The following is a 72,089-nucleotide window of genomic DNA, read 5'->3' as shown; positions in this document are numbered from 1 at the left end:
AGAGACAGAGAGAAAATGTTTCCATCTGTTGTTTCACTCCAGTGGCTGGAATGGCTGGAGCTGAGCTGTCAAAGCCAGGCACCAAGAGCTTCCTCTGCATCACCCACACAGGTGCAGGGTCCCAAGGCTTTGGGCTGTCCTCCATTGCTCTCCCAGGCCACAAGCAGGGAGCTGGATAGAAAGTAGAGAGGCCCGGACACAAACTGATGCCCATATGGAATCACGGTGTACGCAAGACAGGGATTTAGTCACTAGGCTACTGCGCAGGACCCAAATACCTCTTTTAAAAATAATAATTTTTTTTTAAATGAGTAAAAATTGGGATTTTTTTCTCATGATGCAATCAGGAGATAGACTACCCATCTATTTATTTATCTAAAAAATGTATTTATTTGAGAGGAAGAATAACAAAAGGGGGAAAGAAACAAAGTGAGCAAGAGAGAGACAGTCATTTTATCTGCTGGGTTACTTCCGAAATGGCCACATCAGCCAGGACAAGGCCAAGCAGAAGCCAGGAGATAGGAATTCCATCCGGGTTCCCCACGTGGGTGACAGGGGACCAAGTACTTGAGTCTTCTGCCTCTTCAGCATTTGGGCATTCATATTAATTAATTAATTTTCACTGGAAAGGTAGATCTACAAAAAAAAAAAAGAGAGACAGAAAGATCTTCCATCTGCTGGTTCACTCCCCAAGTGCCTACAACGGCCAGAGCTGAACCAATTCAAAGCCAGGAGCCTATTCTGGGTCTCCCACATGGGTGCAGGCGTCTCAACTGGTTTCCCAGGTTACAAGCAGGGAGCTGAAAGGGAAATGGAGCAGCTGGGATATAAACTGGTGACCATATAGGATCCCAGCACATGCAAGGCGAGGACTTTAGCCACTAGGCTATCACACCAGGCCCTATTTTTTTTTTTTTTAAAGAAGATGTATTTATTTATTTAAATGGCAGAGTTACAGATGTGTGTGTGTGTGTGTGTGTGTGTGTGTGTGTGTGTGTGTGTGTGTGTGTGCAGCAAGAGAGAGAGAGAGAAAGAGGAGAATCAGAGGGAGATATAGCTTCCATTTGCTGATTCACTTCCCAAACCATTGCCCAAGCCAAGGCTGTGCCTGGTTCAAGCCAGGAAACTAGAGCTTCTTCTGGATCTCCTGTATGGATGCAGAGGCCTAAGCACCCAGGCTACCCAATCATTTTATTTCTAAGGGCTCTGGGCTCAATTAGCTGCTTCCACAAAGGTTGGTGTGTAGATAACGTTATGTTCATATAAGTCAGTACTGTCCTTTCCTCTTTGCCATGCTCATCATTATCAGTTAAGCACAGCTGCTTAGCCTCTGCTATTTTGGGTTACATCATCTTTACTGAAATTCTGGACCTCAACATCTCACTGATAGCAAAGGACTACAAAAAGAGAACCTTTCAGGAAGATAGACAATACTCTGCTTACTATTACTGCTTGAGTGAAGGGAGTATCCTTTTAGACTTCTCGCAAGACATACCAGGAGATGGGTTTATATATTACACATAACTACAGTACAACTTTCCTATCTCCACAAACCTTTGGAATACCTAGGTATTGCTAAAGAATACCTAGCCTCATGCTAAAGAAACTCTGGATCTCAGTCTCATTAAACATAGCACTGAGTTCAAGTTCAACTAGTCAATTAATATTAGATCTCCTCCATGAGCCAACACATTAAAATATAAATATAAGCAATAACAACAAATTGATTATGGTCTGGGATTATAGTTTGCTTTCCTTGGTCTAACTCCTTAAGATCAATTCATGTGCAGGCTCTCCTTGCTTCTGATTGTATGTGTTAAGCGGGCTTTGTAATTCCTTTGATACATAGATTATTTCCTCTGATCACTATGTATGATGGTTTACTCTCAAGTTGCTTCAAACTTGTGTTGACTTTACTCCCAAGAAATATTTGATGATTCCTGGAAATATCTTAGACTCCACACCTCGGGGGAAGGAGTCCTAGCATCTAGTGCATTGAAATGAAGATTCTGCTAAGTATTTTACAATGCGCAGTACAGATCCTCAGAACAAAGATCATGCAGTTCTCATGTAACTAAGGCTAAGAATGAGAAAATTCATCCAGAAAATGCTGATATTTGACCCTAAATATGTTCTAATGTGGTAGGTTTTGTGACGAGTATAAGCACCTTCCACTGCAGACTACAAAAAAGCTACTCACATAGATTATTTACTTTTTCCATTTATTTGTCTTTATTGGAAATGCATATTTACAGAGAAGAAGGACAGAGAGAATTTCCACCTGCTGGTCCGCTCCTCAAGTGTCTGCAATAGCTGGAGTTGAGCTGATCCAAATCCAAGAGCCAGGAGCTTGTTCTGGATCTTCCACATGAGTGCAGGGTCTCAAGGCTTCAGGCCACCCTTCTATGCTTCCTGAGGCCACAATTAGGGAGCTGGATGGGACGTGGAGCAACCAGGACACATCGGCACCCATATGGGATCCCAGACCTCAAAGGGAGAGGATTAGCCACTCTCAATTAACCACTAGCCAGACCCAGTCTATTTACTCTTAACAATATGTGCCATAAACAGCTTAAACATTTTACATGTGTGAAAATACAAGTGTTATAATACAACTTTTGCTCACCATTTGTATGTTTCTTTACTTACATATGATACACTAGGCAGGAGTATTTTACCTTTAATTGACAGATTTGGCAATATCTCCTAGTCACACTTGGTATAATTTCCCTTTTAAAATTTTTGAAATTTGGGAGGCCCAGGACCATGGTGCAGTAGGCTAAGCCTCCATCTGTAGTTCAGGAATGCTACGTAGGTGCCAGTTCAGTTCCTGGCTGCTCTATTTCTGACCCAGTTGGCACTTACTTCACTTGTAATTTTTCCAGAAACCTGGAAAACTAAAGATTGGCTCTAGTGAGCTACCTCTGAGGCACATGTACAAGGTTTTGAGAGATTAAATATCTTGTCCAAGATCACAAGATCTCATTAGGAGTAGCTAGGATTCAAACCTGATGTTTTCTCTGCCATAATTCTCAAAGCATTTCCTTACAGTTAGATTGCATGTTCTATTATCCTCTTAGAGATTTAGACTACATTTTTGCATATTAAAATTATTGAGATGTCCAGAATATGAAGGTAGAAATTTGTATTTGTTTTTGTTCATCCATTCCACAAATATGTATTGAACCCTCACCTAGTTCAGGGAATCCTAGGCAGAAGAATAAACACTGACAAAGGCCCCCATGACTCAAGACTGATATGAATGAAGGTAGTGGTTTTATACCAACAGAAAGAGAGGAGTTGGTAGAAACTGGAAAAAACAAGATCAGGCATAGACTGATAGTCCAGCAAAACAAATGTGAATTTTCATTCCAAACAAATCAGAAGGCATTGAAAGAGTTTGCCTAGAATTCAGCTTATTTGGCCACAACCCTACATATCTACACAATATTTTCATGAATGTGTCATGCTAGTTTACACTCTGTAGAACCCCTTGCATTAGACTGCAAACGAGAAACAGTTCTTGTTGAAGATAAGATCCTCCAAGATTGGTATAATTCCAAACACATTCAAAATCCAATACCTCATGGACAGTCTCCACATAGTGGCTACTCAAGGAAAAATGCGTTGAGTAAATTAAAATCATGAGGTAATAGAAAGTTACTTTATGTGATGAATGCTCAAAAGAAGCAAAAATATTTTTACATTGACATCTAGAAAGTTATGGGAAGGAGAGAAGACACTGGTCTTCAAACAGTCACTGTGGTGCTAGAAAACAAATTAGGCTGACTGTAAAGCTTAGGAATTGTAACGGGGAACAATACATGACAGTTACCGAGAATTAGGCAATGAAGTCAATGTTATGAAGTAGTAAATTTATTATCACTCAGTGCTGTCACACAGAGATAAGAAAACAACTATGGGGAATCTCAGAGGGAGAGTCAATTCATGTCCTTCGTAGCTAACAGTCCAAATTCTGCTTAGAGACCTTTGAGACTGAAAAACAGTCAATGCAGAAGTGGGAGTGGCTAGAGAACTGTGGAACATCAAAGATTTTTTAATTTGCCATGCTTTTTGTCTAATGATGGCAGATTAAAGAGAATTCATTTTTAGAGATGTATTTATTTATTATTAATTTTTTATACAATTTAGTTGGTACTGGGCTCTCTCCTCCCCCTCCCCCAAGTTCCCTCCCCTCCCCTCCATTCTCCCCTTCCATTTCACAATGTGCGTCTTTCGTGAATTTTCCCAAGTCCATCATGCTGCTGCTGAAACATCTGCCAATCATGTAGGAGACTGCCATTTCTTTGTGGGTTCATTCTTGTATCCTGGGGCCCTAATGTAGGTACAACGAAGATTAGATCTTCATCATTTACGGTCAGTACCAATAACAGTGATAAAGGGGCATTGACTATCTCAGGTGATTATAAACAATTAGCCTCTAATTTGGTGCAGCCACTATGGAAGTCTGTATGGAGAATACAGAGGCAATTAAAAATACACCTACCAGGGCCCGGCACTCTGGCCTACTTGCTAAAATCGTTGCCTGAAATGCGCCTGGATCCCATATGGACGCCGGTTCTAATCCCAGTGGCCCCACTTCCCATCCAGCTCCCTGCCTGTGGCCTGGGAAAGCAGCCGAGGATGGCCCAAGGCTTTGGGACCTTGCACCTATGTGGGAGACCCAGAAGAAGTTCTGGGCTCCTGGCTTTGGATTGACTCAGCTCGAGCTGTTGTGGCCACTTGGGGAGTGAATCATTGGGCAGAAGATCTTCCTCTCTGTCTCTCCTCCTCTCTGTAGATCTGACTTTGCAATAAAAATAAATAGATCTTTTAAAAAATCCACCTATCATATGATCGAGCAGCACCACTTCTAGAAATATATCTAAAAGACTTGTTACACAAGGAAGCAACATGCATCCCAATGTTCATTGCAGCACAATCAACAATCGCAAGAACATGGAAATAACTTAAATGTCCATCAACAGAGGACTGGATAAACTGTGGTTTATCTACACAGTGGAATACTACTCGGCTATTAAAATAAAATACATTACTTTGTGACCAAATGGGCCAAACTAGAGACCATTATGATGGGGAAATAAGCCAATCCCAAAAGATCAGATATCATATGTTTGCTCTAATAAAAGATTTATTTATTTTTATTGGAAATTCATATATCAGAGAGGAGGAGAAACATAGAGGAAGATCTTCCATCCACTGATTCACTCCCAAGTGGCCATAACAGCCAGAGCTAAGCCAATCCAAAGCCAGGAGCCAGGAGCCTCTTCCGGGTCTCCCATGTGGGTGCAGGGTCCCAAGGCTTTGGGCCATCCTTGACTGCTTTCTCAGGCCACAAGCAGGGAGCAGGATGGAAAGTGGGGTCGCTAGGATATGAACTGGTGCCTGCATGGGATCCTGGCGAGTCAAAGGTGAGGACTTCAGCTGCTAGGCTGGGCCCTTGAAAATTCTTTTTAAGCAATGAAGAAACATTCTAGTGAAAGGGAGTGAATGTTTGGCACAGTGCATTAAGTCTCTGCTTGGAATGCCCACACACCATACTGGATCACCTAGGATTAAGCCATACCTCCTATTCCTGTCTGCCCTCCTTCTATTGTTCAACCTAAGAGGAAGTTAGTGCATGAAGCACATGAGGCTTTGCCAAGCTTGTGAGAGACTTGGGTGGAATTCCTCATTCCTTACTTGAAACTGTTCCTGCCCTCAGTATTGCAAACTTTTGAATTGTAAGTCAGTGGGTGGAAGACAGATATCTGTTTTTCCCTCTGGCACCAGTCTTCAAACATAAATACATACATACATACATACATACATACATACATAAAATCATTTTTTAAAATTATGCCAGAATAAAAAGATTTGTATTCTACTGGTCGCCCTAATACTTCATATAGATGGATTCTCCATCAGTGAGTCTCTGCTTAGGAAGGCTAACCCTGGAGCATGAGAGAGCTAGAGAAGAGGCAGGGAAGGGAAGAATAGGAAGGGAAGAAGTAACAATGAGAATATCAGCTGCTGAGGACGTATTTCTGAACAATACACAAGGAGTGTTAACGGAGAACAATTTGAGGGTAGGAATGATTAGGTAGGTAAGCAATCAGGGGGTACTTCTGTTTACATTTTTCTATGTTTCTCTATTCTTTGAGTGCTTTTCAATAAAGAGAAATGATCAGAATGATCAGAATGATCAAGATGGTATAAGTAAATTCAGACTTAAAATATGAAGAATGCTTTTGAAGAGGTATGAATCTTCAATGTTATTAAAAATTGCATAAACAAATGAGAATTTCCTAAGAAAACCATGGAATAGGCAATATAAAATGCGGTTTGATCCTTGGAATCTGAAAAGCTGTTTCTTTTTTTTTTTTTTTTTAAGATTTATTTGTTTTATCACAAAGTCAGATATACAGAGAGGAGGAGAGACAGAGAGGAAGATCTTCCATCCGATGATTCACTCCCCAAGTGAGCGCAATGGCCGGTGCTGGGCCAATCCGAAGCCAGAACCAAGAACTTTATCCAGGTCTCCCACGTGGGTGCAGGGTCCCAAACTGAAAAGCTGTTTCTTAATAGGACCATTAATTTGATTGGAGGAATTATGTGCACCTCACTTTATAGAAACACCCATCAGCAAATTAGAAATCATGTACACTCAATAATACAATACAATCCCCATTCTCATCCCTAACCCTCCCCCGCCCCACCCTGCCCCAATCATAAGCATGAGCACATGTGCAAGGTTGATTTGAAGCTTGAATGAGCCCAGAACTCCCTACTGCTTCCTATACTAGCCTCTAGAAGCAAAGATGCTGCCCCTACGTGGTACCTTCAGAGACAAATTTTAACCTAAAAAATAGAATGAGTGGGGAGGTACTTTTCTCAAATGCTACAGTTCCAAAGGATTTCAACTGAAAAACATTTTGCCGTTTCCCAAATGTATTGCTTTTGGAAATATCGTGAATATAAAGTCATACATTAAAGCAAAACTTTTTTAATGCTGTTGACAAGAAATGACCTGGAGCTTTGCCAAAGTAATTCCATTGGCCTTTCTCTTTTAAGAAATCTACATTCTACCCAAAGCATCTGTAGGCTACAGAATATTATCAGACAACTAATACATCCCAATCAGACAGAATTTATTTATAGACAACGTTCTTTTTGCAATGTTAGATGCCTCATTAACTTGATTCAGCTTGTGCATAGCAAAAATATCCCCTCCCTCTTCAGATTTTTGATAGAGTGAATTATAATTTCTTGTTTCACTCATTATAAACCTTTAGTTTGGAGGACGTTTTACAAATGTGTAGTGCCTCTTATGTGAATCCTGGATAACTTGTCCAGGATTAATTATGCACGGTACTTGTTTTACTTGTGAGGAAAACAAAATGGTATAGTGGCCATTTTTATTCCTTCATTTACATGTAAAATAAGTTAAATTTTAATTTTTCTACAAATCTCCTCAGGGTAAAAATGAAATGTGAATTTGTGCTTGAGTAGATTTCATTATTGTCAACTTAATGGGGGAGTGGGTGAGAAAATTGGGGTTTTAAGCATCTTGGAACCTCAATAATTCAGCTTACTTTTAGATTATATTTATCTGAGAATAAAGCCAAAGAGACTATAAAAACGGAGCACATGAAACTACCATATCATGACTCACTTCTCTAAATTTTAAATTTTTATTTTGAATATCACTGTGTAATTTTGAGTTGCAAGCTATTTTAATTTGATTTTCACTCCTATGAGTGTAGGGGGAAAGAATTTTTCTTTCCAAATCTTCCATCACACTTGACATCATATGAAGCTGATTTTAACAAGCTGAATATTGCTTTAGATAATTTGACCAATTCTCCAGGTTAATTTTTCCAGCAAATACCCAAGCCTGTAGAAACTCTGTCTGAAATAGTCATGGACAACTGCCCAGCCTTAGAATTTACATGTAGAGAACAATAAGGATCCTGTGCGGCCGTAAACAGAATCTGTCACTTCTGCTACAGTGCTGGACTCTTCACTGAAAGGGATATTAAAAGTCTTTACATTCAAACTATATGGTTTTACAATCTGCACAGGGGCAATTTAATTGCCATGCAGTATTGAGGAAATAATAAAATACAATTTTCCCTTCTTAAAGAGTACTCCACCTATAATGTGTTTCTTCATAACTTTGTTCATGCTGGTTGATTAATAAACTTGGCTGTCTCCGAAGCGTTTCTCAGGGTAATGGAGACGACACACAGGACAGTCACTGACACTGAATGGAAATTTTCTGGCTCATAAGAGGGATTCACTTGATGAGACAGAGATGCTTCCAAGATGGGATAAGCAGGTGCTGTGCCCCACCCAGCAGAAAGTAACAACAGAAAATGTGATGAATCTTATTCCTTCAGCAAACCTTAAGAGTTGGAAATCTCCGAGGAAGTAATAAAATGGACAGCGAGTAGCTAGTTTAGGGTCGCTAGCTAGCAGCCACACCTCTCCCATCTTATGTAAATCCCACTTGCCTGTCTATCTATCAAATAACCCCTCTCCCAGGACTTCCGTGCCCCACCAGGGACCTGATGGTGGTGTTATGTAAGCACTCCCCTTCTCAGGCTCCTGTGTAGCCTGGTAACAAAAAGGAACACTATCCATGTACACAGGATGGAAGGCAGAAACATTTCTCTCTCCCACCTTGCCCCGCCAGGCCCATTGCATCCCTGAATATGTCCCACATGTGTCTGTCATCTCACCTTCAAAATAAACGTCCTAAAAAGATTTAGAAAGTATTTTTGGTGTCTTAAATTATTGATACATATTATCTAAAATCATGTAGAAATTTGTATTACTTGAGTAACAATGATTCCCTTGGATTTTGCAGAGAACCCTAGCCTACTTCAGTGTTAATCTGACCTTGAATTTTAAACATTATCCAGAAAAATTTCAAAAAAGAGAAGAAGAGACAAAAGGCTTTGTCTCAGTTCCAAGATTCTCTTGTTTTCCTCAGGGTACTTTTGCTTCTCCCCGGTCTGGATTTACTGCCCAGTCTGAATGACTGCGTTTGACATGCATTGCAGTTTCTAAGCTTTCACTCTACCCAATCACTCCTGCTTCTTCAACCATGCCCTTTGCTTTCTGCCTGATTTTTGGCACTTCTCTTGGTTGTGCACAACATATAGAAATCTGCCTTTGGTATACTTGAACCCATAATTTTAATCTTGCACAACTGTATATCCAGTTTCTTTAGAACATTCAAGATACATGTTTCACTGAGATGAAAATTTTGTCTTACAGCTGCACAGAGGCACTAACTCAACAAACTTAAAAAACTTTAGAGAACAAAAGTTCTTCAGACATTTGGTGCTTCTCTTCTTTAAATGAAATTGAAACTCAGGACAATGAATACAATTAGGAAAAACTCACAGAACTCCAATTTCAGTCAAATAAAGAGACAATTATAATTCATACCTTCCAAATTAAATTAAAGAGACCACAAAAGCATTACGGGATAAGGTAGAAATTAAAAAAAAAACACATGGAGAAGAATCTTAATAGAGAGTCCTGACACACCAAATTTAAGAAAGCTTCAAACAAAAAAAAGTACATCTCTCAAAGGAAAGACACGTACACTGAAATGCAAAAATTGTACTCCTAGTACCCTTTTTTATGCTATCTGTGCATGAAATAAGGTGGGCTGTGTTGGCAGAAACATCATAAACTCAATCTTGATAGAGCAGAAAAATAGAAGCATACAAAGAGCAGCCTGAACATTCCACAGACCCTAGAAGAAACTTCCTGTGACACTGGCAGAGAAAGGAAAACTTGAGTTTTAAAAAGAAGTAAACTGACCACTCCTCACCATGGTGTTGAGGATTTTCCTGCACACCCCCCCAAAAAAATATGTTCTGCACCTTAATTGTTGACAAATGTCTTGTTAGAGTTACAAGCCAGTCTAGATTATCCTAAAATCTGCCAAGATCAGCAAAATTATACTTCAACACAACAAATGGCTAAATACTAAAATGAAATAGACACGAGACAGCTGAATGGTACCTTATAGCCATTAAGGTATATAGCAGCCGGTCCTGTATATAAACTAAAATTGAAATGTCAATGAGCTAATCAGAGGTTGTGGTTAAGAACTTGCTTTATTTTTTTTTTTTTAACATACTGGTTACTCAAAACCATGTCAATTCCATAATGTTGCAAATTGCTGTTAATGTTATATTGGGACTCTTAATTGACTGGGATGATATTCTACCAGCTCTAACTTCGGACCAGAAATGGTCTCCCCAAGAAACTGTTCAACCCATCTGGACAATAAGTAGCTGGACTCTATGCTTGGTATATGTTTGCAAGGAAAGAATCTTGATTGAATTTGAACTGTAATACTGCATCAAGGTGGAGGAATCCACCAGGGGGGAGGGGCGTGGGAGGGGTGGGGGGATTCCCAGAGCCTATGAAACTGTCACAAAATGCAAAATAATTAATAAAAAAATCATAAGCAAAAAAAAAGAAGTAAACTGACAACTCTATTATGACTACTTTGCAACACAGGGATATCTTGCAAATAATCTGAGAAATACGAAAAACATTCAGTGATAGATAATACAAAAGAAATAACAGAGACGTTAAAAAGGGAAAATAAAAACAGGCAACAAAAGAGAAGAAGGATCAATCAACAGAGACAAATTTACAGAAGACAAATAAAATTGCAGTAAAATATCTAAGCAAGAATTTTTATAGACTTAATGAAGCAAACTACTGGGGCTAACTTATGCCTCCACAGGTTAGTCTTCCACTTTCAAGCACCAGCATCCCCTATGGGCAATGGTTCATGCCCTGGCTGCTCCACTTCCTATCCAGCTCCCTACTTATGGCCTTGGGACCCAACACTTACATGCGAAACCCAGAAGAAGCTCCTGAATCCTGGCTTCAGATGAGTTCAGCTCTGGTTGTTGAGACCATTTGGGGAGTGAACACGTGGATAGATCTTTTTTCCTCACTTACACTCTGTAAATTTGCCTTTCTAATAATAAAAATAAAAAAATCTTTAAAATAAATAAATAAAGCAAACTCTTTTAAAAGAAGACAGAATAAGAGGTAACAAATTGGAGAACAGATGGGGAAAAGAATACAGTAAAGAAGTATGACCTGGTAGGATTTGAAAAAGAATTAACAGAAAAAAACTCACTGATTTTACAGAATTCAGAAGAGTAAAAGAGTAAACACAATAGACTTAAACACCCGTAATAACAACCAGAAAAGGCAAATAGGTACAGACAAATAATTTTCCTTTTAAAAGAATTCTACAGAAATACAGTACACATACTGTGAAACATATATAAATGTGTAGATAAATGAGTTTTTGGTTCTCTCATAACACTCATAGTCAACACTCAAATTAACAAAGCTATAAAATTTTACAGTAGTTGCTACGTAACAGGGTTCACAAAGAAGGAGAGAAACAGAGCTGGCCTTAGAATGGGATGGAATTCTTTCTTGTAATAACTCTAGATCACTTTATGAGCAGGTAGATGCCAGGTAGAACTAAGTGGTCAGACTGAGAAGTGGAGACAGAGATAAAACTTAGAAGCAGAGTGTTTAAAGGAAGAATTCAGGAAAAGAAAAGGCACATAACAATAAACCAGGAAGCCTGCGTGATTATCTCTTAGTTCATGAATATTATATCATGTACATGTGGACTGAGACAAAGGTCAAGGGGAACTGCATGTCAGTTTGGCCCTCACTCGTGTCTGGAGAAAGTTCCATCATGGAATCCAGAGTTTAGATTCCTAACTGAACACCTGCAATTATCTATAGACCCATCAGGAAGACTGAAGAAAGTCCAAATCAAAATATTGTGAAATTCACCCCATCAGCTTGAAAGAAAATTGCAAATGAACAAAACTGAGTTATAAATAAATTAACTTCCTGATAGAGTAAAGCCCAACACACTAGGAAGAAACAAAATATGTAACCCTCAGCAACATAAAATTAACGTTGTCTAGCATCCAGTTAAATAATGCGGGGAAATAAGAAAATTAAATCCACAACTAAGAGAAAAATCGGTCAATACAAATAGACCATGGATGGTAAAGATGAATAAATTAAGAAACATCAACTTTTAATTTGTTTTGCATTTTTCATTTTATTTGAAAGGCAGAATCAGAGACAGACCTATCACCTAAATTCTCACACTCCAAATATTTCCAAAAGCCAAGGTGTATATAATATTTTTAAAAATCTTAAAAATCTGGGTTTTTTTTTAAACACAAAGTTGATTAGCTCTGAGGCATGGAAACTCAAATCAAAGGAATAAAGGAAGAAGTGATATTTTTCTAACTTTGCTCTTTTGTATAGTTTTTCTTTTTGAATTACTCTACATATTCAAAATCTTAAATAAAGATTTACTAAGCAGGTAGGATGGATGAATATTTGGGGGGGGGGGGAACATTAGTTGAGATGTCCTTATTCTTGAATCTGGCATTGTGGACAAAGGGTCAAGCCACTGCCTTGCAGTGCTTGCCTCCCATATTGGTACCAGTTGGATTTCTAGCCAATCAATGTCTGATTAAGCTCCCTCTTAAGAGCCTGGGGAATGAAGAAAAAAGGCCCAAATCCGTGGGCTCCTACCATCAGGAGGGTAGCCTGAAAGAAATCCCTGGCTCCTGGCATTGGCCTGGATCAACCTCTGCCATTTGGGCCATTTGAAGGGCCAGAAGATGGAAGATGTGTCTCTCTCTCTCTTCCCTATCTGTCTCCTCTCTCTCTCTCTGTAAAACTGCCTTTCAAATAAATGACTGTAGCTTTAAAAAAACAAAAACTCCACATCTCATATTGCGCTACCAGAGTTTCATACGCAGCCTTGAACTTCCTCTCTCCTGCCTTGAACTTCTTGCCAATGAATTGAGTTCCTGGATATCAACTTCAAACTGGCTTAGAGGATTCAGGAAGTTGAAGGGATCACTCCTCTCCACCCTCTGTCATTCTTTTTGTTTCTTCTTCTCATCCTTCTGCTTCTCCAATAATTAAACAATATTGAGGAAAACACTTAAAATGCACACAAAACCAAATATACCCAACTATATTTCAAACAAAAACCACTAAATGCACTGAAGGGAGAATATACAAGAGCAACTCTTTAAAAAGGTAACTCTTTAAAAAGAAAGTTTTACTCATTTTATTTGAAAGGCAAAATTACAAACGAAGAGAATAAAGCTCTTTCATCCACTAGTTCACGCCCCAAATGGGCATATGGCCAGGACTGAACGAGGCACAAGCCAGGAGCTTGGCACTTACTCTGGTCTCCCTCACTGGTTCAAAAGCCCAAGGGCTTTCCCAGGCACATTAGCAGGGAGCTGGATCAGAAGTAGAGCATCCGAGATTCAAACGGGCAACAATATTGATGCTGTAAATAATACTTAACCCATGGTGCCACAACATCAGCCGCTTTAAAGATTCTTGAGCATAGTACTTTGACAATACACCTTTAATCTAGGAAAGTTTCAGTAAAAAAAAAAATTTAGTGAAACTATGGGTTGTTTTGGGTAGTGTGGACATTTTAACATAACTAATTCTTTCTATCCATGAATGTGGGCTATCTTCCCATTCATTTGTGTGCTCATTAGTTTATTCCTAGTTCTTACAGTTTGTCGTGTACAAATCTTTCAGCTCTTTGCTCAAATTGATTTCTAAGTATTTTATTGTTTCTGGTGCTATTATTAAAATTTTTTTCATCAATAAAACTGGGGAAATGACCTAGTAATGTTTTGTCCTATTCTTGCAAATTTCTATAAGTTTTAAGTTACTTACAAATAAAAATATTTAAACTATAGTAATATCATATGTCACTTGCACATATATTCAAAATATAATACTCACAAATACTACAATAATAACAGCAACAATAGAAAAAAACATGAAGTGAAAAAAATAATTGGGACATATGATACTTGCACTAATTTACTTTTTTTCCTATTGGGGATTTGGTAAGTTATTAAGTTCTGCAGCAAGACGATGATACAAGCCTATTTAGTGAAGTTTGGATGACAAAAAATCAAGAGATTAAAAAACACAAAGGATTAAACATTGACTTGGGGTGTTCTGGAAAAGAATAAATTCTAATTTTAGTTATGTATTCTACTTATTTATTTTCATTGTATTTAAAAGGCAGGCAGAGAGAGATCTGCTGTCCATTAATTCATTTACCTAAGTCCCTGCAACAATCCAAGGCTGGCCTTTTGGAAGGCAGGAGTGAGGAATTCCACCTAGGTAATCCACAAATGTGGCAGAGACATCAAAACTTGCATCATCATTTGCTGCCTTCCCAGGGTGCCATTATCAGGAAACTGGATTAAAAGTAGAACAGCAAAAAATTTAAACCAGCCTCTCCAATATGGACAGCAGGTGCCTCAAGTGGCTTCTGTGCCTCTCTAACAATCCCCTATTCCTAATCTTAAATAGATAATGGGTAAAATCCACACACACACATATAATTCCTTAAACAAAACAAGATGCATTTAAAATTTTCAGGTGGTTCCTAAGAAAGTTGTGCCTGTAGATCATCTTAAATGTTCCATGAGAGTTGAGTAATAATCAATGAAAAGTAAAAAAATCAGGCAACAGAGAATAGGAGACAGGACAGATACTGGCATCGAAGGTTTTAAAAAAGGAAACCTGAAACAATTAACTTGGAGCTTAAGCTGCTTTGACAATCTCCTTGCCCAAGAGAGCATTGATTGCAGTTGAGCCAGATTTGCAAAAGGAGGTTCCCTGGAAATAAAACACAAAAACCAGTCTAGCATGATAGAATTCTGGAATGATATCCAACAGAGTGTTTAGTGAGAATTTGTCTAAACAAACATTTTATTTTTATATTATTGAGAAATTGCCAAGTTTAAAAAAAGAGAGTCAAAGTTAATATAGAGAATTTCAGTATACCAGACACCATTTCTCCCATTACAATCATCCAGCGTAAGTGTGGCTATGTACCACTATTATTAAGAAAATACTGATACATCATTACTGTCCAAACAATATTCTATTCATAGTTCATTTGTTCATACAACATGCTCTTTTCTGCAGGGTCCACCCAAGATGACACCATTAATTAACTTGTCATAAATCATTCCTCTCCTCGTGGCTACAACAACTCAAATTTTTCTTGTTTGTCTTAATGACCTTGACCGCTCATTCAGAGTAGTAGCAGTCAGATATTTTGCTTAAAATCCTCTATTGATAATTATCTTATATTCTCCTTATGCTTGTACCAGACTTATGAATTCTGAAAAAGAAAGTCACCATGATTAATTGGCATTAGCATCAAATTATATCAATAGGACTTGTCATGGTTGGAGCTGATATTGACCACTTGACTGTGGTAATGTTTACCAGGTTTCTTACACAATGTGACCTTCATCCTTTCCTTTTTTTTTTTTTTTTAAGATTTATTTGTTTTGGGCCTGGCACTGTGGCCTAGCGGCTAAAGTCCACGCCTTGAACGCCCCGGGATCCCATATGGGCACCGGTTCTAGTCCCAGCCGCTCCACTTCCCATCCAGCTCCCTGCTTGTGGCCTGGGAAAGCAGTCGAGGACAGCCCAAAGATTTGGGACCCTGCACCCACGTGGAGACCCAGAGGAGGTTACTGGTTCCAGGCTTCGGATCGGCACAGCACCGGCCGTTGCACCCACTTGGGGAGTGAATCACCGGACGGAAGATCTTTCTCTTTGTCTCTCCTCTCTGTATATCTGACTTTCTAATAAAAAATAAATAAATATTTAAAAAAAGATTTATTTGTTCCTATTGGAAAGGCAAACTCACAGAGAAGAGGAGATAACAGAGAGAAAGATCTGTCTGCTGATTCACTCTTCAAGTGGCCCCAATTGCTAGAGCCAAGCCAAGCCAAAGTTAGTTGCTGGGAGTCTCCTCCAGGTCTCCCACATGGGTGAAGGATCTCAATGCCTTGGCCATCCTCTACTGAGTTCCCAGACCACAATCAGGGAGCTAGATGGGAAGTGGAGAAGCTAGGATACGAACCAGCGCTCTTATGGGATCCCAGCACATACAAGGTGAAGACTTTAGCCACCAGGCTACTGCAACAGGTCTTCATCTTTCCTGTAGTGTATCATTAGAAGAAATTACTAAATACTGTCTACACTTAAGGCATAAGGAATTAGGTTCTATCTTTTGAAAGAATACCTATGTGAATAATTTTAAAATCATGAGTATATATTTGTTTATATTGACCATTTATTTATTTATTCAATTATATCTGTATGGACTTATGGATCTCTGTCTTCTACTTTGCACCACTATTTGTTTTATTGTTGAAATCATTCCAGCTTTAGCCATAATAAGTTCTTTCAACTGACTCCTATCTTGCCCTGATGGACTTCCACCATTAGAGTGTGTGTGTGTGTGTGTTATAAATATACCCCCTTCCTCAATCCTAGATTCTGCAAATTCCATGACAAACTCTAATCTCTGTAATTGGACAGTGTCCTAGAAACTGATTTCTTAATACTAGGCATGATGGTTGCTACTGGGCATCCTTTTTTCTACGGTCTTTCAGCTAGTAGGGTAAAGAAATTGTGTGTGTGTACTAATATGTCAACACAGATTTGTTCATAAATGCTTCCACATTCATCCCTATGAGAACCTATATGATGTAAAATTAACTACTGAGGCCAACATTGTCATACAAAAGGCTAAGCAACCAGCTGGGACACCCTCATCCCATTCAGAGTACCAGTTCAAGTCCTAGTTACTCTACTTCCATTCTGATAATTCAGTGTCTGATACCCACTGAAGAACCTAGAAGGAGTTCCTTGCTCCTGGCTTTGACATGTCCAGCCCCAAATACTTGCAGTATTTGGGGAGTGAGTCATCAAGCACGTAGGGAGTGAACTAGCAAACGAAAGAGATAGATGATAGATAGATAGATAGATAGATAGATAGATAGATAGATAGATAATTATTGTTCTCGTTGTGTGTGTCATTCTACCTTTCAAATAAAGAAATCTTTGAAAAGGAGGATAGACTGATGTCTTCAATCAACCCTATAGAAAAATGGGTCATTTCTTCAGCCTTCTTTTCTTTGTCTATGTTCTTCCAGGACAGTAGAAAGAAACTAGAACCCCATTATTCATGTCCATTTACCTATATGCTCAATTCTGTTATACAGGTGTAGAGTTACCTGTGCAGTCATAGGAAATAGATTTTAACTAAAGTGTTTTTTCTATGTGAAGTAGCTTCCCCTGGACGTTGTACTCATTCCTAAACTTTCTTAGGCAAGAACCATTTCTCCTCATCTTTTTAGTGATGTTGTTTCATACATATCGTACAGTTACAATCTGCTGTCAAAGCATACATTCCATTTTTGGAACTGACAGCCATCCAAATGAATTGTTTTAATTTGCATAAAATTCACTCTTTCTGCTGAAAAATTCAATGGTTTGTGACAAATATATAGTACTGTGTAATGAGCACTGCAGTATCATATAGTTACACATATACACATACAGTTACACATACACATGGATGTATCATGCAGTTAAACCATTCTTTAAAAAGTCCTAATGTTTATAATTTAATGTATTCACTTACTAACTAGCTCTATAGGGTCCTACCAACTCAGAGTATTCTGGATAAACACATTCCAGCATGTCTGCCTGTACATCGAAAGGTGAACAGTGTTTTTCCTGGTTGCTTATATTTACTTCTTCAAAATGCTACAAGAAATCTTGAATAAGGAAATTATACACTTTTATGTCAAAAAAAAGTCACAAATCTGATTTTCTACAATTTGGAATATGCTGTTCCTATAGGCAAACAAGGTCAAACTTATAATTTTCGTAAATGTAATTTTGCAAATCTCATAAAAACGAAAACTCCTTTTACTTAATGTAATGAACAGGTGATAGTGGCATGCATAATGCAATTTTCACAAATGAAGATAAATGTAAGTTCATATTTCTGTATTCAAGAAAAATATGAACTAACTCAATAAAGATGAGCAATATTAACCTTAAGGAGTTAATCATCAGAATGAATGAGGGAAAATAGTGTAATTAGCAATATATGAAGGTAGTCATTAAGGTGAAACAAGGCACATAACATACTTTGCAATATAATGTAAACAAAAGCCAAAGTTCCCATAGCAACACAAACTTTTCTTCAGTGTACACACACTGTACTTTGGATTATTCATTAGGGCTTTAAATTTATGATTTCTTGTGTATTAATGTAATAGGATATGTCAACTTGTTCTGAGGACATTAACAATTGCATGTTTTGATTCATTGCTTAAATGTGAAAGTTATATGCTTAATTTTGTATGTAGTTCCCTAAAATTACGCTGGCATTTCAAACCAAGGTGATGAAATTATTTTAATGTCACTTGTGGCAATGTTGCCAACCATTTTTACTCTCTTATCTAAAAGTGTATCACATATATTTTAAGATGCATTTATGTATTACATAAAATTCAACTCTAAAAACCTTGATCGTTAAGCTTAGTTGTGTTAAAATATAAGGCTATATAAATTTTGGGATGTGAAACAGCTAGCCCTAAAGTGTTTCACAAAAATAGCAACATAATAAATATAATAATAAAATCACATCTTTTGCTCAACATGGAAAATCATAATATTATTCTTTTTTAGGTAAATATGTGTCATAAGTTACTTTAGCTCAATAATCCGCACTTTATAGCAGTATTTTCTTTATGAAACAGCGCTTTTTAAACATTTATTACATATTCTATAACCATTTTTGCATTAATATTCATAGTATTTTTATAAATTTGATATATGGGTGATGATAATAATAACTCACATTTTACATGTAGAGAAAGAGGTGAACACACATGGGCAGAAAACCCAACAAATTGGCAATATTATAGTTACTCAGAATATGAACTTTATTTTTGTTTTTAGTGTATTCATTTGTTCAGAATGCAGAATTACTCAGAGGAAGAGACGTACAGAGAAATCTTTCACCCATTCTCAAATGATCAACCATTCTAAATGTCCCAGTTGGGCTGAGACAGGCCAAAATGAGAAGCCTGCAACATCTTTTCCAGCCTCCCATGTGCAGGGTCCCAAACACTTGGAAGCTATGTTTCTCCAAGCCTTTAGCAGGGAGCTGAGTTGAATGTGAAGCAGCCAGGCACTCATATGAGATGCTAATGTCACAGTTTGTGGCTTAGATGCACCACTGCAATGTCACCCTTAGCTACAACATGAGCTTTAAAGTCCTATATTATTTATAGTTCACAGGGAAAACGGGAAAGGGAAATGTACTTTATTTGATATTCATATTTTGCTAATAAAACTATAATCTTGCAAGATTTTTAATTCATGCTTGGCTGTTGAATGTCTAACATACACTGGAGGATGCTATTGACCCTCCCTGTCAAAGAAAAATCAAGCTTTTTGAGATTGTTTTTTGTTGACATAACACGCTCGTTGTAAAATAGAGGTATTAGTGTTACAATTACATCAGCTCCCTATTTCAACCCCCTCAACTATTTATCTCTCTTTCACATTATCAAAAGGACAAATGATCATTTTTTAAGAGAAATTTAATGTGAAGTCTCAAAATTAAACTATATGGTAATCAAAATCTCAGTGGTATATAATTGAGTATCTGACTCATGGGAAATGCTATTTTCTTATCATTTGGATAGGCAGAACAAAAATCTAAAAATTCTATCAAACTTTCCAGGAAACACAGTTTCCTGTTCTTCCACTAAGCGAGCATATTTAATTAACAATAATATATACGTATTGCTAAATATGTGTGTATACATATTTACATAATATATGTGCATAAATATGTATAAATACATATATTATGCCACAAAGCCCATATGTAAAGATAAGAATTACAATTCACCTTCAGTTAAAAGTGTGACAAAATGAATAGTAGTAAGAACAAGTATACATAGCATTAATGTTTTTGTATATTCTTGAGAAGTTCTCAGTTGTAGTATGAATAGAAATGGTTTCATTTATGTCACCTAAAAAATGAAACTTTGAAACAAAGATGTCCGATTTCAGGGGAAAAAGTCATCCATTTGAAGACAATGATAAATATTCAAGTTTTCCTTCATAATGGTAATATTTTTGTCTAAGTCAACATACTTTACCATTTTTAAACTTTTCTCATCATATTTTTGACAGCAGGTTTTCCAATTTTGACAGCTCTTTTAAAGTAATTTTAACAGCCGAGTGATTTCTCTTCTAACCAAAGTCAGATTATGTGAAATGTCAATGTAAAAACTATATACTTTGACACATAATCATTTTTAGCTGAATTTACTTATTAATTTTACTTGTTATTACTAATAAAACATAAGTGCTTAGCTAATTGTATTGCTTTTGAAATACTTTAAACGTGTTTAAAAGTGTATTCTTTTCTCTGCAAACTTTCTTATTTTACCACAACTAGTTATCCTTGCAAAAATGACTTGTAGGGAGAAATAGCAGTGCTCCTTAAACACAAGGTAACTGAGAGACTGAGTAAAGTGGATACTGAAAAATGAAAGTGTAAGCTCTGCTTTGGCCTAAACCACAATGAAGATGTTTTTCTGAATCCCCAGGGATCCTCTGCACAAACCGATCACAACAGCACAGAGATCCTCCCACATAAGCCTATTCCCACAGCACTCAAGGGTGAGATGCAGATACACTCCCAGAGCTGGAAGACAAAACCTTATCTTTTCCCCACCCACCTTCTCACCTGGTTGCAATTTAAACTGAAGCGGACTACCTACTTGACTGAATTAGTCCAGTTAATTTCTTTGGTCCTTTATTTCACAAAATGTTGTAGAAGGTGATGCAATTATCTGATAAACATAAGTACAAATAAATTGGAATGGAATGACAATAGCTGCAATCCCAGGGGCTGAGCCAAATCTAGTCTAGAACTATGTCTAGTCTCCCACAGGGGCCTGAGTATGTAGGCTATTTATTCATGATTTCCCAAGCCATTTGCATGGAACTGGATCTGAAGGGAAGCATCGAGGACCTGAACTGGCAACCATACAGGATGTGGAAATTGCAGATGTCTTTACCTGCTGGCCACCACAGTGGCCCCTTGTCTCTCTTTTGCATTCAACGGTAGGTTGAGCTTTGACATCTGAATATCACACAAGCATCTCAAAATCAACATCACAAAACTCAATTTTCCATCATTTCCCCAATTATTTTTCCAGAAGTAATTCCAGTTCTCTTTGTTCCCTTACCAACCACATGTGAAATTATAAATATCATTGGGCCAATTCGTACTTTTCTTTTTCTAAAAACAACCAAAAAAAAGGTTCTTTTTTAAAGATTAATTTGTTTTATTTGAAAGGAGATTTATAGAGAGAAGGAGAAACAGCGAGGAAAAGCTCTTTCATCTGCTGGTTCACTCTTTAGTGACCTCAATGGTTGGAGCTGAGCTGATCTTAAGCCAGGAACCAGAAGTTTCCTCCAGGTCTCTCATGTGGGTCCAGAGACTCAAAGACTTGGACCACCCTCTGGTAATTTCCCAAGCCATAAGCATAGTTGAAAGGGAAATGGAGCAGCCAGAACACAAACCAATGCCCGTTCGGGAAGCTTGTGCTAGAAGGCGTATGATCAGCTTGTTGAGCCATGGCACCAACTGCTGTACATTTCTTTCAAAGTGACTTTCAGCATTCCTGTTTGTGGCTCTCTAGTTTAGATACTCATTAAAACACTTGTTTTGCATAGACTACTACACAAGTAATTTAACGTCTGATTTTTATTTCATTCAAGAATTCAAGCATCCTCACAATTGCTAAAATTATTGTTTTTTAGCATGCAAAATTGATATTGTCTCTTCAATTCCAGATACTGTAATAGTTCATCACCTTCTCCAAGAAAGACCAAACCTTTTACATTGAGTCTAATATTATTTCCATGGTCCAGGCTAGATAACAAAGAAGAGAACAAAGCGCCTGCCAGCTGAACATTTAACAAACTTTCCTAAAATACTTTTGGTAGCTACTGACTTCAACTCAAATTTAATTGGCCACAATTTTATCACATGACCACAGCTAACTGCGAGTGACACTGAGATTACACAGATTTGTCAGTTGTGTATCCAACCATAACACGGTCAAGCTTCTGCCAGTAACGAAGAAGATGGTGATAGCAACAGAGTGCATTTTTACATTCTTCTTCCTAAAATGATAAATTTGAAATGCAGAGAATGTATGTAATTATTTCTAAGATGAACAATTAGTAACTAGAACAAAGTCAGTCTAACTCAAGACACACTGTGGATACTACTGATGATAATATACTTAATTATATTTACATATATATGCATTAGTATTTGATCATCTTAACTCATAAAGCAATAATGATGTATTTGTACTCTGATATCAACACATTTCCTAGCACAGGATTTTTACATGCAGAGAAATTTATAAACATATTTCTGCATATTAGTGATGATGATGATGATGATGAAGACTTTTCAAAGAGATAACTGAATAGCTTTGAGGTAAACACAAGCATTTGTGATTCTGTATTTTGTGTGTGTGTATAGTCATGGAGTTATCCAACCATCACCACTAGATAAATTTAGAATACTGCCATTCCTCAAAAAAAGTGCCTATTAGCAGTCAATTCATTTTCTCTGCTCTCCCAGTCTCTAACTAGCAATAGCCTACTTACTATCTCTACAGTTATGTATTCTAGACATACCCGGTAAATAGAATCGTGCAGTTTGTGCTCATTTGCTACTGACTTCTCACTTCATAGTTTTAAAGTGTATGCATGTTGAACACTGAGATATTTATTTATATGTATCAGTAGTTTGTTTGGCTTTGTGGCCAAATATTGCCTTTATACAGCAAATTTTGCTAATTCATTTTTTTTTTTTTTGGTGGAGATCTGAGCTGTTTCTACCTTTTAGCTGTTAAATACAATGCTTTTATGACTATTATACATCAGCTTTTGTGTGATTATGCACTTTTAAAATTTATGTTAGGTATATAATGAAGAGCAGGATTTCTGTGTCATGTGGTAATTCTATGTTTTAAATTTCAAGGAGATACCAGACCTTTCATTTTCCTCTTTTTAAAGATTTATCTATTTTTGTTGGAAAGTCAGATTTACAGAAAGCAGGAGATACAGAGAGAAAGATTTTGCATCTGTTGGTTCACACCGCAGGTGGTCACAATAGCCTGGAACTTCTTCCAGGTCTCCCACAAGGGTACAGGGTCCTAAATCTTTGGGCCGTTCTCTACTACTTTCCCAGGCCACAAACAGGGAGTTGGAAGGGAAGTGGAGCAGCCAGGATATGGATATGAACCGGTGCCCATATGGGATCCTGTCAGATGCAAGGCAAGGATTTAGGCACTAGGCTACTGTGCTGGGCTAGACGCCAGACCTTTTCAAAGTGGACTGTGATACAATTCCACCAACAGTATACAGGAGTTCCTATTTCTCCATATTCTCTCGATTACTTTTCAGTGTCTCTCATTTTTATTTCTTTTTTTTTTTAAGGGTTTCCCACATGGGTGCAAGGTTTGAAGGCTTCCTAACAACTAACGATGTCCATGTGAGAGACCTGGCTTCGGATTGGCTCAGCTCCAGCTGTTGCGGCCATTTGTGGAATGAATCAGTGGATGGAAGATCTTTCTCACTCTCTCCTTCTCTATGTAAATCTCGTTCCTATAAAAATAAATAAATCTTTGAAAAAAAAATAAAAGATTTAATGTGAGCACTAAGCCTATTGGTGTTGCATTTAAAAGCCAGGAAGGGAGTGAGCAATGCCTAAGCCTAAGGAGCTATTTGGGAAGCTTTCATCCTATACTGTGGTGCCTGGGGTTAAGTTCTGGCTATGTTTTCCAGTCAAGCTTAGTATGGTGAGGGCTCAAACATGGGAGATCCAGATTGCTTACCTAGCTCCTGGCTCTAGGCTCCTGGCTCCAGGCTTCTGGCTCCAGGCTTCTGGCTGGGGACTCCTGGCTCCAGGCTCTAGGCTCTGGGCTAATGGCTCCAGGTTCCTGGCTCCAAGCCCCTGGCTCCAGGCTCCAGGTTCCTAGCTTTGGCCTGGCCTAACTATTGTGAGCATTTAGATGTTGACCTAACAGATGGAAGCCTTCTATCAGTCTATTTCATTCTCCATCTTTTTTTTTCAATAAATTCAGATTTATAAATATTAAGAAAAATCCAATGCTTGTTTTTTCAGCTTTTAGGGAAAAATAACCCGATGCTGCTGTGATGTATGAATCCCTATCAAAGCATCTGTGTTCGAGTATCAGCTACACTCCCAGCTTCAACTTCCCACTGATGCACATTCTGGCTGCTTGAGTAGGTGGGCCCCTGACATCCAGTCCAAGCCTACAGCACTTACAGATATTTGGACCATTGGAGAGTGAGTCAGGAAATGGAATACCTTCTTCGTATGTATCATAGATAAATAAGCAGACATATTTTTAAAGAAAGAGGTATTGACAGATTTTATTTCAGATGCCAATGAGAGTCAAAGTAACATGATGACCAAGAACAGTTCTTGAGATCTAGTAAGGTGGAGTTCACGTGTGAGCTAAATAGAAACAATTTCAGCCAAATTCTTGGAACAGATGCAAGATTAGGAGAACAAAATTGAGAACAGCACCTAGTAACATCTCTTTTTCAAGTAATTTTATTGTAAAAAAAAAAAAAGATTGATAAGGAAAGTTGTAAAGAGAATGAGTCAATGGAGAAAGTGGAATAAAAAATGCCTAGTGGCTAAATCCTCGCCTTGCATCCACTGGGATCCTATATGAGCACCGGTTCATATCCGAGTTGCTCTACTTGGCTTCCCTTCAGGCTCTCTGCTTGTGGCCTGGGAAAGCAGTCGAGGACAGCCCAAAGCCTTGAGACTCTGCACCCATGTGGGAGACCTGGTAGAAGCTCCTGGTTCCTGGCTTTGAATTGGCTCAGCTTCAGCCTTTGGAGCCTCTTGGGGAGTGAACAAACAGGAAATTTGTCTCTCCCTCTCTCTGTACATTTGGCTTTCCAAAATAAATAAATAAATCTAAAAAACAAAATGTGGCTGTTATAAATGGTATCATCAACAGTATGTTTATGCATTATGGGAACTGTCCTATATCAAGGAAAAGTAGGTAATGGAAGAAAATGAGCCATGACTTGGAACACTGGGAGAGAAATAATCCCTTCAGAAACAAGTAGAGGGCTAGCCTTTACTAGGATTATGCTAATGAAATTTCAAGTAAATTAGCACAAGTACAGATAGGGTGATATCTGTCAAGAAGGAGTAATGAAGCATCTCTTCCACTTTTTCAATTTTCTAATAAAATAGAAATCGTGAGAACAGTTTAGAATATGAATGGGGAAAGAGGAACAGGCACTGCAGTAGATTAAGCCTCTGCTTAAGATGCTGACATCCCACAATGAAGTCAGGTAATTGGAGTACTTGGTCCAATTCAGCAACTTTGTTTCCAACCCAATTTCCTGCAACTGTGCTCCTGGAAGGCAGCGGGTACTTGAATTCTTGTCAAGCAAATGGAAAACCCAAATAGAGGTCCAGGCTTTTAACTTTGGCCTGAGCCAGCTCCGGCTGCTGTAAACATTAGTGGAGAAAGACCACAAATGGAAGATGCTTTCCATCTTTCCCATTCTCAACCCCATCCCAGTCTCCGTTTGTAATTCGGTTTGGCTAATGTATCTGGGTAGGCAGAAGATGATGGCCCAAGTACTTTGGGTACCCGACACCCACACAAGAGGTCCACATGGAGTTCTAGCTCCTACTTGTGACCTGGCCCAGCCCTGGCAGTTGGAAGTAGTTAGAAAGTCAACCAATGGATAGAAGACTATCTAATTTCCAATGTTTCTGTCTGTTCTTCAAATGAAAAAAAAATTGATTGAATAAATAAACATAGCTTTTTTTGGAAAAGTTGTGCTTTACTTAGCTGAAAATATTAAGAGTAAAGCAAAATTGTAGATGATCTTCGCAAAGGAGAGATCACCACTTAAAGGAAACCCTTTAGGAAGTCATGCCAGTTTAAAACCAGATTTATGTGAAGTGCTTTGGATTTAATCAATTGCTACATCTAATGATTTTCCTTGACAGAACACGAAAAAAAAGAACACTAAATGTAGTGCTAACCTTTTCATTTTATGGTTTTGGAAAATTTGTTGTTATTCTCTGCTGCTGTTTTTAAGCAAATCTTTTGAAAATCGGAGTCCTCCGTTATCAATAGAAGTATTATAATAAGGGGTGCTCCAGAATAGCAGAAAGTTAAAAAAAAAAAACTTAAAATCAAGCAACCAGTAATGTTAAATTATCCCTGAGTGCACATTATTTAGTTCCTCATTAACTTAATTGTTTTCTAGTAACAGTGAAATGTGCAATATGCAAATTAAATAATATTACATGTCAGAGTTTGAAAGAAATATTCATTTAACATTGGAAGAGGGGTTTTTTTCCCAGGAAATCCTGTTCATTTATTTTGTGAGAATTTTTGTTTGTCGCTATTTGTTCAAAACATAATACAATTGTGAGACCCAGTGCCTGCTGGCAAAGTTGGAATAGCTGTCAGCAGGAAATGGCAAACTAATAATAAGTGCTGGTAAAATATTTATATTATAGTTTACTGGGAAGCTGAATGCAGTTTTGTATTTCATTAGTGCTTGAGGCAGTACATAGTAACATATCTGTGCTCCAAACTAAGTGGATAGAATTCTAAATACTATAGCAACTTATCTTTCAGCTCTCTGTTGGGGGAAAAAGAATTAATAATAATAAAGCCTTTTATGAGTTGAAATTTAAGAAATTTTAAATGAGGTCCATAGAGTAGTAATTAGCAGCATCTCACATTCAGTGTTATTGGACACTAGGCTGCTGGATCAACCGCTCCCGTATGTGGCCTAGTAATTTAGCTCTGGTTCATAATTTTCAATAACAGAGCTATTCAAGAGGGAGGGGTGGTCTTAAGCCCAGAAGACTCAGAAGTATGACGATGTTCAAGTACAACACTGTGTTTATGTACTCCCCAAAGTGTATCAAAGCTCAGATCCAGAGAAATAAAAGAAAAGTCAAACAAAACAAGCATTAGACTGCGTAAAATAAGGTATGGACAAGGCAAACAGGTGAGGCATTGTCTAGGTGGCTAAGGTAGATCGATATCTATTCTTGCAAGCCAGGAATCCTGCCTGCTTTCCTCTGGCGCTCCACGGATCATCTTACGGCTTGCAGACAGACTGTCGCCTAACCCCAACTGACAGACAACCTATTTCACCTCTGTAAAAATCATACCCATCTTCTTTCTTTGTGATTCATTGAGGGGAGAAAAAAAATAAAACTGCCAACATAGAATAATACCAGATTGCTTTACCACACTTTAAAATGTGAACTCAATTTAAAAAGGCTCATTCCTAATTTTTTTCATATATATTTTTAATCGTTCATCAAATGGAAGTTTTTTGTGACTATAACAATGTGTATATATCTGTGTGTTTGAGGTTTTATGAAGAGATAAACTTATCCAAATAGGAAGCATAAATTGTCCAGTATATAATGATTACTTAAAACATGTTAGCTCAAAGAAGTATCCCATTTACAATAACTTTTAAAATCTAAAAGAAAAATGTAAAGAAGATCAAATAGAGACTGAGGGAATAGGCACATTTATAGAATGCATAGAAAAAAGAGGCAATATTTAAGTAATTTTAAAATGTGTTTCAAAAATCTCATGAGAGCTGAACTTTAAATAAACATTGTGGAGTTTGATTTTTCAGCCTTTATTCTGAAAAACTACAAGTTCATAGATTACTTACAGTAAGCTCTTAATTGTCCCTTACACTTCAATGTTCTAATTATGAAAAACAAAATCAAACACATTTTCTTTGGAAGAGTATCATATTTTAGTTATATAAAAATGGAGAAAATATAAAACTTTATTTCCATAAAATCTATGTTTGCAAAAATCCTATGCAAATTGGCCAGACTGAAAAGTTATAAAATACCTTTTGCTGATACAGTAACAATGGTAATTACTATAACAACACAAATTTTGTTTAAAGGAGAAATTATTGACAAAGGTCACTGATGAAATTAAGCATGATAAAAAACGTGTGTGGTCATCTTGGCTTGAAGAATAGGAGATATTTCATGTGTTTTTTCAATACAGCATTCATTGAGAGAGTTTTTGTGTATATGTAGTAACAGCAGATTTCAATCTGTTCAGGTTTTCGTTTCAAAATATGTTCTGTTAATTGCTTTTAATCCTCTGAGTTGATTTGTAGAATCAATGACTTTCAATAAAATATTAACTATACTAAAAAAGCAAGAGTGAGAACTTCATCTTAGTTGTTGCGGAACTATAACATTAATTTTAAACATGGATAAGGTCGTATTTTGTTGGTTGGTGTCTAACTAAGAAGAATGTCTCTCCATTGCTGAGCTTTCTGCTTATTTCTTTATGAAAATGCAATTTGTTTATCATATTAAAATGTTTGATATAAATCTTTGTGCTACCTTTTGAACTACTATTTCTGAAATATCACATTATAACAATAGTGTGTTTAATTAAACACCTACTTCATCCCTAACTGAATAGGAGAGCATGATTATATTAAATTAATAGCCAGCCATGTGCCTAGAATTTGAAGAAAATGTTTTCAACCTGGCAAGAAAATATGACTATACTAATTTAAAATTAAGACACACGATCTGGATATAAATAGCTTATTTTAAGTTCCTGTCTTCAGAATATCAAAAATAGTTGTTTAGAAATTAAAACTAATGTAACTTACAAAATATTAGTTTACATTAAAATTTTTGCTCGACAGATTAGTCTGTGTGCAAAGTTAATTTTAAAATCAGTTAACAGCCTCCTAGTTTGCAAAAAGCTTGTTTTATGAATAAATAATTATGATTTTCTGAGGAATTCATTTTACTTTTGTGATTGATTTTTTACAACTTCAGGTTAACAATTCTGAAATATGTTGATCAGTTCTAATAAGAAAAATAAGACAAAGCAAACTCAATTGATTAATGTCCATGATTATTTGGGGGTAGATATATTCATGTGTGTATGAACAGAAATATATTCAAATAAATAATACCCATATTTTTTTAAGTCAATGTTTAAATTTATTCAATCACTGAGTGGCATAACATGCTAAAGGTCAATCTATTTTTACTAATTTGTAGGAATAAAGAAAAATCAAAAATTAGGTTCTGACCTAATCAAAGCCATAAGTTGTTTGTTAAAACATGCATTGTTAGCATCCTAATTATCTCTATTTATGTTTGTTTAATTAGATAAACAGATGAAACATTTATAATCCAGATGTGACAAACTCAGTGCTGTCATTTACCTTTCAAGGATCATAGAATTTTTGCTTTTAGCACATTCCCTCGAGTACCTACATGTTTTCATTATAAACTGGTAGTTGAGAAAACATGTCAGATGCTAAATTCAAAATCCACCATGTCGGAAACATGGAGAAACATAATAACTGTTTTGGAGGAAAATGTCGTGAAGTCAAGTTGCATAAAATCTTACGTAATTTGCCAATGAGTTTTAATTTGCATTTATGTTACACCCAACTTCAAATGCTAAATAGTTTCTGCTTAACTACTATAGGACTGAAATTATTTTTCTAAATCTGCATAAAGCCTTAGCTACAATATCCATGATTTGCAAGTTTAATGATAATACAAGTAAGACGTGGTAAAATGAATAAAATAGTTTATCTAAAGCACTTTTGGCCTTTTAGTGCCTCATACATATCCTGAAATCTTACACAACATACCGGGCACTAAAGGGAACAACTCCTTATGTGAATATCCACTACATTTTACGACCAAAAGGACAGAAAACTTAAGACTCTTTAATGGGTTCATCTTCACCAAAGTAGATGAAAACTAAAACTTTAGGATACCTATGTAAAAGTTAAAATAATTCATATTATTTTTTTGTGAATTACACATTTTCATCCACCATTAAATATAGAGAAAATTAATTGTATAATACAATGAATATAACAATGAAAAGTTATACACAAAGGTGGATCTGGGGTTAAAATGCAGAACACCAAAAATATCTCATTAGGTTTTGAATGACTACTACCTAATAATATATTTCTACTTAATAAAATACATGTTAATTTCTACGATTTTGAAATTATATTTGCAATTATTTTCACTCATAGATTTGTTCAATTAAATATGTATTTTTAACTGAAAAATTAAAAGGTATGATATATATTTAGCAACATTGTTTAGTAAAGGGAAACTATCATAAAAATTTAGTTACACTTAATTCTCTAAACTTAAAGACAACTAATTTTATGAAAAGTAAAATACACCAAAAAGTAGTAGGGAAACAATGGGTATATTAAATAAGAAAACATGGTTTTATAGGTTGCTCATTATATTTACTTAAAATTATTGTTAAAATAAGCATGTATTTAGCATAATTTTGTGTATAATAAAAATGTAATGCCATTATTTTGATGTATGGATGCTATGAGAAAAATAATTTAAAAATTGATTCCTTACAAAACGGTATCATTATATTTGAATGTACACTTAGTGAATAAGAAGCTATGACTACACACAATACGTAATGTACTGTTATCAATATTAAATTGTGTTGTAGTGGTATCTGTTATCATTTGTAATTTTGCGGTAAAGTATCAAACAAGCAAGAAATTCAAATTTGTTTCCTTAACTATGATGAATGAACACCATCATGAAAACAGGATTTGGAGAGACCCTGAGACTCCGTGTGCTTGCATCAGTAAGGTGGGATTGTAGAAAAAGTGATATTTTGGAGTGTCATAGCAAAACTTACATTGTAAAGTTTAGTACAATAGCAATTCTTCATAGCAAAAATTCTCAAATCTAAGATTGTGAATCCACTTCTTTTTTGAGTAGTCACTTAGAAAAAGCAGCTAACAATGAAAAAAAAACTTAAAAGCATTGACTTTTTATACTTTATTCCAACAAAACAAATTGCTGTTTACTTATTTTACAGTTAATCTCCGTGCTAAATCTGAAAGTATGCTCTCAATAACAACTATAATAAAAGAATGTTGGGATAATGACACAAGATGATAAAAGCAAGGAAAAATGCTCATTTGAGAATATAATCTCTTTCACATATGCAAGCTTCAAGTAGAAATGAAGTAGGATAAATGCTGCAGAAAAAGTTACACAGAGAATTCCTGCAGGGAAAAAAAGTTATCAAAAAGCAACAGAAAGTCTCTCTAGACTCCAACGCCTTCTAGGGCTTCAATCCAATTTAAAAAGTCAAAGTCTTCCTGAGGGATTTTGCTCTACAAAATTATGTACAATTTCATTTTGTACACTACAGTCCCTTAATATGCTTAACTAATTGATGACAATGTAGAGAATAATCATACAGATTTAGTTTTATGAGTAGTAACATTGTTTGGTTGGTAAGGCAGAGATAATGTTATGTATTCAACAAGTTCATTTCATATTCTTTCTAAATCCACAACTAATTTACATCCCAAACCTCTGTTGCAATTAAATTAGGCCAGTGGAATTGGGCTTTGGGCCAATTGAATTGGAACTATACTGCAGAGTTCTCCATAAACTTTCTTCTCTTCATCAATGCAGAGTGTACACTGCAATATTCTAAAGGCTTAAAAATTGAAGAGCCTGTCCTGGGTACCCAAAAGATTGAATGAAACAAAGAACCAAATCTACTCTCTACCTTACAAATATGTAACATAATGGCATAATAAATCCTGATAATATTAACCACTGAGATGTGGAAAAGGCTGGATTATGCATCCATTTGTTTATTTCTGAAATATGAATAATAATAAATATGTATAGAGGATATAAAGAAAACCTTGGGTCTTAGAGAAAGGCAAATGTGACCACTTTAATGGAGCTTTATGAGAAGGAATAATGTCTAGAAACTGTGTGATCTCAAATATTTTCACAAATGGGACATGTGAAAGCCTTAATTCCCAAACCAAATGCTGAAACTATGTCATCTTACTGTGATAATATTGTTGTTCCTGGGACCTGTGTGGTGACACAGCTTGTTAGGATGCTGCTCGTGACACTGGCATCCTATACCAGAGTACTAGTTTTAAGTACCAGGTGCTCTGCTTTCAATTCAGCTTGTTATTCTTGTGTCCGGGAAGTTTCTGGGTCCTGGTGATCCATGTGGGAGACACAGATGGAGTCCCAGGCTACTGACTTAAACCTAACTGATCCCTGGCCATTGTGACAATTTGGGGAGTGAATCAATGGATGGAAGATCTCCCACCCTCTATCTCCCACTGTACCTCCCCTCCCCTCTATGTGTGTACATTTGTGTTTAACTGTATCATTCAAACAGAAATCTTTTTTTAAAATAGTGTCATTCTTACTCTTAAATGACTAAAGCATTATTTTCCATTCATTTCTTATCATGCAGTGAGTATGTAGATTATATAATTTAATTTCAAAGTAATACTGTGAAGGAGCTTTAGTAACATCCTCACCATGTGAATACATTGATTCTGTAAGAGTTGCAGCTAATCAGTAGTAGATTCAGGATTCAAAAGGCCTTTTTAACTCTATAACCATTTTTTAAAATGTATAATATTGTATTGTCGGTAATGCTTGGTCCTAACAAATTATCATTTGAGCAATAATTATTTGCTTCTACTCTCCTGTCCACACATACAATTATATAATCGTATGCACACTTTTTTGTCATAGGAAATGCTGACAGGAAGGGCTGAATGTGGCAGATAAATCACACTCCCGTATCTGCCTCTCATACTGGAATCCTTGCTTCACATTGCCCAGCCAGAATATTCTCCTTCTATGAAATATAGACAAATAGCAAATGAACAACTCGTGCTTCGTTTCTGTAATAAAATTAATTTATGAACAGTAACTTAAATTTTTAAGTTACTTCACTGAAGAGCTAGAGCATTGCTTACTTAAAGGTAATTGCCATTACAAATAATATGCTTCAAATTCTTGTGACTGATATATATTTTTTAAGAGCAGAACTACTTTACGTCAAATAGTAATGAAATCGTTGCATGAAAAACATGAATTCAGGATGAAGATCTTTATATGGGCAGACTTTAATAGCATCACATTTATTAAAAAAAATTTACTTCAAAGGTATAACAACAGAGAAAAAGAGATTTCCCTTCTAATGATGTACTTCCCAGATGGCAGCAAACAGCTTCAGCTGGACAGACTGAAGCCAGCTCTCACAGGTGGGAAACCAAGGACCCAGGCTTCGACTGTTTTCCACTGCTTTCCCATACAGATTAGCAGGGAGGTGGTTCAGAAAAAGAACAGCAGGAACTCAGATTGGTGCAACAGATACAGGGTGTGAGCTTCACAGATGGTGGCCTAATCTGTTGCACCATTGCGTGGGACTTGAAAGCATCATTTAGATTGAATTCTAGTGGAACGAAAACCCCTTACTCATCTACAAATTGTTACTTGGATAGATTGTCCTGCTGTGATTTTGATCTTCCTTTATCTACTTGCAGTATTAATATTTTTGGTAAATAAACTAATACTTTGGTTAAGTGAAATTCTGCTCTTTAGAAGTGAATTTTTAAAGATCATTTTGTTTTGAGTCTGTACTGATCTATTCATATTTTGTATTGGTCACGTAACCTAACAATCAAAGGGCATTTTCAACTTGTTTTCTTCTTAGATGTATTATTTATTTGAAAGACAAAACAGCAGACATAGAGGGGGAGAGGGAGTCTGAAGAGGAGAGAAAGAGATGATCTGAAGCTTGGGTTTCCATCCTTGTCTCCCAAGTTGGTGATAGAGACCCAAGTACTTGGGCCATTTTTTGCTCCTATCCAAGTTGAATTAGCTGCATCAGGGGTATAGTAGCTAGGATTCAAATCCATGCTCCATTTTAGATACTAGGAAATCAAGCAGTTGTTTAACCCCGTTGAGTCACAAAGCTGGCCTTCATATTGCATTCTTGATTTCAAATTTACTTCAGTTTTCATTATAATCTGTAAGAATAACAAAAAGTATTGAAATAATTGATTCTAGTAAAAGACAATGTGCCCTGAGAAAATCGATTTATGAGCAATGAGTGAACATAAATAATAACATTTGCTTTCTCTTTCACTTAGGGTTGAAGCAATAACACATAGGATTTAACATCTTAATACATGCCTTTTTAAAACAATTTTATTAACAATAGATAAACATTTATGGGCTACAATATGATATTTTAGTGCATGTATACAATTATACTGATCGAAACAGGAGGTAATATGAATCACTAGAGTGAAGTTCTCATCACAAGAGATATGATGGCTCTCTATCATGGTATCAAACCACACACCAAGCCACAACTGTTCTCCTGAAGGAGGTGTGGTCCAAAACAAGTTAAAGCTGGCACACAATATCAAGATAGATGGTACTGTGCCAATAGCACCGTATCAATTTTAAAAATGCTGTTTGTTCAAGCTTCATGCTGTCATATATTCCAAAAGCAAACTCCAGTGCCACAGTGTGTGTCCATGTTTTCCAAGATGAACACTTTACCACAAACATGTGTGGGAGACAGCAAATTCAATCACAACACTAATGAACCCACTGGACTGCTTCAAGACTGGTAGGAGGAGAATGACTCTACCGGACTCATTTCTTTACTGTTATTTCTCCATTATCTGTGGAGACAGATTGTGGAAAAAAATGATCAACTATTCAGACACAAGAGAGCTCCAGATGAACCAAGTTATCTAGCTAGTAGTTGAGAGTTTGCAGGATACTCTAGAGTAGAAATAGAAATTAGGATCCCCACCACCACCAAAAAAAAAGCTGATGAATGAAGCTCATTTTCTGTCTGGAGCCACAGTGTGAATACAGCTGGGAGGATTCCTCCTCTCCAAGCGTCCCTCTGCTAGAAAGCCTCTGGTTGGTATCAGCACACTGATGAGTTGATATTCTTGATGTGATATGAATAATCATGCCAGTCTTCATTGTACCAACCGATGAAATGACCCCTGAAAATAACAGAAAGAAAAAGAAAACAAATGATAAGCATGGGAGAAATTTTACAAATATATTGTAAGTTGTTGTGATGTTTTGCCATGTTATTGTCTGCTTATTAGAACTGCTTTAGTTTCCACCAACCACCACCCCACCACCACCCCAACAATTAAAAACAAAAACAAAAATAAAAATAAAAAAAGAATGGCTTTGGTTTTTATTAGTAGAAGCAATTTAATTGGTAATAAGGAACCATAAAAATGTGGTAACATCTAAATAGTTAAGTTAGCTCAATAAAGCACACAGAAGAACATAAAGAACACATGTGAGGAACTAGCTATGTGTAACTGACCACATCCATAACCATATCCAAAATTACTTCCAAAAATGATTACGGGCAGATATTGTGGGCAGGTGAAGTTGCTGCTTGGTTGCCCACGTCCCAGTCACAGAACCAGGTTTCAGTTCCATCAAACCAACTTCCAACCTTGGTCCCATCTGATACACCCGGAAGGTGGCAGAAGATGGCCAAGTACCTAGTTCTTGACACCCACATAGAAGACTCAGATCTAGTTCCTGGTACCCAGCTGCTGGCTAGCTTAATCACAGCTGTTGGAGGAATTTAGGAAGAGAACCAGCAAATAGAAGTTATCTCTCTGTATGTCTCTCTCTACCTTTCAAATAAATAAATATTTAAAGAACTTCAAAAGAAATATGTCAGGTGTGCAATTTTTTGATAAAAATGTTACATATTCTAGGGGCTAATGCTGTGGTAGAGATAAGCCTCTGCCTCCAGCTTCAGCATCCTCATTTGGCTGCCAGCTGGAGTCGCAGTGATTCTGTTTCTGATCCAGCTTCCTGATAATGACCTGGGAAGGCAGTGGAGAAAGGCCAATGTTCTTGGGACTCTGCACCCACATTGCAGACCCAGAAGAAGCCCCTGAACCCGTTTCAGATCAGGACAGCTCTGGCCATTGCAGCCATTTGGAGAATGAACTAATGGATAGAAGATCTCTCTCTCTTTCCTTCTCTCTCTGTAACACTTTCAAATAAGAATAAATCTTAAAAATGTTACATATTCCACAACTCTATCTTACTCTATTCAGTTTTAAATAACTACAATAGTAAAGGATAACTACAATAGTAAAGGCACAACATTAAGCTTACCAACCACTGTAAGATTTTACTTTATTTTCACAATAATGGTTTCATAAAATCAGCAATAAGCTGCACACTGTTAATGAAAAGAAATCAGAAGAAACATAGAATTCCAAAAGAAAAGCATATGTTTCAAGGAAAAAAATCAGAGAAACCTGAAGGTAATACCAAAAATAAGAGATAATTACCATGTAGCAGGACTGATGAACAGGAAAAAACTAAAAGGGATGAAAACCTCATTATACCTCTACCACTCTAGCATAACAGCTTGGGAGTACTTGTCTGAAAGTTATACATTTGAACAATGACTTTTGGTTACTGGTTTTGACAAATACTATTACTTAATATTATGCACATTGTAAGCAAACAATAAACCATAAACATTTTTTGAGATTCTTAAATAGAGGGAATCTCAAGCTTAACCATAATGGCAAAGAAGTTCCATTCTAACGAAGCACTTGTTACTGCTATTAGCTATATTCTAAGAGATATAAGACTTGTGAAAATCTGTGTTAATCATGTAACTGCAAATTTCATCACAGTTTTCTTTTCTTGCTTTAAAAAAAAGATTTAATTACTTGAAAGGCAGTATTACAGACAGAGGGAAGCAAAGACAGAAAGAAATGTTCAATAGACTGGTTCACTCTTCAAATGGCCATGATGGCCAGAAGTGAGGGTTTCCCACTTGGAGAGACCCAAGAACTCAGATCCATTCCTGCTGCTTTCCCATGCACATCAGTATGGAGCTAATTCTGCAGTGCAGCAGTGGGGACTCAAACCAGAGTTCTGATATGGGATGTCAGTGCTGTTGGTGGCAACTTTAACCTGTAGTTTCACCACACCAAACCCAAGTTTCCTTTCCTAAAAACAGAAAACCAAAGGTAACTTAAAACTTAAAGTCTTTTCCTTAAGTTTATAGAAAACATGATGCCCTTTGCTCATCATTTGAGTGGGATTTTTGGTTCATCTTGTCTACAACGAAGAAGGTAATAAACAAAGAAGACACATTCAAGCTTTTAGATTTTTTTTTTTCAGCCCAATAACAAAATGCTTAGTCTGTGAATCACCTGTCCTGTTTTGTAGGTAGCACCTGTATCGTTGCCACACATCTGTGAAAGCACAGTATCAGCCAACTGTTAATCAAGGATCACTTCCCTTCAAAGTGACTGATGATCCTCTGCTAAAATAGCTTATAAAAATAACTTTCTGGGAAAGGTGCTCCAGGGCTTTCAGACACATTTCACCCGTCCTGCTAGCTTAATGCATGTCTGAAAGTTAATTCCTCATTAATATTTAAAGAAGAAATGTCTTAAGAACAAAAGTTAACTACTCCATCACATTTTAGAAATAAAATATTTTTGGCATTATTTTCATTTTGATTACAAGGAATGATAATGTCCAAGATTGGCTTTTAAAACTGTTAATGAGCCCTGGCTATGTGAAAAAGATATGGATTAGGTAGATGTAATGAGATATGACTAAAGGGTGCAGGCACCGAAGGGTGTTGGAGAAAATCTTTTCAGAGACAGTATAATTAGTGTCTAATAAAAGTACCTAGCAGACAAGATATTTTAAAAAAATGAGAAAGAAAGGTTAAGATAAACACATACTTTACAACAAATCTGTTTAATTTCCCCCCTTTGGTTCTTGTACATAGTCTATATTATGCTGAAGTTTCATTCTCAGAAGTAATGTTGGTTGAATGCTTGGTGCAATTCTACCAGACAATTAGAGTGATTTAATTGCTAGACATGGAGAGGAGAAAATGTGTTGAAACATCTTATTCCATTTTCAGTGTACATTTCTTTGTTGATTTATGTAATGTAGCTAATAATATGCAACCTACCCTGGTTTTAAACAAACAAATGAACTTCTAAAAAGCTTTCCATAAGTTGCTAAGCAACTCCAAAGGCACATTTTATTAATTTAATAAATAACATTTAAATGAAAGATCCTTAAGGAAGATTTTTAGCTCTGTTTTATAAAAGGTGGAACATCTAAGCAGGTGCCCTCCTAATTCTTCATTTCAAAGGTCTCAGGGTTAGGAAAGGATCCTGCACCTTCAGATTCACGTCTGCTTCACTAAGCAGGACGTTTCTCCAATTTAAGTCATTATCGTAATTGAATTTAGGTCCTATGACCCAGAGTGTAGCACCCCAGAGTTGGAGCTCCGGCTTTATTCCTACAAGTGAGGATCCTTCAATTTTGGCACTATTGACATTTTGGACAGGATAATTTGAAGTTGTGGGGTGTTTCCCTATAAATCATAGCACTCTCAGCAATACCTGCAGCTTCTACCTACCGGATGCCAGTAGTGGTTCCACAACCGCTTAAACAAAAACTCCAGAAATTACCAAAATGCCCACAGGGTATGGAGATAGTAGGGGGGAAAAAACACCCCTAGTTGAGAATTACTGTCACTAAATCATTGGTAGCTACACCAAATGCAAAACAAACAAATAAATAAATAAATATGATGAGATTAACTAGTGTTGAAGGTAGCTTGAAATCAGTCACCATCTGTCAATTTTAACATTCCCTATCATTATCAATAATGAAAAATAAGGGTGTTTGGTCAGTGATCAAGATGTTTTCTGGGGAAATACCTGTATTATATATTGGAGTGCCTGAGCTAGGAACCTGGACTGCATTACTGTCTCCTGGCCACAGCCTGGTCCAGCTCTGGCTATTTGGCTACTTTCCAGGCATTTGGGAGTGAATCAGTAGATGGAAAATGTGTGTGTGTGTGTGTGTGTGTGTGTGTGTGTGTGTGCATGTGTGTCCCCAGTCCCCTGCCTCTGTTACTTCCTTTCAAATAAAACAAAAATTAAAATTTTTAACCAATGAAAAATAAAAAGGCACTACCACCCGCAGCGGCAATGCACCTCATATTCTTTTCAGGACTCATTTCTGATTGTAACATTTCAATGTAATATCCACCACAGAGAAATTGGAGAGAAGGGACCTAATGACAGGTCTGACTATAACCATTCTCTAGTAATCTCATATCCCAGTATGTACCAAAATCTTCTCTCCAACTCTTTCTCCCTCAAGTTTCACTGTGTTCAGTAGCTAGATAGAAAAACTTTTAAAATAAATCTCAATTTAAATCTACTCATTAGGCGTTCCTAGGTCTCTATCACCTTTGCCATCCAATGTAAACCCCTCTGAATAGTCTTTAGGATTTCATACAATTTATCACTAAACTTCATCTCACCAAATGCCTCATTCTTCACATATGCCACCTTTCCCTCATCACACATAGACAGCTTTCACATTCTCATCTTCTTATGTGACATACAATGGACAAACCCGTTTCCTCCATGAAGATCCATTTAAACAACCTTGCCTTGCTTTTTATCAGTATTATATTTCTGTTGAAAGAATGGCATGGCTGTGAATTTATGTGAGACAGTCATTTACTAACTGCCTTAAGTAAGCCAAACACTGAACACTGGTTAGTAGCACTTTCTATCAATTTAAATTCCATTATTTAAGCCCAACTAGATTGCAAGTTCCCAGAGGATAGGAACAGATCTTATTTGTATCCCTCTGACACCTTTTAATAATGATGCTAATAAATATGCTTTGCATTTAATTAGCAATTATAACCTCTCAAAGTGCTTTCATGGTTATTAGCTCATTGGTTATTTCGCTGTTTTAGAATCAATGAAAGAGGAACGTTAAATACTCTAGGGAATAATCTAGCTGCACGCAACAGGTATTTGGTAGGATATGTAGTTGATGTATGATGGCTGAATTTAATCTTACAACCTCACAACCTTAAAAGTTCTCTCCACCTTACAAATAGTTTCTTATCACACTTTAAAGCAAAAGTTATGGCAAAGAATAAGAACAGCTGAGTGAAGTATTTGAGGCCATACTGAAGCGAATGAAGATTGACAAGGGTTAAACTGCAATACAGCAGTGGGAAGGCCAAAGAGAAATCTCTTGGTTTCTGCCTCAAATTGGCTGTGAGAGATTAACTTAATTTCATAAGGTCTTGACCTCTTACTAGAAAAAGAAAAACCGCTGTAAAAGAAAACAAAACAGGAAAAAAAAAGAAAATCCTTACAGGAGGGCTGATAAAAGTCCTAAGTGCTAAAATCCTAGCACTCACAGGATATTATGCTGTGTGTAGGAAGAAGTTCAAGGCAATGTTTTCAGAAATTCTTAAGGATACCCCTCCCCCACAGCAGGGAGAAGGAGGATTTGATCCCTAAATAGAGAGCATGAAAGCAAAGTGCCTTTAAAAAGCATTTATTTATTGGCCTCTCATCTGAATTCAGCAAAACACGCAAGTCAGTTGGCTGAAGACACCTGCTAACCCTAAGTGCCCCGTGACTGAAGAGGAGGATCAGTTATCCAACAACTCAGCATTTATTGCAGGCCTACTAGGAGCGGTTACTGGCATCGGCTGGGGGCAAAACAACTGTGCCTTGACCTCACTTGCTGGTATGAATTTATTCAGGGAATTCAAAAGGGGGCAGGGATCTGAAAAGACCAAAATAAATAAATAAATACATGTATTGAATGGGCCTTTTCTCTCCTACTCTAAACCATTCCACCCTCAAATTTAGCAAGTGAAGCGATTAAAGAAACGTGAAAATAAAGAGTAAGGAGGGGGAAAAGTTTGGATCCCACCAGCAACCTGTAAGATATAAGAACAAAAACACAGTCTCACATGCATCCCTCATCCATAGGACTGGGAAAGAAACGCAGGTCCCACCGGTGTGTGGGGACAGGCGGCCCACTCAGCAGAGGGGCCAGAAGTACAGCGCCCCCCTCATGTTGGGGCACGCCATGGCTGTGTGTGACACATACCAGGCCAGGCCACAGGAAGCCTCTCTGGGGTGTCTGGCACCCCTCTACTCTATCGCACCACAACAGGCTTTTTGCAAAATAAAGACTTTGGAGCCTTTCCGAAGTGGCTTCTTAAGTGTAGCAGCAACCTTGATGTTGGGTTAGAAGGGTAGAGGTCGTGGCCCTCTGCAGAATTTTCAGGAGACTCGGCCCCTCTCACTCTGGAAGGCCAAGGAGGGGAACCGACACCTGGGTGAAAGCCACAAGGGCAAGACCACGGGTGGGTGGCCACCTGCTTGGGACCTGTGTTCTCCTTTAGGAAGGGCCAAACTGAGGCAGCCGGGCAGGGGGCCACCTGGTCGGACCAGACCTCAGATGATTGGCACTCTGGGTTTGTGGGTCGGAGACGAAGAGCGGGTCCGAGGAGGAGCGCAGGATCTGTGGCACGTGTGGAGAGAAGAGCGCCCCTTTTCTGGCTGGCCGCTCCCCTCTCTTCCCTCGCGGAGGTCCGCGTTGCGGGTAGACGAGCTGGGGCCTCCACCGACTCCCGGGGCTCCTGCGGCTCATGGGAGCGGCTGTGGGGCTGGGCCTGCTCAAGGAATGTTTTTTCTCCCCTCTCCCCGCAACTTAAATAGTATACGCGGTCTTTATGGAGATGTATCGAAAAGAAGATGGAATTCAGAGAAGTTATCCGTCTAATCCCCCAGCACCTGGGGCACAAACTCAGCTTCGGCCCCTCGAATGCGGGGACTGGGGATGCGGAGCTCCTCTCTGCCCGGTCCAGTTCCCGCTCACTCCCTCTCCCCGCGGCCTCCCTCCCCTGCCTGCACCGCACCCTACTTCTCTGGCCCCTCTAAGGAGCCCCACTGTCTCAGAGCCACTCCACTTCTTGTCTGCACCGGGTGACTGGCCGACTCACATCGCAATGCAAATACGTTCTTACTGCTCTTAACATAATGAAACCGCCAACATCCCTATCTGTTTCCCAGAGACAATAAGAGGGGAAGTGCCTGGACTGGCGCTGATGGTGTCACGACAAGATCTGTGTAAACTCAAGTTTAAAACTCGCTTCAACCTCCTCTCCACTGAAAAGTCAGTTGAGAAGGGGGATGGACTTTCCAGATAATTTTCTATCGTGTTTAACGTGTGACTCTTTCTTACCCTGTAACTCTTGAAATGTTCAAAGATGGAGTAGAAATTCAACATGAGTTCCTAAAGGTCTAGTAACCCAAGGAAGCCCTAACTCCGCTTTCTTGATTCCCCATTCGCTGCTGACTTGGACCTGGGAGGGAACCTGGCCTTGGGGTTTGTCCCACTGAGGGCGGTAAGGACTTCGTGTTGAAAGGAGGGTGGAATGCAGGAGAGAAATGGAAAGGAATAAATGGTGGGGGGGGGGGGGGGAACTGTTGTGTTCATTTACACATTTCCTGTGCAGAACAAAAAAGTCCCACCATCAGCAAAAGAAGTCTCTTCCTCCAAAATAGCAGCCAGAGAGGGAAAATTAGAATATGCATAAATTCCTTCATTTTCATTCGCACAGAGCATGATTTCCGGCAGATCTGTATTTGAACTGCTCCATTAATCCCAATTTCTGAACAGTATTTGACTGAACATCTACCCAAAACTCACCTAAAGAGAAAAACTCCTCTCGCTGTCTGATTTTGAAGCGTCCCTTTTCCATATTCTCCAGGCTGCCCATGCAGATTTCATTGATAAGCTGTGAGTATATACGTGGTTTTTTTTTTTTTTTTTTCTTGTCTATTGCTTGCGTTTTAAAACTGAAGTGATACTTGGACCACACTGCAGTGCAAGCCTGCTGCTGTCTGTGATGTTAGGACTACAAATGAGAGCCGGATGAAAAAGATATGGTTTTGAAAAGTGTACATTTAAAAAAAAAATGATAGGAGTGCTAGCTCTTGTGCAGATCTTCCTATGACAAAGATGCCTTTCCTTCCTGCCCAGGTCAAATCCTTTCCCCACTCACAATAGCTAAGATGCTTGCACATACCCATTCCCAAACCTCCCCTTGTCTCATTTTGAGGATTGGATCTTGACAATCACACAACCCTCTCCAAAGAATATTACTCCTCATAAATATTCAGAATGTCAATCCACTAAATCCCCCTACAGCCCATTACTAAAATAGTTTGCTTTGCCACTGTGCAACAGAACTGGCTTATCTGCCTTGAGAAATTGTTTGTTGGGAAAAAAATATATATTACTGAGCATCATCTGAAATGACTCCTTAAAGGCTTGACTTGAGCCTTCCTCTCCAGTTTTTGAAACAGTTTATGTTCCTTTTATTTACAGTAGCAAGTGATTTTAAAGAATTCCGTTTGTACATATTTGCTTACTGGAAAGGTACATAGATCTTGATTCTACATATCCCTAAACTTCTCACTTTTGAAGCTCCTGATACAGAAAGAATCCTGTATTTTCTTCATCGTGCAATCCAAGCAAAATGTAGTGGTTCTGGCCTTCCTGCAGTATTTCTAGATTATGACTGAACCTTGATGACTGGAGATTTTAAAAGTTAGAAATAATAGTTATATTGTTTAAATTTTAGTTTATATTAAAAAGCTCATGATTAAACCATACCCTAGTGCATACTACACATTTGTAGGCATTTAAGTATCTGGCATATGTAGGTTCTTTATAAAAATACTGGGATAAAGAAGCCTATTGATTTGTTACATGGGTGCGTCACCTCTGCATGCACATGAATGTGTGCAAAGCTGTTCCTACCTTGTGAAATGATTATTTTCAAGGAGTCTATAGCTTCTGTCAAATGTCCTCATTACAAGGCATTAACCGTGGTTTCTTTTAGCTGTTCGTCTTCACTGACTCAGAACTCGGTTATATACGATTAAAACTAAAATGTTGGAAAAGAGATTCTCAAGAGGCATACTTCACGTGCATAATGTGTTTTCTGATTGAACGAACCTCCCAAATAAGTAGGGGAAAAAAAAGTTACTGAGAATATTGCCCTTAAAATACTATTTTTTCCTAGAATCAGATTTTGTACAAGAAAACTACAGTTTTGTTTTCAAGTTGCAGAACTGCACTTCCAGAAGAAATACGATGAATGGCTGTAAAGAACTGAATTCCAGCCACCCCTAAATCTGGAGTGAGTTTGGCAATTATTATTAGTGCGCTGAGAAAGCCTGGGTACTGCTGAAGAGTAGTTCAATATACAGCTGCAGCCGCAGCCGCTATTCTCCCATTGCAGACTTAAATAGGACTCAACATCACCTCCAGAATTTGTCTTCAGTGTGAAAGTCCTCATTCTTTGCTGAGTTTAATGAAAGAATATTCTCATGAACTAGGGTATTTAAAATACTCTTTTAAAAATGAGAGACTAGACAGAAAAACATAAAGAATTGCCAATCTCCCTGCTGTGAAAGGTAAAGAGAAAGATGCCTTGTGCTATAGCTGGAAAGTTGCAGTACCTTCCCGCCTCCCTCCTCTTTCCCTGCTTCCTTCAGTACTGTTTGATTGTAAAGCTATGCCTTGAGCATATTTGAGCTTGAAGACATTGTCTTTAAAAAAAAAAAAAAAAGTTTTCCAGAGAATAAGACTGTTGAATTTGTGGCCTTGTTGTAATCTTTAAAGTGTGTAAATCATCGTGCTTCCAGGGCTACATCAACTTGCAGAAAAACAGAACAAAAGAAATGTATTCAACAGCTATCCTTTCTTTATCCAAAATTGTCCTGGTAAAGCTAAGTTCCTTCTCCATTTGGTCCTAACTGCTGAGCTGCTAGGGAATTTGGGTCCCAATCTCTATTCTCCTCTCCCATAACCATCCTTCTTTTACCTGGCTTTCCTTTTCCACCTTCACAAATGAAAGCAATTATCAAACAATCTGCTTTAACACCAACTTCAGCCTGGTAAAGATTGAGTTTAACTTCCTCCCCACCTATTTCCCTCCCACACCCCCACCCCCTTTGGTTCTTTTCCTTGTATCTTGAGGAAGTAGCTGGACCTGCTGGTCTAGGAGATGTGAGAGTGATTACTACAGATACGGGGTTACTAGTGGATTCCTTCTCTCCAGCATAGTCCCAGGATCTGGTGGCAATCTTGTCACCAGAAACAATCAGGCTTGGCAGATTTACAGAAAAGCACCTTTATCTCATCCTGAGAATATGGGCTCAGTTTTATTGCTAATCACCAGTTACTAGCATCTTCAAACTACTCAACTCCCTCAACTTCTACTCCTTCACTGTATGGCCCCCATTATTTCTCACTCTATTTATGAAGGAATCAAGAGAGTTCATCCTGGAGAATCTAACTTCTCATTTGTTCCTTCTTGCCCCAGGAGCTAGGTTCCTAAGGCAGATGATTTCTCAGGACTCACAGTAACCCCAGCCTACTCGAACTCCTTAGCTTTGTGAAAATGCTTCCCAAATATGACATCTTGCCTACTCCCCAGCAGAACTTCAGCTGCAAGGGACTCCCACCAGATTCTTCTACACCATAATCCTATTGCGTTCCATCCTTGCTCTAGGTTCCTTCCTGGGTTGATTTATTTGGAAATGACATCTGTAAGTAGAACTTGTCTCCAGCAATGAAGGGAATGGATACAAAAGTACTCGGTGCCATTAAAAGAAGGAGGAGAAGGAAAAAAGAAACATCTACCATGGTAGACGAAAAGAGTCTCTATTATAGGAAAGTTGATTTGTGCTGGAATGGATCTACCTAATCAGCAAGATAAGAAATCAGAATGCCTGTGTACCAGGCATTCCATGATATACAAATTTCAGACTGAAAAGGATTCTGTCCTTATCTTGTCTGCCAGATATTATTTTAAAATTACTTCTACCATGATTGTTTGCATTATTATTATTAATGGTTTATTTTCATCATTAATGTTTCAGTGTTTGCTGTTTTATTTTGTTGTTGTTTCAGCTATTATACTATTCAACAGAAGTTTAGCAAAATTAGTCAGATTAATTAGTTTATTGGTAATTTAAAGTTGGAAACCAGCAATTAAGCCAAAAACTAAAAATGATCAGGGATGATTCATACCCATGTAGGATTTAGGAGGAAGAGAATCTAAATTTTGGATATAAAATCTGGCAGCTGAGAAATTAATAGGGCTTGGGGATCAAAAATATGATGAACTAAAGTTTTCTTAGTCACTCAATGCCTCCCAACACACACACACACACTCATACAAATTCAGCTAAGATCATTCTATGATTTTCTTGGGAGGTGGTAGGGGTGGAGGGAACTATTTGCTTTTGTTGACAGAGAACAAAGATCTTGTGACTGTGTTTTCTGTGATTTGCATTTTCATGTGGATTACCCTACCAGGGACTATCCAAGTATTTAAGATCACTCCCCTCTAAGTTTGCCTTCTTCCTCCCTTTGCTATTACGCGGCTTTCTGAAAAGGATCCATCATATAAAACAGGTATACAATTTCAGTCCTCTTAAACAGATTCGGTGAAATAAAATTCAATAACGCAATTCTCTCCACAACAAGCCTTCTGCTCTCTTTCAAATATAATTAATGTTTTGCTAGTGTAGTTCTTTAACTACATATATACCCGCAAAAACAGATGCACCCTCTAGCTTTGCTGTCGGTGCATCTCAAGCAGAAATGGAGGCAGCTCTTTTAGTGACTCCCAAAATTTCTCTACTCAGTCGTCAGCCCACAGAAATGAAATCTGTTTAGGTAATAACTGCATAGTCTGTTTCGTGCCTGAATTAATTTAAAACAACTTTAAGATATCTGCTTCTGGTTCTTAATAGTAATTTTTGTCAAATTTCCTAGAAAATAAAGATTGTTCTGAATTCATACCAATGCAGATATTCACTAAATAATAAATCAACAAAAATGCTTTTTCTAGATTCCTGTTTGCCTTTTCCAAATTTTGAGAATGGAGACTGAATTTCAATATTTTTCATTTTATCCGACTGTGACTAAATTGACGCAGATGCAGAGAAACTAGCAGCTACAATTAATTACAAAACGACAAAGACTCCCATAAGAAATTGGTAACTCCATCAAATCACTCAGCTCTACGCTCTAGTTGGATTATCTCACATAATGACTATCAGTTGTATGCAGACATATTTACATGTGAAATAGACGGTTAGACTGAGACATAAGCATACAGAGCACTGAGCAGTGAGAGCAAACTTACTGAGCTTCCTCATTCAAGGGTACTAGATCACTAACATTTCTTTTCTCCAAACTGATTACAACTACAAAGCACAAATAACATCACAGCCTGGGAGGTGTCTTCTATTTCCTGCCTTCAACAACAACAACAACAACAACAACAAATACATGCTATATAATGCTTAATCCCATACAAATATACGCCTTGGTTTTTCTATGTTGTAACTGAGTCGAAGAAGCTAGATTTGTGGAACTAATGCCCTGGATTCCAATCATCAGGGTCATTTTGTCTGAGACAGGAGTGTGTATAAGTTAACAGCAGGGAAAATCTGGTATGCGTTTCTTCCTCTGCAAATTTTCAAAAAAAAAAAAAAAAAAAAAAAAGAACGTGTAAAGCAGGTTGTAAAAACATCTTTTGAAGTTTTGTGCTATTATTTTTTATTTTAAAATCTGAAATTGTGAAAAATAAAGAATGAACTAGGAAGGGGACACCTGGAGCAGATTTCAAGTAGATCTATTTTGCTGAATGGGAAAGAAACAAAAATTATTTCTCTAACACAGTTGTGCAAAAAAATAATAATAAAACTGGTGGGAAGAGGGTGTGATTTGTAAAGAGCTCACTTGTGACTTTTCTTATTGTTTTAGACAGCGGCCCGTCAGGGTTCCTTCTGCATTACTTTCCTTCAAAACTGTTTTCCTTGAAAGCATAAATGTAAGACTGCCTATCCTTTCTTTTTTTCATAGTCTAACATACTGACAGCAAATATTTGAGTTACATTTCCAATAGAAAAAAAAACTTTGCTGATTTACAGATTCAATATTAGCGCAAGATTACATTTTTTTAACAACACGATTGTGTAGTTATAGACAATTTTTTATAGCACAATATGTAAAGGCACAATTTCTTTTAAGAATGGTGGTCAGCAATGAGAGCTGAACTAGCAAAAACAAATTCTTCCTCTAATTTTATATTTGTTTTGATTTTCTCATTTTTTCCAAGCTACTGGAATTTCTATTTAATTATTCATTTATTTTGAGACAGACATGACTAATTCTCGGGTTTTCAAATGAGGTTCTGTTTGGTTCAGATTAATATTAAAGATCACATACACGGCTGAAAAATATTGTTATTTTTCTTTAATGGGGAAAATTGGACTCCCGCGTGTCAGATCTGTGGATTTCCGAAAGGCAATGGAAATGGTACTGACATCACTTTGCACTTTGACAATCGGATTTGGTCAGGGTACAAGTTGTTTGTTTAACCCGACAGCTCGGTGCACCCCGTCGCACGCTTTGCGCACTCATTAAAACGATTATTCACGACCTGTCGAGTGTTTTCGGGTTCATTCACAGGAAAGGCTTGCAGCGAGGGAGAGCAATTCAACACTGTCCACTACCCCAACGCACGTGAGGACGAGCTGGTGTGTGCGTAAAAAAAGACTGAGGGAGGGGTGGGTGAGAGCGTCTTAGCTATAAATCCTGTTCCTCCGATGCTCTGGCATCTCCATCTCCACGGAATGCCAACAGTGTTTGGCCCCACAGGGTCGCGTCGCTAACTTAACTTCGAGGGCTTGGCATTGGACAGAAAAATTAAGCAAATAAAGAAACTCAAAACTCTTCCTTCAACTTTCTGCAAAACTTTCGGTCCCGGGACTTGCCCACCTTCTTTTTGCCTGAAACCCCGGGGACAGCACAGCTCCAACTCTCAAAGCAAGCCCGGACGCTGAGAAGTAGTTTCAGAAAATTCGACAGGGTGAGGAGCTTATATATCACCACCACCCCCCCCCCCAATCTCTTATGGTAGCTTTGCTCTCAAAAACGATGTAGTTGATTTTACTCTCTCTATCATCCTCCCAAAGACTGAGGACTGGGATGGGTGTAGCAAGAGTTGAAAAACAGGACTCTTAACCCTACTTGGTGGAGGTGACTCCACGAACTATCCATGAGGGAATCATCCTCCAAATTGCTAGCAAAACATTCATCCACGAGGATTCAACAACTCTCTAGAAGTTAGCTTGCTTTTTTCTTTTAAATTTCAAGCAACCTTCCCATATTTTGTGATGGGCAATAGAGCAGCACAATACGCATCCATCTCAATCTCCCACTACTGCCTTGCTTAGGAAAGACACACCGCATGATCCTTAGTTTTGTTCCTTCAACTGAGCCATGATCCATGACATTCATTGGGAGATATTAGCTCACGAGAATGCCTATCTTCACAGGACATGATCACACATACACACGTAATAACAGCTTATGAGTGTGTATGTAGATTTTATATTCGAGAACTCCAGGATGATTTGTTTGGCATAAATGCCCTGGCATAAATTTGAGTTAGCAGTTGTTTTGAAACAGACGTCTTAGTTTTGTATTCAAATGATTACTGCTTGATTTTTTCATCCACAGCATTACAAATCCCAATGGCCAACTCCTTGTTTTGAATGATAAGCTAACTATGCCAATGACACAACAACAAGTTTCATACATCAGCTTCCCTGTATTTCATCTGACTTCATAGAATTATTTTTCCATTTTATGGAAATATACAAAGAGGATATGAAGAAAAGAATGGAAGTTTTCAAGCAGTACCAGGTTGTAATCAGAAGCAGGTTCATAATTGCTAAAAAGCAAGTATAAGTAATTTCCTAAACTCATTGGGTTGCTATAATTCACTATCAGGTTTACTTAAAATGGATCTGTCAAGTGTGTTTCACTTCCTATATGAGCTCCTTCATTAAAAACAACCTGGGATAATAATCAAGAAGCAAATGCTGAAATATGTAAGTAAATAACTGGAAGCTTCTGCATAAACACAAATCAATGCAGCAATAGACAACATTATTGATGGCAGCATGATCGATTTTAGTTTTCCAACCTGCAATCAGAGCTTGCAGTGTGTAATTAAAAATATATTTTTCAACTCCACGACTACCACGACTACTGGAAGAATGAATAAATAAAATAAATAAACAACTCCTGCTGCAGTTTTACCTGATTCTATTTTATTTCTCCCAGGTTGTTTCTAACAGAGTGAAAGAAGTGCTCTACATGTTTTTCCCAAGAAAGCTTTGCCAAACTCTAAAACTACATCACTAATTATAGAAATTCCAAAAGTATTAAATAATAAAATTACCACCTTATTCTTGCTCCAAGTCTTGCACCCTTCATCTCAGCCTCTAATTATTCATTCAGCACATTTTAATAGGAAAAACACAATAGTGTTCATTATTTATTTAAATATTTTTTTGATTATTGCAGTACATTTGGATTTAGTTATTATTTGGGCCTTTTGTTAAAATAAAAAGGAAAGATGTCATTTCCTCAATGTACCACGGAAGTGCTCTCTCGCACCTATGCCGGGATATCTGAATATATAAGCAATATGAGACCAGGAATGGGAGGAGGGGAGAAAGAGAGACATCTACATGATTCCAAAAATTATTTCCTATAATCATTGTAAAATAAGCAGCAGTTTGACTCAAAGAAATAAACATAATTTGGATTCCTAGACATTCACGTGTAAAATAGCGCTTCAGATTTTGCGAAAACGTTTTATTTTCTTTCGAAAATATTTATCTCCGGGGGAGGGAGAGACCGAATTGATTCAGAATAGGATCCATGGATGTGTGATGAGGTTCAACATTCAGGTTCTGGAGGGTAATTAAAATATTGTTCATATCTGTTTCCCCTAACAACAAAGACGTTTATTTACATTCATCCTTGAACCCGGGGTTCCTGAGCACAAGCGTTTAAAACAATTTCTTATTTATAATTTATGAAACTCAGTTGCTTTGAAAGTGAATTTTTCCTCCTATGTAAAGTGAACGGCACATAAATATTGATTTGAATTATCTTGGCAATATTGTATGACCAAGCATTGTCCCTGTTTTCCGAGATGCTTCTCTTTCCCCATCGGGGCCAAAAATTCAGGGAGGCAACCAGACCCAAAAGGAAAATATCACCAGTTATTGTTTAGGGCTAATTTAACAGATAATTTAACTTGAAACAACAATGATCAGGTCATTAAATTTCAGAGCAATGAGAAAATGAAAGAAATGAAGAAACAACGCTCCCTAACCGCATTACGATTTTTCAGTCTTCCTGCTCAATCAAAAGAATTTTTTAAAAAAAGAAAAAAGAAAAATGAAAGCCTAGGGGGAAGATACAGTTGCACCTACTGAACGCTCTGTTTCAAAGAATGCCCCAAGGGGGGGGGGGGCGGGAAGGGGGCAGAAAGTAAGTCTGCGGAGGAGGACTCCGATCCCAGGAGTGCCACCGAGTAGGAAAAATTCTATTGAAGCTCCTGACCGACTTCTCAGTCGCGCCAGTTAACTCTGCACCCGATTTCCTCCCGCCACGAATCTCCAAGCGTCCCTGCGCGCGGCTCTCCTCCAGGGCGGCTTCCCCGCCAGGCCGTGGACCCCGCGAAGCGCATCGCCCTGGCTAGTCCGTCGAGCCAGGAGCAGCTCCCCTCTCATCCTCACAGACATCACCACTTAGGATTTTTACGCGCCATTTCTGATCACTATGGTTTTAGAGTTACTGCTTACTTCAAAATATTAGTGGAGATTTGGGTGGGGACGGCGCCGACTACAGTGGGGTCCGACTGCTGGAGGAAGCGGGGTGGGGTATGAGGGGCAGGTGACAGCTCTGTTCAGCGTCGCCCTCTCCCTCTCCTGGCCTTCCCGGGGCTGCAGACAACCGCGCCAGCCTCCCGCAGTCGCGGGAGATGCAGTGCCCACGCGAGCCGGAGCCTTCCTCGGCCCAAGGCAGGGCCGCCAACCGCGCCGAGGGGACCTCTCCTGGGACTGTCACGCTCCTCCGCCTGAGACCACAATGCGGGCTTGGGCACAGACCCGAAATCGGGGTGGAAGGTGTGGGGAGGGGGAGCGGAGTGGGCTGCGAGAACGGGTAAAGACGTCTGTTACAAAACCAGTTTCGTCAACTAGAGGAGAAGTGCTGAGTTCTGAAACCCTACCACGTAAACAAAAAGAAAACTTGAAGAGCGGTAAAGGCGCCGGAAAGAGTAGTGAGCAGGGCTGGAATGTTGGGGCAGGGGAGAGAAAGAGGCAGCCGTACCCAGAAGACCGAGAAGATGGGGGCGGGGGGACGTAGAAAAGCGCGCCAGCCAAAGGTTCAGGAACCAGCTTTGCTGGCGTTGGCCGAAAATGAGCGACTCTAAACCCCTGGCTCGGCTTGTCCTGGGCAAGAGCGCCCTCACGTTGCCGCTCCCCGTTAGCGCCCCCGCAGCCGGAAAGCGGACTGCGAGCTCCGCCGAGCGCAACCAGCCTCCTTCGGTGGCGCCGCCCTCACCGCGCAGCCTAAGTTACTTCTCCACGTCCGGCCAAACCCCTGATCAGACAATGCCGCCAGGTCTCTGCCGCCAAAGCCCTCCAAGTCCCATTGCGGTGCCCCCACCCAACCCCTAGCAGCAGGCCCGCAGGCGTCCCGGGGGGCGCGGGGAAGGATACCTAGACCCCACAGCCAGAAGCAGCAGCCCGCCAGGGCTGAGTCGCCTTGCGAGTGGTGCGCGCGCTCTCTCGCAGCCACCCGGGGCCAGCCAGGCTCTGGAGCTTTACAAGGCGCCGTCTCTTAAGAGTGCATTAAGAATCAATTATTTGCCTGAGAGTTCCAAGGCCGAGAACTAAGATATTCCCAGCAGGGACAAAGTCAAGCCCAGAACGGGGTTCATTTCCCTAGTCCTTCGAAGAGGCGCCTCGCGCATCCATCAGGTACCGCGCTGGACGCGGCCGCTGGGCTTGGTCCCTACTCTGACCCAAATGCGGGTCGGGGGCAAGGGTTCGGGTGAGTCCGAAAGTAGAGGGCAGTGAGCGAGGGTGCGAGGAAGGCTATCCTGAAAAGATGGAACAGACAGAGGAAAGTTCTTGGCTCTGGAGCAAAACCAAGCTTCATCTGAAAGCGCGCCAACATCACCGGCTTTGAATGTTCAGAAAAGCGCTTGCTTCTAGCAGCAAGTCTCAAAGACCAGCAAATCCCAGTGCAGGTTCGGGCCTATTTCCGTCCTCCGCATCATTTTGTCCTGTTTCCTCTCCACACTCCCTCCCCACAAGCTTGTGCTGAAACTGCATCCTTTTGCCTAAGGAGCCACAGGATTTTCGTCAAGGTTAAACAAACAAACAAAAAAATCCCATAAATCAAGCATTCCTTCAGCAGCCTGTTGTTGCTGGAGCGTCTGCTAAGAAACAGTGTGTGGAGGCAAGGGGGAGAGCGGAACCACATTTCAGCCCTGGAACCCCAAAGTCGCGAAGCAGTTAAGGCTCAGTCCGAAGCAGTTAAGTCAGTGGGCCACAACGAATGCACCTCAACGGTCAGCGGTGGAAAATCACTTCAACTCACCCTTGATGGGGTAGACAGGCTTCCAGTCCTCAAGTCGCCTCTGCTCCCTTCGGACAAACTCTGGTGAAGTCTTCAGTGGAGAGAGAGAGAAAAAAAAAAAAAACACCATAGAAATCGAGGAGAAACACACACACACACACAGAGAGAGAGAGAGAGAGAGAGAGAGAGAGAGAGAGAGAGAGATTACATCAAATATTGGCCAGCGCGGAGTCCCGTGGCCTATACCCTTAGGACAAGATCTCCGAGGAACTGACCACTGCAGTGAGGAAAGGGTCGGTTTGCAGGGTGGCAGGATGAAAATGAAGAGGTGGATTATTGTTATTTTGCTGCTGGCCAGGGGAGGGAATCGCGCAGCAGAGGCTAGGGAAGGAAAAAGCTTGTGATAAAAGAAAATAAAGCCTTCTCATTTAAAAAAAAAAAAAAAGAGGGAGGAGACGGAGAAGGAAAAGAAGAAATAATAATAATCACGCAGGCAAAAGAAAAGAAAATCGAGAATGAAGTACTGTGCAAGGTCGCTAGCACCTTTTAAACTCTTACAGGTTGGCAGATCCTGGGAAGAAGGCAGAGGCGTGTGTGCGCGCAAAGACAATCTAGATGACCCTCATTCTTTCCATATCTCCAGGATCTGGCCTCTGGTGGGAAAAAAAGGAAGAGGGTGGGAAGGAGGTGGGGAGGGGGTGATTTTAATTTAAGTTTCAACCTACCCGGCTTCTTGCAGTGGCTGCGTGGATTTTCCGTGGTGCAGAGTTCCATCCCTCTAACAGGAGCTGGAGCGGTGTTGGGGGCAGCTTATCTGGCGAAGGAGGAAAGCACAGGAACCCCGCCCTCCAGGCACAGTTACACAGCCCCAACAACCCTTTCAGTCAGCTCGGAAACCTCTAATGATCTTCACCTTCACCCTTTGTTAACCTAATTCTCCAACAGGCTTTCAGGTTGCAAACACAACCGGGCATTGCAGCGCGTCATAAAATAGAATTTCCCAAAAGCAAAATTTTTCCATGCGTGTAAAATTCCTCAGCAATGTAGAAAACACAAATTTTGAAACCATATCTGTGTATATATCTATGATATATATAGTCCTGCATATATTGGATTTATCCACAGACTGAGTAAAATCGACACCAACTTCAGTCTATATATTTTAAAAGCAATCCACACTGCACCCCTCAGCCTTCATCTATTCTTGATTAGAGGCAAGTCACAGAACCTACATGAGGGTTGCCGTGATCATAAGACACTTGGATTAAATCTTGTGAGTCCCGGACAATGAGCTGCTGCATCTCCAAATTTGTTACAGGCTGAAGAAATGTATTTGAAATAATTTTTTTTCATTATTCCAGTTTACATCATTTTCTTATTGTTACACATATTGAAGATTTTTAAATTGAGGTCATACCAAACTCAAGTCAAATAGTTAAACTCAGAAACAAACTATAATTTAAGATTCCACATTTTATGTTGTCATTATTTTCAAATAATCAAAACTTTATCTCAATAAAAAAAAAAAAACAACGAAAGGTAGAAAAGAAGATCCAAATATTCCAACAATTTTTTTTTCTGGCATGAGCTAATTTTAACTGGCAAAGGTTAGTGACAACAAATAACAGAACATTACAACCAACTTGGTGCAAAAATGTGGGATGCGCCATGCCAGATTTAGCTGTTTTTTCCAAGAAGCTATTTTGTGTTAGGATGCGATGGATCAAGATAAAGAAAAGGTAGAGCAGGCATCAGGAGGCCTCCACAAAGTTCTCTCTGTATCTCACTTTGTGTCCAGTTGTATCTAGTAAACAAACTTCTCACCATGCCATTCTGTAATGGAATATGGACATATGTCCACGCAGAACTTAACACTCAGTTGCTATAGATTCAAAAAACTCCAGTTTACTCTTGACTTCAGAGTTTGAAGTTTGTCATGGAAAAGTCTGTTTCAGTGTCGCCTTCCCACAAATAAACAAATAAAACAAGTATTATTACAAGTAAAACTACAATCACTTAAGATGGTCAGAAAAAAAATTCATGGGGGAAATCTTTCTCCTATTTTTTATATCCCTTTACTTCATATACGATTTCAACTTCTTTGATTTTTAACTTTTGGTAGGCAAAATGCTGCTTTGTGTGTGTGTGTGTGTGCACGCGGTAGTATACTTTTATTCTATAAAGAAAATCTATAGCAACAGCGAACAATAAGCCATCCATGTGTTTAAGTTCTAAACATGCCCTTCTCTGAGGTTAGTTCATAAATGGGTAGTAAGGCTTTCCTTTGCCTAATCTCACAACTAGAACTTTTATCAGTCTTCAATTTGGTTTTTTAAAAATACTTACAAAATTCACTTCTACACTTACTTCTAAGAATTGTTAAATATTAAGAAACTTAGGTCTCTCTCTAGCAAAACTATTTTTCTACCAATAGAACCAGGTCCAAACTGTTTAAAAGGAAATAATTCAACTAGCCGTTCTGGTCTCCTTTGTCCATTCTCCCATTTCCTTTTAGTTGGTCCGTGTCTTTAATTTTTACTTATCCTCTCTGTCTTCTCTTTTTTGGGTGTTGGGGGACTTTTTTTTCCCCTAGAATAAAAATCCCACCCCCTCTTCCTCTACTCCACTCCTAACTCATACACTGCCCCCCCCAATTTCCAGTATTAACTATTTTCAAATCTATTTCAGTAACCTTGCTACTCTTCTAGGGTTTTTTTTTTCTTTACTTTTTACTTTTCCCTGAGTAACTCTCTAAGTGTTTGCTGATAACATCTTAGGGAGAGATTATTTTTCATTGGGCCCATTGTGAGAAGTAACAAGCTTATTGCATTACTGTAGAACACATTTCAGACTATACAATTGTAACAAATGAACAACTTGTCCTCCACAGATTCACCACAGGATCCAATTAGTTACTAAACCTTTTACTGGGCTTTTCTGATTATTTTCTGGAGTTATAGCAACTGAGCTGCTTCAAACAATTCAAAAAAAGTTTTCATTCTGTTTCATATATCTGCATATATCTGCATATATATGCATATCATGAGTTAAACAAAATTATGACTTAGTGTAAGCAAAAGGAACAAATATCTAAATTACACAGGCATTTAAAAGGTAATCAAATAAAAACCTCTCCATTGTCAAAAAAGGAGGAAGAGCCACTTCTTCTGCGTCTCTAGAATTTCAAATTGCTGTAACTTAAAACATAAACATTGATCTACAAGTCATTCCAACAGGTGATCACTTCAGCAAAATCTATATTGCAACTTGAGTACATCTTTATTAGAACTCTTTCATTGTGGGTAAACAACCACAAAAATAAGTGCTGACTTAGAAAGTATAAATACAAACATTTAAACAAAAATGTCTGCAGCATTCATAGCGCAAATGGTACCTGAACTGAAGGGCTCTGTGTGCGTGTCTCCCTCTCTGTATATACATATGCACATATATGTAAAATATGTGTGCATTAGTCACTTCTAACCATATATATATAATTCATTTATAATTTGCCAAATGCTATAAACAAGATACCTGAAACAAAATATATATAAAAAGTAAGCATTCTTCCATTAACTAAATTTAAAATAAAACAGTGTAAACAGCTATGCACATAAAAATTAAATTATATCTCTTTTCTGCTGTATATTCACAAAAACATTAAAAGATATCAGCTAAAAAGCCTATACTTCGCTTAAAGCTAGTATTTATTCAATAACTTGCTCCTTATGGATTTTGTCCATAAAGGGAAAAATAGTATTTTTCAATTTTTTTTAGACTCAGTTCAAATCAAAGGAGCAACTTTGAAATCTCAAATGTGAGACAAGCCTTTGCATTCCCTACAGTCTTTTTTTTTTAATTAGCTCCACTTAATAAAAGAGACAAAAGTATCAAGATATATATGAATTTAGCCTATTTTTTTTTATTTCTGTGTGTTCATAGTAAACATTTTTGTAAGTGACAAACACGGGCATATGACCACAGTATCACAATCAAGAAATTTTAAGACAACATTAACAATCACTCAAATTTATGCGGCATTTGCGCAACACAGGTTACATATTTGCAAGGTTTACCTATAAGTACAATAGGTATTAACATTTCACTACATTTAGGGAAAAATAAAAATAAAAGTGACCTGTTAGTGACCACATACATCAAAATATACACGACACAAACTGAAGGCAATCATTAATTTTGTCCCCTTCCGATTCAATTGAATGGGCAGTGTTGCCAACTGAAACAACTTTCCTTTTTTGTTTGTTTGTTTGTTTGTTTGAATACCAAGTGCATTTTCTAGAATCCAATCTTTGGTCTAAAAGTAAACAAAAAGAAAACGAAAACAGTTCTTTAAAGAAAAGGACAAAACCATAAATGGCCAAAATAATTTCTTGGGTACCTTTACTACCAATGCTTCTTAAATACAAATTACAGCTTAATATTTTAAAACTCTCCTCATAATTTAGGTTGTTGTCAAGGTCTGCGTCCACCATACAGATCCATGATAACTTATAATACTGCACACATGGAAATCTGGCAGCTGGTAGAGATAGGCTCGTCAGGTTTGAATGAAATGGCAAAGCAGTCACTATTTAGATACACATTCTACTATAATTTTGACTTCCAAACCTTATATTCTACAATGTATTCTCCCCACATTGCACCTCGCTGACACTCCACACCTTGTTAGAATAATAAACAACCCTAAAGACTGAACAAACGTACAGAAATCGCGGGGGTGGGGTGGGGTGGATGGAGGTAGGGTGGGAGTGGGAAGGGTGAGATTGGGGGCGGGGGGGCTTAATAAAAAATACCTGGACTTATCTTTTTTAATTATCATTTACAATGCAAATGTGTGTAAAACGCTCAACTTACAGTCTGGTCCCAGGGATGTTAATGTATTAAAGGGTTGGAAGAAGACCCCTGATTTTGATGTGTGAAATAATCAGACAGTCCCCCGGACAGTCCCGTCGTAAAACTTGGCAAAGAGGGTCTTAAAGACTCACAGGGCAGGGTCGAGGGGGCCTGCGGCGACGTGGAGGAGGACGCGGCCCGGGCGCTCATGGAGGTGCTGCTCTGCGAAGTCATTGACGGGTGCGGGACGTGGGGGAAAAAGTAACTGGTCTGGCCCGCCAGCAGGTTGACGGAGCAGGGGTTGAGGGAGTAGGTCCCCGAGCAGGGCACCGACAGGCCGCAGGGCACCGAGGCGGCGAGCGCGGCGGCCGTGAGGTGGTGCGTGGCGTACGGGATCTCGCCGTTGACCAGCCGGTCCACGCTCAGGCCGTTGGCGGTGGAGAAGGAGTGGTTGTTGCCCAGCGAGTTCTGAGTCAACACGGAGCTGTAGGGCATCGGGTGGCTGGGGTAGGCCGACGTGGTGCCGTTGTAACTCAAAGTGCTGCTGGCGCGGGGGTGGTGCAGGGACAGGAAGGGCGACATGGGCCAGTAGAGGGAGCCGGCGCGGTCCATGAAGGTGAGGCCGGTGGAGGTGAGGCGCGCGCCGCGCTTGAAGGCCAGCTTGGCCCGCGACGTGGTGGAGCGGCGCCGCAGCTTGCCCGTGGTGCCGCCGATGAACACGTCGTCGCTCGACGGGTCCAGCATCCAGTAGTTGCCCTTGCCCGGGTCGTCGTAGTGGCGCGGCACCTTCACGAAGCACTTGTTGAGGGACAGGTTGTGGCGGATGGAGTTCTGCCAGCCCTGCTTGTTCTCGCGGTAGTAGGGGAAGTTCTTCATGATGAACTCGTAGATGCCGTTGAGCGTCAGGCGCTTCTCGGGGCTCTGCCGGATGGCCATCATGATGAGCGCGTTGTAGCTGAAGGGCGGCTTCTCGTACTTGCCGTTCTTCTTCTCGCCCTCCTTGCCCCCCTCCCCGTCCTTGCCGCCCTCGCCGCCCGCCCCCTTCTTCTCCTCCCCCCCGCCGGCGCCCTTCTCCTTCTCGTCCGGCCCCACCACGACGGCCGCCAGCTCCGGGGGCGCGCCGCCCGGCTCGCCCTTGGCGCCCAGCGCGTCGGCCTTGGCCCCGTCCAGGGCGGCCTGCGGGGGCGGCGGCGGGAGCAGGAGCTGCTGCTGCGGCGGCTGCTGGGGAGCCTTGTCGTCGTCGGCGACGGTGGCCGCGGCTGCTGCGGCCGGGGCGCCCCGCGCCGGCGGGGCCTGCGGGGTCGGGGGCGGCGGCGGCGGCGGAGGAGGCTGCGGCTGCTGGGGCTGGGGTGGCGGCGGCGGTTGCGGGGCGGGCGGCGGCGGAGGCGGGTGGTGGTGATGGTGATGGTGATGGTGGTGGTGGTGTTGGGGGTGGTGGCTGTTGTGGTGGCCGTGGTTCGCGTGGTGGTTGTCGTTCTGGACCGCCTCGGGCACCAGGCTGTTGATGCTGAACGAGGACTTGGGGATCATTTTCACCTCTTTCCTATCTCCCATGTCCAGCATCACCCAGTCGTCGGGGGGGAAGCGGCGGCGGCGGCGACGGCGCGGGAGCGGGGCAGCGGCGCGGCGGCGGGCCGAGGCGACCGGTGGGTGCCGAGCGGGGCGCGGGGGGCGCGGGCGGCGGCGGCGGCACTGAGCGCTCCGGCAGCAGCGCAGTTGGACCGCAGGCTCGGGCGCTGGCAAGTCATGTAGCAAAAGCAGCAACCACCCCTCAGGAATTAGAAAAAAAAAAAAAAAGAGGGGGGGAGGAAAAAAAAGAGGGGGAAAAAAACAACCACCACCCCGGGGGTGAAGCTCCCTCGCTCCCAACTCTACTTCTTGGTCTCCCCCCCCACCCCCCGCTCCCCCCTCCTCTGCTGCTGCCTCCTCCTCCTCCTCCTCCTCCTCCTCCTCCTCCTCCTCCTCCTCCTCCTCCTCCTCCTCCTCCTCCTTCTTTCGCAGCAGCAGCAGCAGCAGCAGCAGCAGCAGCAGCCCAAAGGGGGGGAGAGCCGGGGCGGCGGGCGGGCGCGTCCCGGAGCGGCCGCGGCGAGGCTTAGGGAGACTGCGATCGAGGCGGCTATAGCCACAATTAATTTTCCGAGCTACAGGCGCACACTAGGGCTGTAAAAAATTTTTTGGTTTAACCTTTCCTACCGCTGGGCCAATCAGAGCCGGCGGCGTGCGGGAGCGTCTCTGTCGCCGTCGGCCAATCGCCGGCTCCGGGCCCACCCACCCACCCACCTGCCCTCCCAGCGGCCCCGCCCGCCGCCCGCCCGCCCCCTCGGGCGCTCGCCTCCCCCTCGGCCGCGGGGCTCGAACCCGGCGCCGCGCCGTGCCGCGCCGCGCACCGGTACGCCGGCGGGAGCACGCTGCGCCGCGGCTTGCCCGCGCCCCTCCGCCCCTGCGCCGCGCCGCAGTACCCCCCTGCTAGGGCACACCGCTCACATTTCCTGCTTCCTCTTCTTTGTACTGGGTCATTTTGCGATTGAGCGTCAATATTTGTCCTTATTGATTAAAGTTTGTATCCGGTTTTATTTCTCTTTAAAGCAGGGGCGGCGGCGGCGGTGAAGGGAAGGGTGGGAACGCTGGGAGAGGGGCAGGAAACGGGGGCGTGGGGAGGGAGGAAGAGGCGAGGCCCTGCGGTCTTCCCCAGGCCTGGGGCTGGCATCGCCTTCTGGGCCCCGCAGGGGAGCTGGGCCCCCGGTAGGGAATCGAACTGCCAGGCCTCGGGAGCTGCGGGGAGGGAAGGTCCACCGCACTGGCGTGGGCACGGGTGTCCTGGAGCTTGGCGGGAGGAGGGCCTTCTGGGACCGAGGTTTGGAAAGGACAGGATGAGGAGGCCCCGTGGGCAGCAGGGCGCTGGGCACAACCGGGGTTACTTACTGGTTGCCGGCGGCCAGGGCGGCGGCGAGCTCGGGCCAGCAGCGCCGTGGAGAAGCGGGTCCCGGAGCGAGGTGGTGTCCGCGTTGGCGACGGGCAGGGGCGACTCAGTGTTGGGTACCGCTGATGGCGTTCCCAGGTGAAAGGTGCCCAGAGAGAGGACAGTCCCAAACAGTCCCGAAAGAACCCAGGTAACACATGCTCTGCTCCTGCGCGTCTCCTCCGCTCCTGAGCGCGGTTCCCGTGGCGCGAGTCGCTGTGTCGCGCGCTCTGCTCGCCGCTCCAGCCTCTGCCTGGGTTGGCGAATCCGAGTTGGAAGCAGGAAGCCACGAACCAGTCACCCTGGAAATATTTTCATTTTGCTTGTTGACACTGGAGGAAAAATTAAAGTGGGCGTCTACTGCGTTCTGATTTTTTTTAATCCCCTCCTGAAGCGTCCCTCCTCTTTCTTGCTTGCTTTCCGTTTTCTCAGAAGCGTTTCGTTGAGGAAAGGGCCTCAACCCTGAAGCCAGTCCCCTTGCCCACTCAGACTGCCTCCGGTGATGGGAGTGGATGGGGTGGGCTGCGCGCGAGGGGGGTGCACCTGGGATGGGGGGGCGGAAAGGGGTGCTCAAGCCCAGCTTTCTTGGGTCTTGGCACTGGGATGGTTCGGAGAAGGTTGGAATGAGTGGGAAGATTGCTATCCGGGGGGCTTTAAAAGGATCCCGTGGCCAGGGGCAGGGCTAAGGCCCAGAATTTCCCAGGGATTGGAATTTAGTGCAGAGCGCACTGATCGAAGGCTGTTTCACCCCATATGGGCATGAAACATAACCGCATTTTTCGGAGGATGTAGCCTGGGAGAAGAGGGAGGTGGAGGAGCAGCACACAAAGGGGAAGAAAAAGTAGAAACAATAAGCATCTTTCTTCTGTGTAAGGTAAAGGATAGTACGAAGTAAGCGTCTTGTGTGCTGTGTTTCCTGCGGCCCCCCGCCCCCACCCCTTTGGTAAACCCAGTGAATTTATCTGGCATGGCGTTTGGGAAAACGGAAAAAGGGAAAAAGCTGTACGTTAAATTCTAGCATGAATAGTAACAATTGGTGAGTGCCCAGGATGGTGGGGGCAGGGGATTATTCCACACCTGGCACCCCCAACCCTGAAATCCTCGGAATGGAGAGGGATTCCGTTGGAGAGAATAAGAGACCGCCACCCGCAGCCAGCCGGTAGATTTCCAATCTGCCCTTAGTAGGGATGTCTTCGGGGGACGGTGATCATGGAACTGCCCTCTGATAGCCACGCACTGCGTGGATGTGCGCCTGGCCTCACTTGGTTCGCAGACCTCCCTGCTTACAACCAACAGTCTGCAAGCATAGATATTCACGGGTCCCAGCTATCAAAAGGTGATGGTGACAGGGCCCCAGACGCTAGTCCTGAGCTCGGGTTTCTCCCTGAGCCGGGGCAGCCCGCGGGCTCTGCGGCTTTGGAGCTCCGTGGGCCTCTCTCTCCCTGCTCGCTCGCTCGCAGGCTTCTCCGCCTCCCACTCTGTTCCCAGGCAGCAGGCCTGTTCTTCCTACTTTTTCCTCAACTCTCTTGCCTCCCTCCCTCCTCCCTGATTCCTCCCTCCTTGCCCGCTTCCTCCACCTACTCCTCCCCGCGGCTCCCTCCTCCCCTGGCCCCCCTTCTCACCACCACTTAGAATGGCACACAGGGCTCCCTCTGAGGTGGACGGCCCGGTACGTTTTCGTAGTCGGTCTAGCGTGAAATGATTCGGTGTAACCGGATTCTTGGGAAAGGACAGGTTACGTAAACATTTACTGATGTGGAGTAACTATACTATTTGTACTCTGATATGCAGGAAGGAAAGTGTTGATTAACACAGAAGGAAAAAAAAGCGAAATTAGCTGATTGCATGCTCATAAGTGCAAGCTGTCATTGAACTGCTTTTAAAATAGACACAGCTGGGTGTTTGTGTTGAAAAATTTCTTGTGTTTTTGCTAATACTGAAATAAGCATGATTTTGTATACCAAACATTTTCAGATCATTAAAATTTGTAATCTGTGCTGGTTTTAAACACAAAGAAAAGAAACAGAATCATTTCGATGTAAAATTTGCTGATATTATATTAACTCAATCAGGTCTGTACAAATTGTGCATTGTGCCTGCTAAAATCTGTTTGATCAATTTAATCCACAAAGTGCCAAACGTGGGTATTGTTTGTTAACATTGGACATTTTATTCAAATCCAAGCTCAGCAGCAAGCTGGAGGAGCATTCCTTGAACACAACACCAGCTCTGACTGATGAATCTTTAATGTTTTAAGGTGTTCCTTAGGTCAGAGCTGAGTGTGCATTGTTTAAACTTTTAGCAGGTGAAAATAAATTTTTCTTCCGTATACCTTCAGATGGCAAAAACCAGGCTTTGCTAATGAGAGCTGCAGTAGTCTGATTTTCTATGACAGGGGCTTATAATGACTGGGAAAGTGTTTTGCATGCAGATTGCGAATGTGTTACATTATTTCAAGAGTTGCATGAATTGCAAGTCTCCCAAAATAGGATATTTTGATAGAAGTGTGCAGTTTAAAGTTCAACATAGTAATATCTTAAAACCTATTTTCCATAATCACAATGGGGTTATTTTCAAACTCTTTTTAAGAATTCTAATTGTATTTTATAGTCACATGGGAATATATGTCTACACACACACACACACACACACACACACACACACGGCTTGTTCCACAAAGCATGTACTGTTTACTCAGCGGCCCACGTTTGTCTCGGCAATAGCTTCTTTTTTGAACTGCCACTGTCTGAAATGGAGGGGGAGGGGTTCCTTAACCAAGTATTGTGCAAACTAAAAGTCCCTACACTGGGCTCCATGTATTCCCCTGGCAAATTTTGGTGCAAATTGGACTTGAAGGCCTGCCGTGTCCACCTCGAGGGCCTCTTCCTTAAATACTTGCGGGCCCGTCTGCGGCTCTGTCAGGCTGTGTGATTGCCTGCAGAACATAGGGGGCATCCAGCAAATTCTCCATCATCCTAATTGTTTTCTCATAATCAGTTTAACCTTGCTCTCTCATATGCATACTCCCACAATGGTGCAGTTAACGAATAAAAGCAGAAATCATGGCAAATAAAAATTTCCAATGTTTATGATAGTAAACTCATTCCTCCTCTGTCTGCTGTCCCCAAGCCCCATGAGTGGATAGGCCTGGTAAAGCAGCTAGTAGTTCCAATGGAAGACTTGCTTGGGAAATAAATCAGAATACTCCTTCTGGAAATTTAATTAATAACCAAGGCCCCATGGCATACATTATCTGGGTGGGGAGCAGTACATTTTATTTTTCTACATGATGGTGTGACATTAAATCTTCCACGGGACCCATCTCCTGCTTTTGATTCAACATTGGCTTCTTCTCTTGCCTGCTGCTTCAAGGAGGGCAGCCATGTATTTACCTTCAAGCAGCTCTGGGTTCCCCTGACAGAGTGTCCTTAGAGAAGAGCCCAGTGACAAACTCCAGCTAAAGCTCTCTTCCTGCACTTGCACAAAGAGTTTCTGACCCAAGGACCTTCAGGAGGGAGCAGATCCCTTGCAGAGGTGTTCCGGAGATCTTATAACAAGTGTCGTGTACCCTAGCTAGAGCCAACTCTTCTGTAATCTCTTCCTAACAGCAGGTAATGGTGTTCACATTTAGTGATTAGAAGTTACTCTTTAGCATGCTGTATCCTTGTTCCATGGGTTTTGGTTACAGGTTGTACGATTAGGCTGGCAAGAACAGTAGTGAACTAAACTTCCCAGTAAGAGGTCTTCACACCAGGGAAGTGTTACTTTGCAGCAGCCCTGCCTTGTCACTCATTAGGGAGCTGCAGGTTGTCATCGGCTGCTCTCTGAGAGCGCTCCTGCACCCTCAGCGTCCTGGGGAGGCGTGCACATGTGCACGCACGCGCAAGCCTGTGTGTACACACACACACACACACACATACACACACACACCACTAAAACTAAATTAAGAAGCCGATGATTAAGACAAGCGTCTACTAGGCCTGTCATTTCAGCATCCTTCCATCATAACATTGTGGCACCGGCAATTTTGCTTGAGAACCTTGAGAAAAAAAAAATCTATGGGAGAGCCTCCTATTTAAGAGTGGAAATGTTTAACTTGTGAAAGCTAGGAAACCACTTGGGAAGCCAGACAGTCCAAGGTAAGGGAAGAGGGAAGAAGAAAGAGAAATTCACAGAGACCCCCTGGAGTTGCAGGCAAGTCTCTCTGGTACCGTCTGGGGTGCCAGGCTCGCCTAGGTACACACACTTCCAAAGGAATCACCCCAGATCTTCCACAAAACATGCACAGCGACATCCTCCCAACATTGCCCAATGGAGAGCCAGACGCCAAGATCCACAGTACAGTGCTACCTCCCCAGGCAGGACTGAAGGCCGTTGGTGTCTCCAAACAGCACTTCAGTGTAACAGCTGCACGTGTGAGGCACAGATCGCAGACCCCACACTCATTACCCCTGTGGTCATTTGCCTGTGGGCTTGACATCTTGGAGGGTACACAGGTTTCCCCAAAGTTGAGTCCCTTCTACTGTGAAGGCATTGCCTGCTCATTTCTAGAACATATGCAGTTGGGAGAAATAGTTCCACACAGCCTGGGCACGCCTCCCTGAGGACGCCTGGGTTTCCTCTAGTTGCTTGGGAACTAGCAAGCAGAACCCATTCTACACAGCAGACAGGGAAAGTTCCCGAGAAAAAGAGATGGTCCCAAATCGAATAACGGGATTAGAGCTCAAGTCCTCAGTGCTAACCCTGTAGGCTAATGAGAGAGCAGAGGTATGATCTGCAGAAGCGTGCATGCGCGTACACACACAAACACACACGCTTGCATTTTCCACCAGTGGGGAACCAGAAGAGAAAAAAAGAAAATTACTTCATACATAAACACATACACGTGTGTCTTTATATCTGCAATAAAAACTTACAGATCTTGAAATGCTGAGAGTAACAGCTCCCAGCTTTCCCATCCCAGCTCTTACTTAGTTCTGAACATCCTGGCATTCCCAGCAGGAACATCAATCCTCCGTTTTGGGAAGTGCTCTGGGACCTTTCAGATACAGTGGGGGCACCGAGTCCCCTGTATTCTGAAACTCCCACTCAAATGTCCTCCCAACTCCAGGCTGCTAAAGACAGATGGGAAGGAAGGTGTGTGCCTCAGTGACAACTGTTTAAGCGGTCAGTCTGTGACCTAGTCAACTCTGGGCAGTAAGAAAACGCCCCGCAGCCCAAGGTATCCCCATGACAGTGAAAAACATATGAAAGGAAATGCTGATATCCTTGGAGGATGTGTGAAGAAATCAGAAACCTGCAGTGGCCACAAGCAGGCCGAGGAAGCCCCGTGCAGAACCCTAGATCGTCCCAGAGCCCTTCAGTGCCAGGGGACAGTCACCTGGGGCAAAGTAAACAACTTCCTCATCTCACAGATGCTTCACTCCCCAAAACCTCCTCGGTGGCTAAACCTACCGGGTCACGTTATACTTCCTGCTCCTTTCTCCCCAACCCCCCACTTACTGTCCAGGGCTCACTGTCCAGGGCTAGGTCCTGTCGGTCTCTCCAACTCCCTGACCCAGCTCGGAAGGGAACAGAATCGGTCAGAGCAGGGTTTCCCAAAAGGTCCTGCTCTCCTCCACCTCCGGATCAGCCCCAGGGTGGTGGTGGTGGTGGATACCTCCCGCAGTAGTGCGGTCAAGCAAGCCTTGTCGAGTTGGCGCCCCTCCGCGCGCGCACACACTGGTCCTGCGCGCCTCGGTCGCCAACGCCCTCTGGGCACCACCAAGCCAGAGGCCTTGCTTCTCTGTTTCCTCTCCAGATTTTCCCTCCTTAAAATCGCCTTCTCATGCTAGATTCATATTCTCTCTCTCTCTTTTTCTCTCTCTTTCTCTCTCTCTTTCTCTCTCTCTCTTTTTCTCCTCTCACCAGATGCATGCACACAGATCAATACCTTGGGGCTTATAGGTTGTCTGGCAGGGAGGGCGCGAGTGGGAAAGAAGCCAGTTAAAGGTTTTAAGCTGGTATTGAGAGAACGCACCAGTCAGAGTTAAAAGGTCCGCAAAGGTGCCTCTGAAGTTAATCCGAATATTCAGTGGCCCATAAGAAGTATTGAGACCGATGGAAGAGGCTGGTCGTCCCCTAGTTCCTCTCCAGCTCTCATTCGGGAAGGAGATACGTAGGGGGGAGGCGAGGAGAGGACAGAGGAAGCAAGACGCAGACCCGCGGCGGGAACCGGTTACCGTTAGGATGGGAACAGAAAGCAAACCGCCTCCTTTTCAGACCAACAACAAAGGTGTGTGTGTGTGTGTGTGTGTGTGTGTGTGTGTGTGTGGTGTGAAAGCGCGCGCACTGAAGGGGGGGGATATGTCAATTTTATTTGTAAAACAATCCTAGATAGATTCTCGTTGGCCAACTTTGCTATCTTCCTTCTGGGTTTCTCCACAGGCACGCAGAAGACAAAGTCATGTTCAAGAGGAGAAAGCTCGGTTGGCAAGTTTAGCGCCTGAGCCAAGTGAACGATGAATCACCACGGTGAAGACATTGTCTTTCTTCCTCCTCAACCCCCAACCCCACCCTTGTCTTCTCTCGGAGCGTGAACTTGTTAGATAAGAGAGATGAGGCGGCGAGGGAAGAAGCGCGCAGACAGGGCCCGGCTCCCCGAGGCGGAGCGGCCGCGCTGGGTCTCCGCGCCGCGGGGCGCCGGGCTAGCTCCTCCCGGTCTCCACGCTCCGAGGCCGAGCGAGCCGGACGCCGCGCTCCCGTCCTCGCTAGCGCCGGGAACTCTGTGACCTTAGAATCCACACCCGCCTAAGCCAGAGAACGACCCATGATGGAGCTGAGTAACTGCAAACTGGCTGCACACACACACACACACAGCCCCCTCCCCAGGTGTCCCTAGAGGAAGTTCCATACCCCCATACCCCGAGCAGCAAGCCATCAGAAGGTGGGGGACCCTCGTTTCTAAGGAAGTCTGAAATGACTAGGAAACGTCATTCCCCAATTCACTCAAAACAGTTCTGTTTTCCCATTTGTTCGCTCCGTGCAGGCTTATTGATTAGACGCCCCGTATGTACTTGGAAGGAAGTAGCTGCCAGTGTCTCCCCTGCACACTTCTTTGTGCCCTCAAACATTTTCAGCTGATAGTGTGACTTGGTTGGGATCAATTAGTGGCTTTTCCCCAGCGTTGCCCCACAAGGCGGACGCGTGATGTCTTCTCCTCTCCAGCCACTTGCCCCCACCCCTCCGTGTGCTGATCCACGCCAGGGCTTCAGAAACAGTTGGGAATCCTCAGCCTTGGTTTTCCTTGATTTTGTGGTGGTTGTTATTGATAAATATTGGGTCATACACGAGCCACTGGTCAGAGCCCTTGGCTCCGTTTCCCAGTGCAGCTCCTAGGGGGGCGTTTGAATCCCGTCCTAGAAACTGGAGGGGTTTGCTGAGAAAAGAACTACGCATTCTCTGCTCCTTCTGTTCCGGAAACGGCCTCCCAAGATCACAGGCTTTTCTGTTGTCGAGTTTATGTCCTGGTTTGTTCCTATGTTATGAGCCCTTGGTGGCTGTGTGTGTTTCTCTCCCAATACCTTATTATTGAAGTGGTCTAGAGAATTAGAGGGAAACTGTTCACTCCAATCCTTCAGGCTTATCTAAAGCCTAAAAGAATATAAGCAAATAGATGCTTGTAATTGCAAGAAGGGTCTAGGTAGGCTGTTTGGGGGGGAGGGTTGTATAATTGCAGTCATATATAATACAGTATATCTTTCACCTGAGCTGAGTATAATTTTTTCCCCTGATACAAACTGCACATGAACTGAAGCCATAGCCGGCTTGTCTTGGCATGTTGAAAGCCCCAGACGCTCAACCGTATCATTATAGGAAAGAAACAAAGCCCCGGGACTCCAGGCGGGGAGGCGGCCTCTGAGTGTCCCTGGTAGCCAAAGGCTTTTCCCGGGAGCGCACCCATCGCCCCGCGTCCTGCGCCCTTGAGAAGCTGAATTCAGATCTCCCCTAAGCTGGAGCGCAGGGAGAAAGTGTGGAAAAAACCAGCTGATTTTCAACATTTTAAGGGGACCCGTTCTATTTATCAGTGTTACCGAAGTGTACGTTACTAGAGAAACAACACAACAAGCACAGAGCTGCAATTTTCGAGAAAATAGGATCCCCAAATACAAAAATAAAAAAAGGAGCAGATAAGATGTATAATTCAATCAAATTACACAAAATTGCTTGAAAATCCAGAACAGTAGCGATCCATTATGCCTCTGTTTTATTAGTGACAAGTACAATTACTCTAAAATAAAGAACACTGGTGAATATATAATTGGCTGTAATCATGTTAGTGTTTGAATAAAAATGACGGGAACATTTAACACTTTGACAACAAAATGTTCAGAAATAACTTATTTATTCAAACTGTTTTTATTTTCCACCAAGTGAAGGAGAAACACAGTTTGCTTAGGAAAATCAATGACTTTTTCCATGCAATAAATAAATATCCAAGGGGGGGGGACAGCCCCACACCTCTATATTATTACTGTTATTATTTTTAGCCCGAAAGACGCTGGGTCCTGCCTGGGAGTCCGCGCTGGGCCAGCAGCTGTGGCCAGCTCGACGCTGCCCCCTGGAGGCCGCGCTGCGCAGCTCGCCGCGCCAGCCCTTCCCCGCGGTGACCTCTCGGTCCACGCTCCAGTCCCTGAGCCCACTGCTCTCCAAACGCACCCCACCGCACCCCTGCCCTCCGCCCTACAACCTCCTCGCGATATTTTCTTAGGAATCGCTCGGTGCAGCGGACTGCGGCGCCCGAGTCTCCCGCAGCTCCGTGCTTTGCCGCCAAAGCGCGTTGGGGAAGCTGGTGGGTTCTGGAGGGACCATCCGCTTGCTTCCCAATCCTGGAACCCCTACATCCTAGGGATGTCTCTGGTGGGGGCGACGTGTGTGTGTGTGTGTGGGGGGGGAGTTCTTAGAGGACACAGTCCGATCCTGCTGGCAGCCGACTGGCAGCGAGAGGGACTGCCCTCGATTCTGCCCCCAGCGCACCGAACCACGCGGGTCCGAGATGCCGGCAGGAATCATTTCCTGGGAGCGGGGGCCCTTTTGTGTTTCCAGGCGGGTGACTAGTACCGAGATGAAGGTGTCCTAGAGGAGGCCACGTTGGTTGGCGTCTCTCTGGCCTCAAGGATCGACCCTGGATGCACCCCCCACCCCGGCGGGGAGGGTTGCAGAGTTCAGGAAAACTTGCTCAGTGCTCAGAAGAAACTTGGGGCTGGGGTTTCGCCCTTCAGACTCTGTGCGTCCTTTGGCTCCTCACGCAGGAAACGTTCCCCTTCCTGACGTCTAAAGTCCATCTTTGGCTCTAACGTCCATCTTAGTGGTGGATGTCTGGTGGGGACCTGGGGGGTCAGGCCGGAGCTGCTCCAGGACTCAGGGTTCGGGGCCGGTGACGGGCTGTGCAGAGATCCGAGCCGGCCTGCCTGTCCCCGGTGTTGTTAGAGGTTGACTAAGATTTGCTAGACGGGCTAGGAAAGACGAGCTTGCTGAATTGGTATTGAGGACAAAGTGGGATGAAAAACCAGACTCCAGTTGGGTTCCCTCTGCTTCTCCCTGCCTCCACTCTCGGATTCCCTCCTCCCCCTCCGTTTGCTGGCTCCTTGTCTTGGAAACAAAGGTCTCACCCACTTTTCCCCAATCTTAACCCTTCCCAACCTAATTAACTAAGTAAACATCACTAAAAATTATATATATATATATATGATGATCCCTGCGCACAGTTCCCCTTTGGAGTGAGGCATGCCCCAAACCCACTCCACCCAAGCTCCTATGAGCCCTAGAAATGATTCTCTCTCTCTCTCTCTCTCTCTCTCTCTCTCTCTCTTTGTACAACTAGCACATCTAGACTCAACCCCAGGTCCGTCGTTCCTCCAGTGTGCTGTATTAACAGGCAATGTTAGCCTTCCTCTACGTGTTCAGGCTGCTAATGCGAGCCACTTAATGCAACGAACATGCTCATCGGTGGAGATTTTCTCAAGGCGAGCCACGAGTTGGCTCCTTTTTCTTCTCTTTTTTTCGTTTCAGGACACATCCACTCCTTCCTCCCTCGCTCCCTCCTTCCCTCTCTCTTCCCTTGAGGTTGGGACTGGAAAGGGAACCCACCAACCCTGTGTAAATGCCACCCCTCTCTCCCGCCTGCCGTCCACCTTGAGGAATGGTGGTCTTTGCTTCCCCCGCAGAGCAGCAGAGCTGAGACTTCAGGCTAATGCTTGGTTGCTCGTCTTGGTTAACTTGTCTTTGGCTTTCCTCCCTTGGGCCTCGGTCCCACCTCGGTCTGTGACAACAGCTTGGTTCTGCATCCTTCTTGGGCCCAGTCTGGGGAGGATGCCTCACTGGCCTCCTTTGCAATGTGCGGGGAGTGGGATGGAAATGCTGACTGGGGGATTGTGTCTATGTATATCTCTGTGTGTATTGTGCACTCAAGTGCCCGTGTCCGTGTTAACAACTGCACAGGGAAATCTCTCCTGGGTTTGCTGGCAGCTTCTCTCCTCTGGGGAGCTTCTCCCCAGGAAGGAATCCCCTGAACGCTGATGACAGCCTTCTGTCAGGTCTGTCACACCATCAGATGACTCCTGCCTGGGGAAGTCGCGGCCCCTGGACTCACATGCACTCAGTTTTCAAGACACTCATTTGGGAGAAGGCCAGGCAAAATTGCCTTGATGTGATACATATGATCTAATGGCTTTTGCTGTGAAAAGATGATTGTTTTTACTTCTCACTTGCTGCTTAAAAGCTGGGTTCAGTGTGAGCAGGACAGCTGTTTTTCTGTCTTTGGCACTACTACCAGATTCCTACCAGTTTCATTTCATCTTTTAAGTCTTTCTTCTTGAGAAAGTAGGT

At 41.3% G+C, this 72,089-nt stretch overlaps 1 protein-coding gene across 2 annotated transcripts; it reads right to left on the bottom strand.

The window, feature by feature from the left end:
* Positions 1-53,992: 53,992 nt before the first annotated feature.
* Positions 53,993-59,907, bottom strand: FOXG1 (forkhead box G1). 2 transcript variants are annotated; one of them, XR_009245550.1, is made up of 3 exons: positions 58,286-59,907; positions 56,541-56,607; positions 53,993-54,063 (listed from the first exon to the last, which is right to left on the bottom strand). XR_009245550.1 is itself a non-coding variant. In XM_058665365.1 (2 exons), the coding sequence occupies exon 1, from the start codon at positions 59,825-59,827 to the stop codon at positions 58,304-58,306; it is 1,524 nt and encodes a 507-aa protein (XP_058521348.1). In that variant the 5' UTR covers positions 59,828-59,907; the 3' UTR covers positions 57,307-57,725; positions 58,286-58,303. The 2 variants fall into 2 exon arrangements, 1 of the variants encoding a protein (XP_058521348.1); XM_058665365.1 differs by lacking the exons at positions 53,993-54,063; positions 56,541-56,607 and adding an exon at positions 57,307-57,725.
* Positions 59,908-72,089: the final 12,182 nt, after the last annotated feature.

Source organism: Ochotona princeps, chromosome 6, assembly GCF_030435755.1.
Source record: "Ochotona princeps isolate mOchPri1 chromosome 6, mOchPri1.hap1, whole genome shotgun sequence".
NCBI classification, from domain to species: domain Eukaryota; kingdom Metazoa; phylum Chordata; class Mammalia; order Lagomorpha; family Ochotonidae; genus Ochotona; species Ochotona princeps.
Note: the sequence above shows the minus strand (reverse complement) of the source record. Positions and strands in the feature narration are given on the sequence as shown.

What these genes read in the sequence shown, in the direction of transcription:
- FOXG1 (XM_058665365.1), bottom strand. Translation starts at nt 59,827, where the DNA reads ATGCTGGACATGGGAGATAGGAAAGAGGTGAAAATGATCCCCAAGTCC.